This window comes from Neolamprologus multifasciatus, chromosome 14, assembly GCF_963576455.1.
Source record: "Neolamprologus multifasciatus chromosome 14, fNeoMul1.2, whole genome shotgun sequence".
Classification (NCBI taxonomy): domain Eukaryota; kingdom Metazoa; phylum Chordata; class Actinopteri; order Cichliformes; family Cichlidae; genus Neolamprologus; species Neolamprologus multifasciatus.
Genome location: NC_140452.1, coordinates 34232343 through 34299826, shown reverse-complemented (window position 1 = coordinate 34299826; position 67484 = coordinate 34232343). Strand labels below are relative to the sequence as shown.

Sequence of the window (67484 nt, the reverse complement as noted above, 5' to 3'; positions counted from 1 at the left end):
CAACCTGTTTTTTATTTTTGTAGAATTCATCAACATCTGTGGAGGGATGTATTTGAATATCTCCAGTGACACTTTTCCTAACCTGGAAGCTGAGAGAGGGCTTAATCCTGACCAAGCGACAGATCTCAGTGCTTTGCATAGATGTTACATCCTCCGTGCAACAATTCCAGAAAGAGAGCAACGATCATTCTCTACGATCAGACACAAACCTGTCTCTTTCTGCTGCTGTGGTTGAAGCATAGCAAGATAACAGGGAACAGATAAAACAATAAATACTTCAACTTCAGGTATGAATCCGAAAACTGAAAATCAACTCTATTACCTGTCCAGGTGTATGGAATGGCAGTGCGATTGTTATGTCTGTACTGAATAATGCTATTTTAATCACCTAAAGTAAAATTGACTGACTTTATGTGATTAGGAGACTGAAAAAAGAGACTGAAACAACATTTTACATGTTTCTCATCATATCTACTTTGCAACAAGTTATTCTTTACTTACTTTGAACAATGTTTGTCCAAAAATCAAATCAGGTTTGTTTGACTAAAGAGTTGACGCTTAAACGCTTTAGAGTGGACATTTCTATGTGGAAAACTGTAATCTTTCATTCTGAATCATTCTTAGACTTGAAAATAGGTCATCCAACTTAGATTGCTTTTGGAAGTATCATTGCAATGTGTACTCTGTTGATTTGATTAGAAACAGACTGAATATGTTTGCAAGCAGCAAATATATGATCATGTGTTTGCTTCAGTTCTCTCCGGGTACTCCACAGCTTCTTCCCAGGTCCAAAGACATGCAATTAGTGAGGTTAGGTTCATTGGTCCTGGACCTGTCCCTGCCCTGCCCTGTCCTGGACCTGTCCCTACCCTGCCTGCTACCTGCTAGACTCCAGAAAATGAAGAAAAATACTATTTACTATGAAAATAGCATTCATTTTTAATTACATTATCTTCTTTAAAGTATAATATTACTTTCCCTCATTAAGACAATTCATAATATTTATGACAAATGTGAAAGAAAATATGAACAACAGACATCAAATTAATATAGCGCAAGTAAGTTATATTTATAATTCAGGCTACAAATGAGTGAAATTGACCTCTGTTAAAATGCCAGATATTTGTGATTTTACATTAATGAGACCACAATAAATAATTTTAAAAGTTTTCCCGTCTTTAATGTGACCAATTGAATTGGATTTTTCAATTCAATTCTATTTATGTGGAACCGAATCACAACAGCAGCCACCTGAGGGTGCTTTATATCAAAAGGTTAAGTGCAGGATAAAACCTCCAAGAGAACCAGGCTCAGGGAGACACAGCCATCTGCCATTGTAGAATAAACCTGCATAAACTGCATAAGTTCATAATAAGTTGCAATATCACTTTACATCACCAAAAGAGCACCATACCCTTGGTGAAGTATGGTGAAGGCAATATCATGGTTTGGGGTTGCTTGTCTTCAGCTGGAACTAGGTCTTTAGTCAAGGTGAAATGAATAATGAACAGTTCCAAATACCAGTCAACTTTGGACGAAAACCCAGAACATGTTTTTTTATTTTTTTATTTTCTAGTCTTACCGTTTTCAGAAGTGGTTTGGCTTCTTTTTCCTCAAAATCCTCCAAGTCCCGAAGCCTTCAAAAGAAAAAATAGAGGTTTTCTCTTAGCATTTACACTTCATCACAAACAGAGTTTCAGGTGTGAGGTGGATGGTCTGTAGGTGTCACAGTAACTTACTGCTCTCTGAGTGTCTGTTTGCTCTTCTCCACCAAAAAATCCCCCAGATCTTCAGCAGTGATGTGCAGTGTTGGGAAGGTTACTTTTAAAATGTATTCCACTACAGATTACAAAATACATGCCCCAAAATGTATTTTGTTACATATTCCGTTACGTTACTCAATGAGAGTAACGTATTCTGAATACTTTGGATTACTTAATATATTATCATGCTTTTTACAACTGCATGAATGTACTATTGCTGTGTGATTTATTACTGTTCTGTTATCACTAAAAGTTGTAAAATGTTGTATCACTAAAATATCATTCTCAGTCACTTGTTATTTATTATGTGTTTACAGCGCCCTCTGTGGTTGCTCCAAGTAATGCGCTTTGGAAACGGCTTTATTTTGAAACAACTTTATTGAACAGGAAGTCAGCGCAAGAAAGGCAAAAAGAAGGGAAACATATCGGCACACAGTTTATGGTGTCCTGTTGAAAAAAAAATACTGTTTACATCTTCGGTTTATGGTTGTATCGCCGGTATGTACTTAAAGTCTAAATTGCAACTTTGTTTTTTTGTACAATATGTTGCCCGCTAATGCAGTATTTGGCTGTAAAGCTAGTCCCTTTGTTAAGCTAGCTACCCGCGATTTTGGAGGTCGTCTGGGATAGCATCAGTAGTAGTTTAAAAAGTTTACATAATTAGACATATGCTATGTAGTAGCATTGTAGTATATAAATGTATATTATGCTGCACATATGTATGTCATGATTGTATTTTTTGTCTTGTTTTTAGTTTTACCCTTTTGAATATCAGTAAACCTGTTGACAACGCTCATCGGTCTTCAGAGTGGTGATATAAGAAAGGTGTTAACGCCCCTGCATCAGACATGCACCCATAACGGCACAATTACTATTACTGAAGGTCCACGGCTCCGAACCGTAGTAAAGGGACCTCTGGTTTGTGTCAGGCTAGTAGCCGAAAAATAGCTTTACTTTGTTGTCTGGGTCAACTTTGCTAGCGAGAGACAGAGAGGTGTTGAAAGGCTGCTCCAACAGGAACGTACTGTTCCGGAGGAAAACACAAACACAATGTACCTTCGAGTCTTAATAGCTTACTTACAACTGAGCTCGTCAGGCACTCTGTTTTGCTGCAGTGGTTATTATTATATTTACATGCTTCCAGCTCCCGTTTCTGCTCGATGACAGCTCATACTTTTCCTTTTTCTCCCTCTCTCACTCAGAGACACATAATGGGTATGGCAGTCCATTCTCCCTGCAGCACGGACTACACTGCCCATGAGGCTACATTCTTTAGGGCTATGCCTTTAGCATTCTGCCTATTAGCTTAGCACAACAACAACAACAAAAGGCCTCTCTCACCCAGGAAACAGAGAGCGTCACCCTGTAACCATGGCAACAGTAACGCTGCCGCCTGGAACAACAGAACAACAGAACATAGCTGTCAAACAAAACCCAAACAGTCCTGACCCGCCACAATATGAAACAGGAAAGTACCGCAGTGTAATCCCTTTATTTCAGCAAAGTAACTGTATTCTAAATACCACCCTTTTAAATGGTAACTGTAACGGAATACAGTTACGTAATGGCGGTACATGTATTCCGTTACTCCCCAACACTGGTGATGTGTGATAGGATTTTGTTTTCCTTTTGAAGTCTAAGGAACTCCATCATCATTGCAATCTAAAAATAAAAGGAGACATTTAAACCACCACCACTCTCAGGTCCTCAGAAATGATCTCATATCAGTCACTCATGTCAGTTTTGGTTTAGATGGGTGTGGGTCTCACATAAGCCCTGTAGCTCGGAAGATGCCAGCAGATCTTCAAAGCTGTCTTGTAAATGGGCGTGTTGAACAACACCTGCCAAAGAAATAAGAAGTTACTCATTGTTACTTCAGCTGATTCTCAGTTTGTCAGCTTTTAAAACTACATCAAATTCTTTAAACTGCTGAAATGCAGTAAAAACAAAAACCGTAGCATACCCTGATGGGTTTGTACATTCCTCTACTTGCTTCCACGTAAATGTTGCTGTTGTATCACAGTCGGGTATTAAATTATAAGAAAATGCTATTTTGCACTACATTGCACTAAACTTTATTTACAGTATCATATAAGTAAATAAGTGTAGGCTGCAGCTGTCCTAAGGTCACTCCTGTGAAAAGATGCATAAAAGCTGGTGAATCAGAAAAAAAGCCTGCAGCATCATCATGTTCTTTCATATTATTTGCCTGCTTATCTCCATTTTCCTTCTGTAGATGTAAAACACTGGGCTGTGGAGGGTGCTAATGCATAAATTTGAAGCCTGACAGCATGTGGTATATATCATATTAAAACAGCCCAGAGGGAGAGACCTCTGTATAATCTGTAGAGTCTAAAACACAATAATAATGATAATAATAATAATACCCTAAATAATTAAGTCAGTCTTAGTTACTGATTGCGAAAGATCCCGACCCCACACAATGCTTGGGTGATTGTTCACTTTTGCTCTACTGCACACAATGCTCTTTGGTTCGGCATCCATTCTCAGTTAGGCCAGCTTTCCAGCGGACCTCAGGTTTCACTCCTCTCTCCTCTCTTAACTCCCTGGCATCACTAAAGAAAGGAAGAGCATTCGTTAGGCAAATTACTTCCACCTGCCCCCTCAGCCTCCACAAGAGCCGCACACATCGAAATAAAGAATTCTGTTATAAAATAATGAATTGTAGAATAAATTCTCCATTTGTAAATTCATTTTCGAATTCATTTTTAAAATAATTTTATTTAAAGACTATTTTTAAATACATTTTTCAAAATTAATTATTAATCCACCAATAAATGCTTTAAATCAAAAATGAATTTCACAAAAGAATTAAAGTCTTAATAAAACAATTTAAAATGATAATTCCATTCCTCATTATAAAATCCATTTCCCTTTCCTGTTTGCTCACGGATTAGCTCACAGGTTAACTATTGGATGAACTCCGGGATTAGCGACTTCATTTTAAAAATCCTGCTGCAATGCAAATTAGCCACACCGTGGGATGTAAGGAGCTCTCTGATTGGTTGGACGGACACAGGCTGGCTACCTGGATTTTTCTATGCTGCTGTTTACTATGGAAGAGGATCAGGGCCATGAAAAAATGGTGCATCTTTTATTTTATTTTCCATAATTCTGAGAAAAAAGGCTGAATTCTGACCTTAATCTCAGAATTCTGACTTTTTTCTCAGAATTCTTTTATTTCTTTTTATGGTGGCCCTAATCTTCTTCCGTAAAATTGAAGCTTGTGTTGAAAAACGGTTCATTCCTGGAAGCTTTTCAACACAGTGCAATCTGGTGACATCTGGTGGCCAAAAATACGAAGAGCAGCTTAAATCTACAAAATAAAAATGAACCTCTTCATTACGACTGGGGTTCACAATTCTGTCTGAAATTGAGCCAAAATAGATGAAAAATACACACACACACACACACACACACACACACACACACACACACACACATATATATATATATATATATATATATATATATATATATATATATATATGTATATGTATATGTATATAAAATAAAGCGCAAGGAACAAAGATAAAGGAGATAAGGGGGATCATGAAAATCATTAAAAGTAGGGTTTTATTAACAAGACATCTAACTCAAGGGGCTAAGAAAGATCAAGCTCTTCTAAAAAAAATATGCAATTTAGTTGCCTGGGGCTTATTTATTATCTTCAGAGATTTACACAACAGAGAGAGTTCATTTAAGAGCAGGCCATGAATCTTATCTTGCGGTAATGAACCGTTTTTTAACACAAGCTTCAAAATGCTTCAGAGAGCTTCATTTTGCCCTCATTAAATTTAGTGTTTATTTGCTGGTTTGTTGGCGGTAGGGCTGGGTATCGTCTCTGATTTCAATAATTGACTTGATTCCGATTCACAAGGTCCCAAATTTTTTCCTGAGGTAGTCAGAAATATAATAATTCTAAACTGTTTATTGTAAAGTGGGCGATAAACAAACAAGATAGACGAGACTTGCGACAGAAAAGCCGATCAGCTGAACACTGATCAGTTTCATGATTGAAGTAGCAATGGGGGGAGAGAATAGGGGAAGAAGAAGAAGAGGCAGCTGCGCAGCGTAAAGACAGAATAACTCCAGCTTTGTGTTTTTTTATTTTCATTCTAGCTGAAGTACGGGACTAATCGCGTCCCTTTTAACCTCAATACGGATACCTCAATACCATGTTCTTCTGTTTATCTGTGATAAGATTGCTTTCAGAGCCGTAGCACAAGGAAGGGGGAGGGTGCAGCCAACCTCCTCGGCTTTCAGGCCAGAGTCGACCATGACAAATTGGCCAATCCACTACCTTTCATTGTTTATACCGCTACAAAAAACAAACAAAACAACAACCACAACAAAGCAAACATCTGCCCATCTGCCAACGGAAAATCACCATCGGCCCACACATCTGTTTGACCGTCCCCAGTTAATTCACAACACCAGATAATCCAGAACACTGGTGCCACAGAACACCTGTCGCACCTCCATCAGCGGGCACTCCCGCATCAGGTGTCCCAGCAGCCCACACTTCTAGCACTCCTGCCCCAGTTTCTCGGGTACAGTACCGGTCACTTCCAAGTCCTGGGGAGGCAGAATGGAGGGAAACGGGTTAGTCGACTGCAACGGCGGTGTCAGGGGGCTTCCTTCTTGAGCCCCCTATAAGTAATGGTACTTGAAAATAGGTTAGGTGCTGCATTGCTTCAGCCCAAGCCTGTTCGGTCAGCACACGCAGTCTGTGTAATATTTAAATAAAGGTTTTGACCTTCAGCTTAAAGGAGCTTCGGGTTTTGTTTGTTTGTTTGTTTTAATATCTTGCACATTGTAGTACACTGTACAGTGTAATTACTGTACTTTTATTTTCTGAAAAGCTACTCTAAAGCTTCAAAACCTTTTTGGACAGAACTGAAGTATAAAAGTACGCGTTCCAAGGTTTATGTCGGGGCCCATGGGGTCAGGGGTCAGGCGTAAATTCGATTTCCTCAGTGTCTTTGGCAAATAAATTTAACTTACAAATATGTATTTTGAAGATGTTCAGCTACTTTCCAACCTTGAAACTTATTTTCTGTGTGAAATTCAGCTTTCAGGTGAATGATTCGGTGTATTTCAGTTAAATTTAACAAGTTTCCCAAATATTTTAGCAATTACAGATTTTAGCTAAAAATATTCGCGTATCAGCTTTCGCACTGCATTTTCTTCAGGGAACGCATTCTCTAGTTACGATGATGATGATGATTTCTCCAGCACGCAACAATGTGTTACCGATTGTTTAAAAAAGTAAAATTAAATAGCTAAAAAGCTGTAAATAAATAGCTTAACCTTTTTGTAGGTCTGTGTCCCGGAGCTCACATGCTGCATTGCAAAAATTGAACAAATATATATCTAAACGTTTTCCTTATATTAAGAATGAACATAACGGCCTATGTTAAGTTCTAAATAAAGTTTTTGTGAGAGTAAAAAAAATGAATAATCACTCAGGCACCTCTGCAGACAACTACAACCGGCTAGTGAGGGTCCTTTTCCTCCACATAGCTGGTGACGATTAGCAGCGAACATGCCGACTGTCGGAGTTAAACGGGATCTTCTATTCAAAGCTTTGGGTAGAAGTTACAGTAAGTCATATTTACTGTATTTTCCGGTAACCTTTAATTTGCTCGTCTGTTTTCTCTTTTTTATTTTTGCTTCTAAACGACAGAGTTAGGTCAGTACGTTGTGAACTCCCTTTCTGATTGTTAGCAATGTAGCAGCTGCTCATGTACTGTACAGCTAATTTTAACTGCCTTCATTTCTAATTATGAAAGAAAGTACCACTTATTTGATGGTGAGTTTATTTTGGTTTATTTGTTAACTTATGTGTTTTTGCGATAAGGAAATAGTACTAGTTCATTTCTATCTGCCTGTTGACTGACAGCGTGATTGCATCATTTCCTCCGCTTCCTCCTGTCATTTAAGCCTCTGGGTTTGTTCAGAATCGCTATCCTGTCAGCTTGTTCGTTGCCAAAAGTGTCCACCAACAGATTAGGTCTGCATTTTTTATTATTTTTATGTTTTGTTGCTATTTTTACTGCATAAAGTCTTTAACATCAGTTTTTATCATCTTTTTTTTAAAAGAAATATTAAATAGTCATTACGTTTGTTTGTACAATGGACTTGTTGGAGGACAACCTCAAAAATGACGTCTTGATGATTTCATATATTTGCAGTGCTGCCCGATTTTCTTGTATTGAGTCTGGGACATATAATCGATTAGATAAACATTGTCATGAATTCCCTCTTACTTTTGCTGTTTTGCTTCCACCACGATAAAATCAAACTTCCTGCACAGCTCTCTCTCAGTGTACTTCATGACCAGTATCTCAAATCTGTTTTCTGCATTATTCGCTTTATTTGTTTATTATTCGCTTATTACGCACAAGTCATGTACAGTGCTGTTGGCCGCTGTTTTTTGTTTCCAAAAATGACCTCCGACAAGAAAGCATAATTTCTGCTGTTTAATACCGAAGAAACTTTAACTTTTTTAAAATTATGCCAAATTGCAAAATGCTTGGCTGTGTCTCTAATAAAACATCTAACTTTGCTGTGCTTCACTTCAGCAGCATCGGGTAATGTTCATATGTTGATTCATGGTTTTCTTCAGTTTTTGATCAACTGCAGAATATTTTTAAGGCAGTTATCTGCTATAAAAAGCCAGGCCAGGAAAATCTCCGCTGTGTTTAATTAGTGACAATACCCTCTACTCTAGTGAGTAGCCTAGGCCTGACAGAAGTGGACGTAGCTGTGGATAATGAGAAAAGATGAAAAGAACGTTTGATTACTTTTTTGTTAAGGCCTGAGCCATCTGAAATTCATAGCTAGTGCTCTGACACGGAGCCATCAACCTCTCAGGTTATGTCTAACATTGGTCCGGAGACAGCATCAGATAATGAGCCTCGTACGATCGACCCCGAGCCAGAGCCCACTGAAAGTAAAAGGGGGAAAGTGTATACAAAGTATTTCAAAGAGAGTGGCTTGACCAGTTTCCCTGGCTAAGATACAGTAAAGCTGACAATATGATGCACTGCATTTACTGTCGTAAGTGTGGAAAGACCATGGCTGGCAATACTGCATTTGTGACTGGTGCTAATACGTTTCGAATTGAAATGCTGAAAAAGCACAGTGTATCCAGAAAAAGCATTATATGCCGCGATAAATGCACTGCTCAAGTATCCTCTCTCCCCGCTGCCTTTCAGCGGCAGGCAGCAGCAAACAGGTCGTCAGAGGAGGCTGAGAGGATGATTAAGTTTAACATTATCTACGTTATTGCTAAAGAGTGCCAAAGCACTTTAAGCACAAGCACTTTTTCAGTAACTTACTGTATATCCATACTATAAGGCACACTTAAAATCCTTTAATTTTCTCAAAAATCAACAGTCTTATGTATGAATTCTGGTTGTGCTTATTAACCTTGAACTGATTTTATGTGGTACACAGCGCTCATAAATCTGTCAAAAAATGTTTTAGTACGACTTTGGTAAGCTACGAAGGCGCACCGCTTGATGGATTGTTGGAGCATTATAGCTACTGTAGTCAGGAGCCTCGCGGAATAATCTAGGTCCAAAACTCGGTCTGTTTCAGGTCCCAAAGTCAAACGAACACAGCGGCATCACTAAGAGTTTTTAACTTTCAGTGATGCCGTTAAAAATTCTTTCAACTTTAATAAAATGATCACCGTTTCTGCTTTACCAGGTGAAACAATTAAGTATAACATCCAGGCATCCATGAAAACAGAATTTATTAAATTTAACGGAGTTCGAAGTTAGCAGGAAGTTAGATGAAGATGAAAAAATATTGCCATAAACTTGTGTTTGTATTTTTCAACACCACGAAACAAACAATAGCGTATAATTTGAAACAAAAGATATTTTCATTGCGTCAACTGATATATTTCATCATGTCACACAGCCCTAGTGTTAATCACAGTAGAGAGGTCTTTGTAGGCACACTTTCCACAGCTGGAGCAAGTGGTTGCTGTTCTAATCTTGCAGGTGCACCTGTTGCACTTCTCATTTTGTTGGTGGGGTCACACTCTGGTTCAGACTACGGTATCTTGGGATCAATGGCAGAAGCAACTGATGAGCATCGGGGAGAAGGCCGTCTTGCAATTGTTGAAGTCACCAGCAGTGCCCCAGCTCTTCCAGGATCACTCTTCATTTGTAGGTTTTAGTAGACTACCACTCCTGTGAAGTGGTTTCCACGGGACAAAGGCATTGTATTCCAAGACATCTAGGAGATTGTAGAAAAGAGCCAGCAGCTAGTTTTCCTTCAACAGCTCGAGGTCCCAACATCCTGTCTAGGTCATCCATACTGTATTTGTGCCTATTGTGGTCCAGCATTGCTTCTTGCTTCTCGACTTCTTCTTTTCCCCATCACTGACTGCTTATTCCCTGTGTGTTGTGCTCAAAAGAAGCACATTCCTCCCTTACTTGGCCATGTAGGATAGCGCCATGGTAGTTTTGGTGAAGGCAAAGACAGACAACAAAATCTTCCTCTGTTGCAAGTGTAGGAGCTGGGGAGGTAGCTCTGGGTTGGTTCCCCTGAGCCAGAGCCAGGTTTTAATCTGTGGAGTTCCTTTGCCTGGATGAACGAAGTAAAGATGTTGTCATTGTGTCCTTGGAGATCCTCTGTCAGTTGGAATCTGGACCCCTTTCCCTTTTTCACTTCTTGGGAACGTCCAGTCTTGTCATCCAACATGTCACATGTTGCTTTATTCTGGTGTAGGCTCACATCTCCACTTCATCTATACCCCTCCAATCCTCACACCTTCCCCTCCCGTGCAGGTTTGTAAGGGTACACAGTAACTAAAGGATCTCCTTTGTAATAAATAAGTCAAAAGTAGATCTCAGGCTGCTCATGTAGGGAACTTTTTATATAGGCTGGGCTCTGGTCTGATACTAATGGGCATTGGATTGTAGAGCAGTAGTGGGACCCACATGATTTTCCCTTCACGAGGCATCCACTCAGTCATCGGCTCCTCGTTCTCCGAAAATGCTCCCACGTTCTTTGCCATCAGGTGCTCGCCCTCCACCGCTGTGTCTGCAAAGAGCCCCGAACATAACCCGATCCCCCTGAAGAAGAGGAGTTGGGCACTGGCTAGAACTCATCATCATGCACTCAGCCTATTTGGAGATTGTCTCCTCATCTTCTGGAGAGAAGTATCTTCATCTTGGGTAGATGTCTTTTCTTCAAGGGCAGAAGACTCCTTGCTGTCCTTGCTCTCTGACCAGATCGTATAGACACTGCTTGAAGCAGCGATGCCCTTCTTGCCATCTTACCAGAAAAAAATGATCTGGAAGCTGTTAGGCTTACTTATAGCAGTAGCACTGACTGCACCTGCATGTTGTTTTTTCTGGTGCAGCTTTAGCTGTGAACTCTCCAAAATGTCCTGTGATGATGATTATTATTATTATCATTATTATTATTATTTTGAGAGTTAATATTTTGGGTATGGTATTTTTTTAATGAAATTACAAGAGTAAAGGTGCTTTTAGCATTTGCTTCAAAGTTAAGTTTGCTGTGGAAACTAAAAGCTCAATAGCCTGCATCAGCATAAATTCACTTCAGCTTATGTAATGTTTGATGCATCATAATTTCTTTCAGTCTGTCTTGCAAATACATATTTCTGCTGCAATGTCATGCACAAACACAAACTATTATCTGACATCCTCAAGATGTCAGATGTGTCAAAACTGTCATTCTTTTGGTCCATTGCAGTCTGGTAAGCCATCATACGCCCCTATTGGAAACTAAGAATATTACATTAAATTGCTCGTTTGACTAAAAATGGGTAAATGGCGTAATTTAGTAAAAAACATTGAAAACTACAATTTTCATGTGTTGAGCTTAAAATGAAAATAATTTTACCTAAATTACATGATTTAGTCAGTAACAAGGAATTAAAAAATGGGTTTCAGTTAGCCAAAAGTGGCCACCATAGAGCCAAGAGGAATAACTGCATGTATAGTGTATATTATTGATATAATTAAGGAGCTGAAGTTGGAAAATTAAACAAATAGTGAAAAATTGAAGAAAGTGAAGTGTACACAAATGGCTAGCATAGAGCCCAGAGGGTTAAATGTGAGCAGGCTGCTGTGACATGTGCCAGTAAATATCTTCTAATAATGTCTGTCTGCCTTTTGTTTTAGCTGATGAGGAGTTTGACGAGCTTTGCTTTGAGTTTGGGCTGGAGCTGGATGAAATTGTAAGTACATGACATCAAATACGAACAGCTCGCTATTTGTGGTTAATAAAGTAATACAGTAATGCTCTGTTATTGCAGAGATGTAAGTACAGTCCTTTGATTTGTCTACATTTGTGCCTGAATTCTGGCATGCTGAAGTTCCTCTTCCCCATCTGCTTTACAGACCTCTGAGAAAGAGATAATCAGCAGAGAGCAGGGTGACACTAAGGCCTCAGGAGCATCTGATGTGATCCTGTATAAGATCGATGTACCAGCTAACCGCTATGATCTGCTATGTCTGGAAGGACTGGTTCGTGGACTGCAGGTCTTCAAGGATAAGTGAGTTTCAGAATATGCAAGCGTCTTCTGTTTCTGCAATTTTTAACAGGCTTAACCTGAAATAAATGATAGGAGATTTATTTATATATCAAGTTTTGTTGCTGTGATTTACCAGCACTTTGTTTTTTTGTTTTTGTGTACCGTATTTTCCGCACCATAAGGCGCACTTAAAATCCTTTAATTTTCTCAAAAATCAACATTGCGCCTTATAATCCGGTGCGCCTTATGTATGAATTCTGGATGTGCTTTCTAACCTTGAACCAATTTTATGTGGTACATGGCGCTCATAAATCTGTAAAACAATGTTTTAGTACGACTTGTGTAAGCTACGAAGTGCTTGATGGATTTTCGGATGGATTGTTGAAACATTACAGCTACCGTAGTCAGAAGCCTTGTGGAGTAATCTAGGTCCAAAACTCTCTCCGCTTCAGGTCCCAAAGTCAAACGAACACTGCGGCATCACTGAGAGTTAAAACTGTTCTTCCCTCTAACCACAGAGATTGTGTTTTTGTTTTAGGTTGGAGGTGCCCCGATACAAACGTGTTAGCCCACTCAGTGGGGAGCCTCAGAAGCTGATCATCACTAAGGAGGTGTGTGGAGATCTTCACAATTGTAAAATGTTTAACAAGAAAAAAAATAGTTTGTAACCTAGAACAAGTGTCAGTGCGATTTGCCTGTTGACCCTATGTTTGCGGCGTTTCACTCCCCTCAGACGGAAGCAGTGCGACCTCACGCTGTGGCAGCAGTCTTGAGGAACATCACTTTCACACAGGAGCGCTATGACAGTTTCATTGAGCTGCAGGAGAAACTACATCAGAACATTTGCAGGTGAGAGCACACCAACCACCTACTATATATAACATGAATGTGTTTCCTTTAAAAATTTGAGTCTAAATAGCTAGCTGCAACTTTATTTACAATGACAAGACCAACATGATGTTGCCATTACCTCTGACACTTGTTACTATCCTAAGTCACCTAGTTAGGTAACTAAAGACATAATATACTTATTTAAAAGTACTAAAAATGTTTTTGATAATCTTGCAGAACAACACTTATGTTTTGTGATGATAGTTTTACTCTTATGAAACTCACTGCAGAGCCAAAAATCATCAGGGCCTATGTTGCCTAAGATGGATTTTGCACATGCCTAAGGATGAGTTTCGTAAGAACTTAATTGTTTACTTTTTATTGATACTACTCCTTATTTTGTGTAAAATGTACTTGATGATTGATCAAGTAACTAGATATGACAAAAAATCCTGGATGCAATTTTTTTTACTTTGATGCTTTATTTACAAAACAATGCTGTGGCGTTCTGTAGCCTTCATGGCAAGTGGTCCACATACATTTGCCAGTGAAACGGCACCTTGAGCAAAAACATATCTAGGAGCAAGCCTGTCAATAAAAAGTGTGACAACATTAAGCCCAGGGAGCCCCCAGTTTTCAAGAAAAAGACCGATAACACAACAACAACAGTGACAAATTTGCTGTCATAATTTAACGTGGAGCTTTTCCGTACACATACAGGAAAGAGTGAAAAGGCGGTGCTGTTAATGAGATGGTGAGCTCAAATAGATTTATTACGGTAACCACTATTAAACCCCTTTACTGTGAAAAAGTTGGCAGGAGTCAATCATCAAACCATCTGATTATCAATCTGCAACATGAAGTAAAGCTAATTTTGTAGCTGCTCCCATTTCGTTGCAATTTGTTGTTTTGTTTTATATACATCAAAACCTGGCAGAAAGCTACAGAAGTTCAAATAAAATATGCAGAGCTGTTAACCTTGTCTGATACCATGTTTTAATCAAGCAGCTCACTGAGGGCTATCACAGTGACACCTGCAGCAAACAGGAGTGAGCTTACAGGGTACAAGCCTACATTTATTTAAAGGCTTTTGTGATGTTTTATTTTGCAGATGTAGATTAATCTAAAATATGAATACCATATTGTAATAATAAAATTGTATTAACCTTTAAAAAATAAACTAGGGTTTATTTTATATCTGCCTGTGAGTAACAGGCAAATATATATCTGCCTGTTACTCACACTGATCGCTTGGAATACTAATCAGGTTGAACCAGATAATCTTCCACGGCACACCTGATCATTTCTCATGGCACACCTATGTGCCATGGAAGATTATTACAGTGGTAGGGAAACACTGATCTAACTCATCCAGGCCTGGTTGTCTCGAACACGCCGCATGGACATCCACCCAACTGATTTTCAGCCTTTTTGTTGGAGATGAAAATAGAGGCTCCTTTGATGCCTAGGGGTTTTTTTTGTTCGTTTTTTTTTCTTTTTAACATGTATTCCTAACCATGTGTTACACTTCACATCACATCAATTCAATTCAATTCAATTCAATTCAATTTTATTTATATAGCGCCAAATCACAACAAATGTCGCCTCAAGGCGCTTCATAGATACAGAGAAAAGCCCAACAATCATATGACCCCCTATGAGCAAGCACTTTGGTGACAGTGGGAAGGAAAAACTCCCTTTTAACAGGAAGAAACCTCCGGCAGAACCAGGCTCAGGGAGGGGCGGCCATCTGCTGCGACCGGTTGGGGTGAGAGAAGGAAGACAGGATAAAGACATGCTGTGGAAGAGAGACAGAGATTAATAACAGATACGATTCAATACAGAGAGGTCTGTTAATACATAGTGAGTGAGAAAGGTGACTGGAAAGGAAAAACTCAATGCATCATGGGAATCCCCCGGCAGCCTACATCTATTGCAGCATAACTAAGGGAGGATTCAGGGTCACCTGGTCCAGCCCTAACTATATGCTTTAGCAAAAAGGAAGGTTTTAAGCCTAATCTTAAAAGTAGAGATAGTGTCTGTCTCCTGAATCCAAACTGGAAGCTGGTTCCACAGAAGAGGGGCCTGAAAACTGAAGGCTCTCCCTCCCATTCTACTTTTAAATACTCTAGGAACAACAAGTAGGCCTGCAGAGCGGGAGCGAAGTGCTCTAATAGGGTGATATGGTACTACAAGGTCATTAAGATAAGATGGGGCCTGATTATTTAAGACCTTGTATGTGAGGAGCAGGATTTTGAATTCAATTCTGGATTTAACAGGAAGCCAATGAAGGGAAGCCAAAACAGGAGAAATATGCTCTCTCTTTCTAGTCCCTGTCAGTACTCTTGCTGCAGCATTTTGGATTAACTGAAGGCTTTTCAGTGAGTTTTTTGGACATCCTGATAATAATGAATTGCAGTAGTCTAGCCTGGAAGTAATAAATGCATGAACTAGTTTTTCAGCGTCACTCTGAGACAGGATATTTCTAATTTTAGAGATGTTGCGCAAATGGAAGAACGCAGTCTTACATATTTGTTTAATATGTGCGTTGAAGGACATATCCTGGTCAAAAATGACTCCAAGGTTCCTCACAGTGTTACTGGAGGCCAAGGTAATGCCATCCAGAGTAAGAATCTGGTTAGATACCATATTTCTAAGCTTTTCAGCGCCGAGTACAATGACCTCAGTTTTATCTGAGTTAAGAAGCAGAAAGTTAGTGGCCATCCAAGTCTTTATGTCTTTAAGACATTCCTGCAGTTTAACTAATTGGTGTGTGTTATCTGGCTTCATGGACAGATAGAGCTGGGTGTCATCTGCATAGCAGTGAAAATGTATGCTATGTCTTCTAATGATGCTGCCTAGGGGAAGCATGTATAATGTAAACAGAATTGGTCCTAGCACCGAACCCTGTGGAACTCCATAATTAACCTCAGTGTGTGAAGAGGACTCTCCATTTACATGCACAAATTGGAGTCTATTAGATAGATATGATACAAACCACTGCAGTGCAATACCTGTAATACCTACAGCATGTTCTAATCGCTCTAATAGAATATTATGGTCAACAGTATCGAATGCTGCACTAAGGTCAAGAAGGACAAGCACAGAGATGAGTCCACTGTCAGAGGCCATAAGAAGATCATTTGTAACCTTCAATAAAGCTGTTTCTGTGCTGTGATGAACTCTGAAACCTGACTGAAACTCTTCAAATAAACCATTCCTCTGCAGATGATCTGTTAGCTGTTTGACAACTACTCTTTCAAGGATTTTTGATATGAAAGGAAGGTTGGAGATTGGCCTATAATTAGCTAAGACTGCTGGGTCTAGAGATGGCTTTTTGAGTAAAGGTTTAACTGCAGCCACCTTGAAGGCCTGTGGTACATAGCCGATTATTAGAGATAGGTTGATCATATATAAGATCGAAGAATTAATCAATGGCAGGACTTCTTTGAGCAGTTTTGTAGGAATGGGGTCTAAAAGACACGTTGATGGTTTGGAGGAAGTAATTATTGAAGTTAACTCAGAAAGATCGATTGGAAAAAAAGAGTCTAACTTAACATCAATGGAACTAACATCAGCTTTTGATTGCAAATGAGAGCAAAATCCTTTCACAATCAGAACATTTGAAAACATTGGTAGTGTTAATAAATTAATAAATGTTACACAAATACCAATTCAGCTTAGGTATCAATTTAATACTAGTTTTTTAATATCCTATCTTGTCCTGGGCTGTGAAACTCTACTGTCTAGTAGTTATTGAAACAAATGAAAGTGTTGTCTCGGGGCCATTTGTTGTTGTTTAATACTAGAGATGGCACAATATCACTTTTTTATATCCGATACCAATATCATAAATTTGGATATCTGCTGATACCGATATGAATCCGATTGTGTATTTTATCATCTATAAAACTGTTTTTTTTAATATATTTTGCTGCATTTTGTAGAAGTTCATACTCGAGTATTAAAAAGCAAAACATTAAAGCTATTCTGTTATACCTGTATGCAAAAAATACACTGCACACAAAATATTTCATAGTTCAGCAAAACTGATCAATCTAATAAACTTAAACCTACACCATCCTCACTATTCCTCCCTATTTTAAAGAGTATTTAGGTTGTTTAATATTTCCCCTAACTAATAGGGTTGCCAACTCCCAGCAAAAAAACATAGGGAATCACCGGCCACCCTCTGACTCATGATGCTTAATCGGTGTAATCGACTTTAATTTAATGCACACGTAAAAAATAAATAAATAAATAAACTGCACAGAAATCAATTATTTTTCAAGAATAATTAAATAGATTCAACATCTTTCTTCAACAGAATTGCTGACTGCACAGATGGTACCTTCCTAAAGGAAAAAGTACTATAACCTACTATTAGACTTAATAGTTTCTATATACAATAATGGGCTTTATGCAGTTTACATCAGATGAAAACTTTGGTTGTAAGATTCAGATAATTATTTATTAAAAGCTAGACATTTTAAATGAGAATAAGAAAGAAAGGTATTTCTTTGTGCCCCCTGTCTCTGTTAATGCCTTACCTGGCCCCCCTAACATGTTTTTGCTAGACCCGCCCCTGCACAGTTACCTGCTCTCAGCTATGTAAAAAAGGATCCTGATGTAGAAAGTAATATTAAATAAATTCTAACAACAGCTTATCAAGCTTAAACGTGCTGCTGTTGTTTATCCGCTCGTTTCCTCTTTCTGGCTCAAAGTGGGCGATAAACCAACAAGAGAGACGGGACTCGTGACAGAAAGGCCAGTCAGCCGATCATTGATCAGTTTCGTGAATTCAAGTAGCAACAGGAGAGGGAAGAAGAGGCAGTCGCTCCATATATCGGTTGTTAAGCTTAACGTGAGAACGCTTTACAAACATTCATAGATGAACTTACACACTTGCTTTACTTCTCTGGGATAGCTTTCTTGGAGATGAAATGCCGGTTTGGAAGCACATAGCGAGGCTCCAAATGCTCCACCAGACAGCCGACAGCTCTCGCACAACACAGCTGCTCTATCACATGACGCATACTGCTCCGACGTGCTATGGTCATGAGCTGGGTTACACCATGTCGCAAGTTTTGTGAGGTGCTTTTATGATATTTAAAGGATCGGATTACATTTTTAATTTTTCTCCAATATCCGATCCAGTAATTTAGGTTTGTATTGGATTGGTCCATCCCTATTTAATACCATTTATTATGTTTGCAGAAAGAGGAGCCTGGTGGCGATTGGGACCCATGACCTGGACACCATCTCTGGTCCTTTCACGTACACAGCCAAACGTCCAGGAGACATCTCCTTCAAGCCCCTCAATCAGACCAAAGAGTACACGGCCACCCAGCTCATGAGCCTCTATAAGGTGAGCAGGTGAATGACTCATTGTGGGTCACACAGGCAGTTTGTAGTTTTAGCTAACCCACTGATGTTCTGCTGATTCCTACAGACGGATAGCCACTTGAAGCATTATCTTCACATTATTGAAGACAAACCTGTGTACCCCGTCATCTACGACAGCAACGGCGTTGTTCTGTCTATGCCTCCTATTATCAACGGTGAGCGCTGTGACTTCATCCTGCTTTCATTTTCTTTCTTTTTTTATTCAAAAATTTGTGTTAGATTAGATTACACAGCATACAATTAATATATTTAGTTCATAAATGCTCAGGGTCTATAGTTAGAGAAGATTAAAATGGGAAAGTAGTAACGTTTCTTAAAATGTTTCCAGTAAAACGAAGTGCCGTTTGTTTCAGGGGACCTTTCAAAAATCTCCCTGAAGACTAAAAATGTCTTCATTGAGTGCACAGCGACAGACCAGACCAAGGTACAGAGAGAAGAAAACATCTGTCACTTATCACCACTGTCATGAGAAACTGACTTTAACTTGATCACGTTTCCTACAGGCGAAGACTGTGTTGGACATGATGGTGACCATGTTCAGCGAGTATTGTGCTCAGCCTTTCACGTATGTCACGTCTTTCTGAAATGCTGGCTTTGCTGTTTGCAGGCAGACAATAAATGGGATGTCAGGTCACTTATGCTTGTTCAGGATTGAAGATGGACATGTTGTTGACTGTGTAGTATAGTGTTGTAGAGGTTTATATAGCAGTGAGTCATATTTTCACTTTTTACCATGCTCTGCTGTGTGATGTGACAGCAGCTGTTTGCCATCAGCTGTCACATGTTTACTGGATATCATTTTAAAAGCCCATCTACAAGCTGTACTTTATTTCACCGACTTCTTGTCTGTCTGTGTTGTTAAATTCAGCCCGGCTTTGACTTCATTGAATATTACAATTAGTGTGATGTTTTCTTCTTTCTCCCTCAGGGTAGAGGAGGCTGAAGTGGTGTACCCAGATGGCAAGACCTGCATATACCCAGTACTGTATCACCCACAGTTATCCGAAATGTGACACAAGTGACACTAATTTCTTGGAATGGCTCTTAATTCTTGTCTCTTGATTTTTGGGTTACACTTTAGGAGCTGGCTTACAGGAAGGAGAAGCTGTCTGGTAAATTCATTAACCAGAAAGTTGGCATCAAGTAAGTCATTTATGTATCAGTGTAATTATCAAAGTTTGAGATGCATATGAAACACATGGATAAAATGCTTTTTAAAAAAGAAAAAAAAGCCTTTTTAAAAATTTATAATAAAGCTTAAAAATAAATATCACGCTTACATGTTTCAGATCAACAAAAAATTTACGTAAGACAATGATAATCTGAATTTACTTTAGTTCTCGACCTTTACGGCCAATATAGGCCGGTACAGATAAACAGAAAGAAACCCCTCTTTAAATTCTTTCTGATTTCTTTTCACACTTGCATGTTTCATATTGTCAGATAAATCTTAATATTAAACAACGATAATCTGAGAAAATGTGAAACAGTTTTTAAAGTGATGATTTCCTAAGTAAGAGAAAAAAGCTTTCCAAACCTACCTTGTTAAATCACAAAAGTTTAGTTCAATTTCAGTGGTCACACCGAGGCCTGATTACTGCCAGATCTGTTGATGCAAACACTTTTTCACAGCACTATATTTTTAACTGATATATGGAGAGCAGAGTTACCTAAAACTGAACAATAGCTACTGATTGGTCAGTTTTAGGTAACTCATCTTTGAGCCACTTTCCCAAGTTTAAATACTGTAATTTTTAGGTTTAATAGATTTAATAAAAATTAAAATTTGTCAGACATGTCACTCTGATCGCTAAAAGGTTTAATACAGTGAGGCGGTGTTCCTAGCCCTTGTCCATTTAGTAAATATGCCTGGTGTACATTTATTACAATGGTTTAACTTTACATATGTTCACATTAATCAAGTACAGTGCGTTAGTCTGAGCTGTATGTTCAGTGTGTTTTGTTTTTTTTACTCAGGATAAGTTTGATTTGAATTTTAAAGTAGTTTAATCCCTCAGAAAATGCTAAGATCAGTGTTTGAAGGAGACCGATTTGGAAAATTTTCATGACCAAAGCTCAAATGTAGAATCTCCCTTTCCTGGTATGATAAGTTGATTAACCCTTGTGGGGCTGAGTTCAAAGATCTTATCAGTGATTTATCACATCGTACCAAATTTCAAACATATGTTTAACATACAAACTCACTATTTTTGCAGTCTGAAATATTGAAAATTGACAATCTAGTGAAATTCCAAACAGCACAAATTCTATTCAAAGCAAAAAATAAAGAACTGCCAGGTAATATTCAGAGTATGTTTTTTTTTTTTTTTGAAAGAAGGAAGTTATAATTTAAGGGGTTTTTGTAACTTCAAAACAATGAAGGTACGTACTACAAAAAAAAGCTTTTGTGTTTCTGTTCATGGAGTGAAACTATGGAACAGTCTGAATATGAAATTAAAGCAATGTCCAAACATAAAACTGTTCAAAAAGAGTTATAAAAATATGATCTTCTCAAACTATAAAGAAAAGGAAAATATTTAAATTAAGTGAATGTCTCTATTTAAAAAACAAACAAACAAAAAAAACCTCATGATGTGATATTATAGTATATAGTATATCAGAAATCTGTTCACTGTTTTTATTACAAATTATATCAGTAAGGAAGCTGACTAAATATTAACTGATAATTTATGGCAAAGGGGTGGGATTAAATAAGTGTTTACTTCTTCCCACTCCCTTTCAACATGTAAATTAATCAGAACATTTTTTTTGTATGTAATTTGTATAGTATTTTTTTTCTTTCTTATTTTCTTTTCTAAATGTACTTGTATATTGTTCACATGTTGAAATAAATTACCAATCAATCAATCAAAACTATTGATGAACAGATTTTTTCCACTCTGTCAGACTATAAATCCATGTTGGGCCCAGTGAGAACTGTCTGTAGCCATGTTTTTACTTTCCATTGAAAAGTTTCAGATCAGTTTATTAGTATATGTTCTTAAAATGATACTCACTCTCCATTTGAGTCTTGGTACTAAAGCATTTCATGCTGGGTGTCAGCGGACGTTCAGTAACATGAAAAGGCTCACTTTTTTTTCGCCTCTCCTGACAGTGAATCGACAGAGAAAATTGCTCAGCTGCTGACCAGGATGTGCCTGCTCTCCCAGGCTACCGGCGTCGGTGATGAGATTGAGGTCGAGATCCCACCCACTCGCTCGGACGTCATCCACGCCTGCGATGTCATGGAGGACGCCGCCATTGCCTACGGTTTCAACAACATTACCCGCACCACCCCACGCACCTACACTGTAGCCAACCAGGTAGCTGACTTTGCTTGTTTTCTATACATGGTGCATTACTGTAAGCAAATGCTGAGTTAATTAAACAATCAAGTGTGTCTAATCAAGCATGTGCTTTCTTATGTATTTGTTCACAGTTCCCACTTAATAAACTGACAGAGCTGCTGAGGCAAGACCTGGCAGCCGCTGGGTTTACAGAGGCCCTCAACTTTGCCCTGGTAAAAAAAAAAATCATATAACTTTTGTCTTGGTTTGGGGTTGTTTTTTTTGTTTGTTCAGGGTGTTTTTTTGTCTCTCTTTAAAAAAAAAAAAATCCTCAAATTTTTTTCATCTTCTCTTTCTTTAGTGTTCTCAAGAAGATATTGCAGACAAGCTTGGGAAGAAGATCTCGGAAATGAGGGCAGTTCATATCTCCAACCCCAAGACTGCTGAGTTCCAGGTAATATACAGTCAAACAGAGAGACAAAAATGAAATGGTGAAGTGTTTTGGGCCTTTAAAGACAAGAGAGAGTCACATTTTTATCCTCAAAGTAACTTAAAGAGTAGATTATTTTTGTTTGAGCATTAATTGGTCTTTTTAGATTATTATGTGATTGGATATTTACACTGTACAGTAAACTGCAAACATCAGAAATGTTCAGCATGTCATCTGCAGGTGTTCATTTCACTGTCTGTGTAATGTACTGTACAAATGTTTCAACTCCAAATAATGTTTATAGGTGCATTTTAAAATTTCTCTCCTTAAGTTTAAAATGAAGAAGGTAAAGACGTTTAATGCTGGGATGATTTTGAGAAGTTGAGAACTAATCAGAAGCACAATGTTGTGCTGTGATTGTTCCATAAGAGGGCGCCCTCTTCCTCCATAAGGAACTGCAAGCCTGTTTCCAGCTTGACCCGTGTTTTTTTGTTTTTTTTCTCCACCAGGTGGCGCGCACCACCTTGCTGCCAGGTCTGTTGAAAACCATAGCAGCCAACAGGAAGATGCCACTTCCCCTCAAACTGTTTGAGATATCAGACGTGGTGCTAAAGGATGAGACCAAAGGTAGGCGTCAACAAATCTGAAGTGATGGAGACATTTTTATTACATGTAGAGTTGTACAGTTTTGGAAAGATGAAAACTTTCCTAAACATTACAAATTAGATCAAGTGGAATTGTAGTTGAAGTTGATAGATTTACTTAAAGAAGGGTCGATGAATGTTTTAATAAATATAAAGGATTAAAAAAAACTAAAATGTGGCATACTGAATTGTGTGTATTAAGTAAGTAAGTAAACTTTATTTATTAAGCGCTTTTCACAGACAGACAATCACAAAGCGCTGTACACAAATATTAAAATATTAAAATAAACAATAAAATCAATTAGCTTTATTGTAGAAACTGTTACTTATGTCTCTCATCCTTCCACCCAGATGTTGGGGCGAGAAACAGCCGACGTTTCTGTGCTGTTTACTACAACAAGAGTCCGGGTTTTGAGGTCATCCACGGCCTACTGGACCGAACCATGCAGCTGTTGGAGGTGAAGCCAGCCCGAGGAGAAGGCTACCACATCCAGACTGCAGATGGTAAGAGGCATTGAGATGAAGGGGGGTGTGGGCCTGTAGGAATGTATGTACTGCCTAGCTTTGTTAGTAAATAACTAAAGACTGGATTTGTAGAAGGCAGAGAAAATCCCAGCCACAGATTTCAAACCACGTGATCTTTTGTTTCTGTACAAGCTGTTGAATGAATTAATCCGCCTTGTGATGATAAAAGGCAGGTTTTGTTGACATTATGTAAATCCACTCTTTGACTAGCAGCAACTGCATTGTTGTGTTTGCTATGAGAGCAGCATGTACATGCTTTATTGTGAGGGAACATTTATCATCGCAGTGAGCTACACAGTTGTGGTTCAACTCCACACTGGCTTGCATCATCAGTGGTGAGGGTAACTCCACAGGAAGGATATACAGGAGCTTGTGTATGTATACACAAGGTATAGGGGTGATGTAGTGACTGGCATGGATATGAAAATGGATTGATGACTTTTTTTTTAAAGTTAGAGTTATGGATTGTGAATAATCGGTAGTTGCTTGGGCTGTTTAAACCAAAAAACACATCAGGAGTTGCAATCATAGACGGATAACCACGGAGTAATAAATCAGAAGTTATGCTGTAACTTCAGCACATTGTAGTGTCTGTCTGTTTTTATCTTATGTTGCATGGTATTGCATTTTTGAGCACACCATCTGATTACTTGGAAGTCGTGGCCCAAAACTAACATTTAGATCTTTGAGTTATCATTGACAACATGGTTGCTACACATGTAGTCAGACAGGGTTAGGATCCTTTATTTTCCCCATTCTTCATGCTGTAGTGCCTGAGCAGGAAGAACAGGTCTTTGTGTGTGTGTAAAACTGACCACACACTTTTTTTTTTCTTTTGCTAGCACACAGAATTGTCAAGTAGCCACCTTCGCTCAATAAAAAGTTAATGGAGAGCATGACCGGGTTTCCCCTCTGGTCTGGGTAGGACTGAACATGGACAGTTGCTACAGTAGCTTATATTTTCAGTCTCTTCTGGAATAGACTGACCGGCTTCTATTTTCTTTTTCTTTTTTTTAAATGTATTTATTTTGGGACATAAAGAACTGGAGTGAAGGTCAACCCCCACTTCCTTCCTCACCTCCAGATTGCTCACCAATTCCTGTAAGAAGAGGTTATGACTTATGTTTTGTCTGTTTTAGAAAGCTGCAGAGTGAGTTGCATCCAAAAATCTGAAAGATGTGTGGGAAGGATTTTAGAGCTTCCTCACTTAAACATTCTGCTACAGCTGAAAATATGAACAGTGACCAATAATCATCAGATATTTTTATGTTTAGAAATCTTATGTTATTTGAGCTCTGTTATTGATAGTAGACTATTTAGTGAGCAGGACTTGGCTAACATTATGAAGAGTAGCACTACAGCACATTTAGCCAATGATAACAGTAAAATTTTAACAATATGGTAATATTAAGGGTCAGTTGTTGAATTAAGTCACCCTCACAATTAGTTTTCTCCAGATCCAAAGTCTTACAAGCCGAGTGGCCTGCTGTTTTTGTGCGAAACTACAACTGTTAAGTTGGCTAATGCATCTCATTAGCCTACTTTTACCTTGTGTGTTTAACTCTACATGTGTAATATGTGTTTAAGATATGTAAAACTAACCATCCACAATGATGAGGTAGTTGTTACAGGACAACAATGTAACGGCAAAATGACATCATGATCGACAGCCTTGCTTTTATACAGGAGTGGAACCAGTTGAGTCGAGTCCCCTATTGTCTGTATTATAGAAACACTGCAGATGGGTGGTGCTCCTCTGTAAACCTTTGCCAAACTGTCTGAGAGTAACTGTTTGCAATTGTTTGCAGACAGGTGGCCTTCCACCTGGCCTCCTGTGCAGTCACCCAGAGGTGGAGGTGTGTTGCATCAAATGTGAAAAAATCTAATGAAATCATCAGACAAGGATTCAGTATCTCTCTCCTTGTGTGTGCAGAGATGGATCTAATACACCACAGCTTCACTTTTTAATCTGTGCCTCATAATTAATGGTATAGTGACTAAAACATGTCAAAATATTTCTTTATAAACGATTCTTTGTCAAGGATATCCCTTTTGAAGTTGACTGCATGTAAATCATTCTAATGCACACCATCCAGACCTGGCTCAAATCCACCAGGATGTTAAAGCTGCAGTGCTGCCAATGCATCTACACTTGATGCCAACATTTGACATGTTGGTGTTGTTGGTGTCATCCAGTGTCTCTAACACCTGGAAAATACCAGATACCATTTTAGTGGGAACTCATAACGTGTCATCAGTGTCAGTTTTTGTGACACCCTGATTTTTAACACGTGTTATATTACGTTCCTTGGTCTACTTGCAAGTCCAGCAATCACATCCCATCACCCTAATAAATCAGTCTAACCCTCTTTCTCTTACATTCATATACAGATGGCATTAAACTGTTCACATCAGCGTTGGCGTTTCGGGGTCATGGACCCAGAACACCACTTCACTTCGCTCTAATGATGAAATGCATCTGAGCACATTTTCATAGGGATTCTTTCTTAAGTCACTGTGAATGAAATTAGTCATATTGCATCAGCACTTGGAGCCTGTTGAGAAACCTGCTGACCTTTTATTCTGAAAGGCTCTTTTAATCACAGAGAACTTGAAAGCAGTAAACTGTACAGTGCGAATGCATTTTCTTCTTCACAGTCCGCTGATATTAACATGTGGTGACACGTGACCAGCTTTGTCAAATTTACTGTAAAGCTAAGTTTGAATGGCAGGTGTGACTCAGTTTCTGATGCAGTTGCTCTGTTCCTATGAGATTGTTAATCAGAAATGTTCGACTGCAGGCCAATCTGTATGCATCTGAGCTGCCCCAAGTTTCCCAGAGGGATTCTCATCCATTCATTTCAGTTTTAGATTCCTCGCCTCTTTCCATTTCCCCCACCCCCAGACCCATATTTTCCTACCTATTTACCTCTCCACCCACCACTTCCGCCCCACCTCTCCTTTGGGCTTTGCAAGGTCACGCTGTAGGATATCTGCCTGTACTGGCCCATTCAGACTGCAAATCAATGGGCTCAAGTATCGGTGAATGAGAGATGAGTGCAGAGAGAGGAGTGGGGAGGATTGAAGGCAAACATAGGAGAGGAAAAAGGGGGGGAAACTACAGGGTACAGATAAAAACTTGGGGGTGGGGGGCAGATGAAAAAAGCTAGGTATGAGAGCGTGCATAGGCTGCAGTGTGGAGAGGAGCACAGGAGTCACGTCACCCACTGCAGTGCCGAGCAACGAGACAGACTGGCACATACAGCACCCACCCACGGGTGCTTAGACTGGCCATCTGACAGGCATAAAGTAACACACATACTTCAAACAGGAGCTGAAATGGACATCCTCACAGTTTGCTCTCATGCACAACATACTGGAACACACACTCCCACTCACTCTACCTTCTCCATTTGTTTTTTCCTCTAGTCTCTATGCACCATTAGCCCCACACATGTCAGCATGTCCTTAAACCCATTACAAGGTCGTGACCCAGTATCATAGCCCACCTGATGCAGACACATGTCCTCAGGATGTGTCCATCAGCAGCTCTGCTGCTCCCTCAGCATCGCTCCCCAGGAATACGTGTCAGTCATGTTTCCACCACTCAGTGCAGAAAGGAGATGAAATGACGAGTCAGGGGAACAGAGGCAGAGCAGAAAACACTTAAATGACAGATGCCCACGTTTCACTTAACAACTGTGTCCAATGCGAGGTCTCGGCCCATTTGTTAGTATCATGTCTTCTATGTTTGTTCGCCTTCTCACCTAGAGCGATCAGTCTGTGTGGGTGTGCTTTCTAAATTGTTCACAGGATGAAGGTTCAGTTTAATGACACTAAATGACTTATTTTCAATCTGTCCTTTGGTTATTGTTCCTGTTTGTGTGTGGTAATGACACCTCTTACAAAGGTCCTGAGATTTAGGTGATGTAACTCGGTGTTCCAACACAGAAACAAGTGATCAAGTCTGTTTTATATGAGACTTGATCATTATACAAAATTACTTGGGCGGAAAACAGTGAGCAGTACTAAAAATAACCAAGTAAGCTGTTGTAAATGTGCAACATTTAACAAACCAGCCTCTTCTGTCTATATATACACAGCCTAATATTTTTCCCTCTGTGCTGTAGAGATTTGTCATTGGCATGAGCAAAACACATTATGCATCTGCTATTGACATTAGTTTTAATGGTGATAACAAAACTGTAGACCATCCCCAGCTGTAACTAAGGAATCTTGACTGACAACGTCTGCTCTTACCTAGATTGAATTCATTTTAAGGGTAGAACTATAATATCATATCTCAGGAATACACACTGTTTATCATAATTAGCAGAAATGATGGCTGAAGCTATAAAAGCAAGACCTGGAATAAGATTTGGTGGATTTTTAACTCATTCACAAGTTCTCCTAAAATGTGGAATTAAAAGCAGGGAAAAGCCTCAAAAGACATAAAAGTGATTACTGAAATTCATTTGATGAAAGTCAGTTATATTGGTACTAATTTCAGGTGTGCACCAGCTCACACAGTGAGGCATTCGTTGCAGTTTGCTGCTCGTTAAATTGATTAAGAACTTGTATGAATTCTCTCTAAATAAAATAATGGTGATAAATTGTCCAGTTGGACTTGTTGATGATGCTCCGATCTAACCGCAGCCTCCGCTGAAAGCTCCACTGCAAGTTGGAGGAGAGGGGGCGGAAAGTGGCGGGGCTCAAGTGTAGAGTTTTCATTGACTGATTGGTTATTTAAGATGTACCCGAGCTATTTATGTAGTTGCCATGGCATCCTGCTCACGGTGCAAGAGGATGACGTGTGAACTGACGCAAGCACATTCCACCAATTTAACAGGCACTGAAATAACTGCTCGACGTTTTCTGCTCTCGCAGCAGAACACGTTTGAAAGCTCATGCATTTCTCTCGTAAGCCTTCGTCCACAGCAGTGATGGAAGATCTAAGCAGTGGGCTCTGGAACCCATTAGCAAGGCAGCGTGGGAAGAAGCGGTGCACGATGGGAGAATGCCGTGTCTGTGTGAGAGTGTGTGGGGCTGTAGTCATAGCAACCACTGTATCTTGTTATCTCCTGACAAGTCTGTCTTTCAGTCAGGTTTTTTTTTTTTTTTTGAACGAAGTGAGCAAACGGCTCTCACACAAACAAAAGTGTTTTCATATTTGTGTCGATGGCGAATTTTTCTTCCCATCTGGAGCAAAGTGACCTTTTTCTTTCTTTTTTTTTTTTTTGGTTAGTCCAGATGTTGACACACTTACCGCATCATGTCTGAGGGAGACTAAGCCAATTATGGTCAAATGGCCTCCAGTGGTGGTTGTTTCAGAGTAATGACCCATGACATTTTCACATAAATGGTGTTCCTTTCTGTGCTTTATCATTGATCAGTAATAAACGGTAAGAGTCAAGCTCATACTCAGTCCAGAGGGCTGTTTTCAGGTTTTGAAGTGTTTTTTTTTTTTTTTTTTTTCTCAAAGAAAAAAAAAAGATGCACAGGAAGTAAAGCCTTTCGAGGTTTTGGCTTTGTTCTTATCAGCTAACCAGTGATAATGAATGTGGGTGAACAAATTATGATCAAGGAACAAGAAAAGCTGCACAGTGTTGCCCACATGCTGCACTTGACTCATGATCATTGTAATGTAAAGCAGGAGAAACACCAAGCACGTCCAAGGAGCTGGCAAAACACCTCATTTGGAGATGTTACAACTATGGCACAAACAGGATCCAAGAAACACCTAAATCATCACAGTTGGGTGTTTAGATAGTAATACGTGTGGGGGGACAAACAAAAAAACAACAGCAAAAAAATGTGCTTCACAGTAAGGTACAAAAAGCTTGTGGAGGTGATAATTGTCCAACAAAAAGAAGTTGCTCTCGCGGGAGCTCAACAGTCTGGACTGTGGCAAGAGTATAAGTTGGTGCCAGGTGTAGGTGTTACTAGCCATTACCTGGAAGTCTAATTTAAGCTGTTTTATTTGTGAGCAGAATCCAATCAGGGCAGTGGACCTTCAAATCAGTTTTATTTATCTAACCCCACTTCAATCATTTTATACATTGTAATGTAGCAAAAATGTTTCAAAAATACAAAGACGAGACAGAAGAAAGGAAAAAGTTTGACCATCTTTAAATAAATTACCCAAGGGTAAAACCAGTGAGAGACTGGGACTAGGTGGAGGGCCACATTTTTAACCATTGTCACATCTTAAGAGACGAGGTAGCCATTCTGGCCATTATTCTTAAAGCTTCCTCATGTGGAAATTCTCCTGCTTTTCACTTTAGCAGCGATAATTCAGAATTACTGTGTCACGAATGTCATGAACATTGGCACTGTATTATGAACAAAATCGGCCATTACTAAAGAACACATGTATATTCATGATGGCAAATGAGTCCGTTGGTTTTTAGTAGGAGAAAGCTGCCTGGAGCTCCTTAATTTCTAAAAGAAAAAGATAACTGTTGCAATGTTTTCTTCTAAAATGGCTTTAACAAGAAGGAAGTGGGGCCAAACTGTTAAGTTTATTTATTTTTTTCTCCTTTCAGATTCCACCTTTTTCCCCGGTCGCTGTGCTGATATCTTCGTCCGTGGAAAGAACGTCGGGCGTCTCGGAGTGCTTCATCCAGATGTCATCAATCGCTTTGAGCTGACAATGCCCTGCTCCGCCCTGGAGATGGACATCGAACCCTTCCTGTGATTTTACATTCCTAAACCTAAAACCACATATAGCTGTTTGTTTGGTGTATGTTACGGAGGTGTGCTGCTGATGATCGTTTTAGTTGGTTAATCAGGAGACAGTACTGTGTGGAAACATTGTTTTATATAAGAGTAACAGGGCTGTTTTTACTGACGTCAGAATAATTAAAAATTAACAACACTCCATTGTGTTTGCAGCATGTGTTTGTGCGTCTGTGTGTGGGCTTGCGCATGCATGCCTGATCTTAATTTAGCCTATTTGTGCCTTGGGGTTAGTGCATGGTAATTAAACCGAGTGACTCATTACCTGTTGCTCTGTTGCCTTGGTTCTTCCAGTGGCCACACCGCTGAAACTCCCCTCACACGCGACGTTCCCATGAGAGAAGTCGTCAAGCACAGGTTCCCCACACGAGATGAATCCCAGCAGAACGCCCACTCCCGCCCGACTTCCACAAAAACTGTGTTTGGTGACGTGAGCACACAAGTGGGCCTTGAAGCTCTCAGTGATTTTCTGGCTGACAAAAGCTACATCGAGGGCTTTGTGGCATCCCAAGCTGACATGACCGTGTTTGACGCCATCCCCTCTCCTCCCTCACCGACGCTCTGCCACCTCTGGCGCTGGTACAACCACATAAACTCTTTCCAGACAGACAGAGCTCGTCTTCCATCAGCAAAGAGTCGGTATGTCCTCCCAGCTACTCCCCCGGCCACGCCAAATGATGCCAGCGACGAGGAAGACATCGACCTTTTTGGGTCGGACGATGAGGCAGAGAGCGTGGAAGCGGCCAGAATCAAGGAGCAGCGTCTTGCCGAGTACGCCGCCAAGAAATCCAAGAAGCCAGCTCTCATTGCCAAGTCCTCCATCCTGCTTGACGTCAAGCCCTGGGACGACGAGACAGACATGTCCAAGCTGGAGGAGTGCGTCCGCAGCGTCAGTATGGACGGGCTGCTGTGGGGGCAGTCCAAGCTGGTGCCAGTGGGTTACGGCATCAAGAAGCTCCAGATAGGATGTGTGGTGGAGGACGATAAAGTGGGCACTGATATGTTGGAGGAAGCCATCACCGCCTTCGAGGAATATGTTCAGTCTGTGGATGTGGCTGCTTTCAATAAGATCTGAATCACTGAGACAGAACGGTGCCATCTGAGATTTTGTGGACTTGGTGTAAGCTGGGTGATAAATGCAATGTTCAGTTAATATTCCAGCATCACTGTATTAAAGAGGTTAATGCTCAGGTGCTTCATTTCTTTATCCTTTGATACAAGTCCAAAAGGGTTTTGCCTTCAGACACAATTAAAGCCATTCAAACTTGTGACTTGAGTGCTCTGAATCTTTGTTTTTTCCACATGTCATCTGCACCTGTTTATACATTACTAGCAAATGAAAGACATTTGTGAAGCCAGTGGACTCCTGTACGAAAACAAGTCACGCAGACATCAATCTGCACAGTACATGAAGTCTGACATGTGCTCTCACATTCCTTTAAACTCTACTGTAGCAAAGGGAGCTTAACTGTTTCATTCCTGCACTAGACAAAGTAAGCAGGCCAGCATGGTGTAACAGACTGCATGCTCTAACCTGCTGAGAGGACAAAGGCGGGTTCGGCTGAAATTAACTTGTCAGGATTCAGTTATACTGGATTTGGTATGAGCAAATCAGGTTTAAGGTGTGGTTCTCCCAACTGCAAAAGTAACAAACTTGGACCTGTGTGCTCTGAAATGGAAACGACGTGTTCAGCATGTGAAACCAAGCTTTTAAACACGAAATTTTATTTAAGCAAAATGTTTTATTTTCTTTCAACTCAGTTACAGGTCAGTCACAAGTACACAGTTGTGAATCATTCCCTCTGAGGACTTTTTCTGAAAATCTTGCAACGCATTACAAAAAAAAAAGATCATTTTAAGAACATTGAGATAAATATGAGGTTCGGTTTTGTTCAGATCATATTGATCAGTCAGGTCATAACAGTCCCAAAAAAAGGAAAATTCTGTTGGCCAGTACAGAATTAACCAGCCCAACAGATGTATATGTGGCAAACTTAGACGGCACTTCAATCTCTTTCCTCCTCCTGGCATTGTTGTCACTTTTTGGTACTTTGTACCATGAATACAACATGTGCAGGCTCACCGTTTTCGCTATCTGCCGAGTTGCCAGCAGTATTACAGCCCCCACCAAGAAGCGCCCAGTGCCTAGCGCTAGTGCGCTCGCTGTCAGCGTGGGCAAAGGTACAGGCAACATGCCCTCAGGCTCAAACGTCTGCCCCAGCTGCTGATTCACCCAGTACCCCGCTGAGGCCCCGGCACACGTTCCCAGAATGGTGGTTGTATCCCCCCGTGTGGTGCTGTAATGGTCCAGCTCTGGGTATATGTAGCAGAGGAAGTAGAACAGTACCAGCACTACAATGGGGGAGATGGGGCTGTTGAGCTGGAAGTGGTCCATTGTTTCCCAGTAGGGATAGGTGCCCCCTAACAGCACGGCAGAGATCAAGATCCCACAAATAACATCCTGGAGGCAGAAAAAGAAAAATCACTTATAAACCAAATTCCTAAAAAAATGGGATGCTGCAATGGATCTGCATATCTCATCTACCCGCATTTTATTCAGTTTGAACTGTGACATTGCACTATTTCAAGAAAATACTAGCTCATGTTGAATTTGATAGCAGCAACATGTTTCTGAAAAATTGGGGATAAAATGAAACAGCTGTAGGAACATTTTGCAACTAATTAGGTTACTTGGAAACTGCTCAGTAACGCGATTGGTTATAACAAGAGCAGCTTAGAGAGACAGAGTTTCACAATCTGCAGAAAACTGTAAATTTCAGAATACTGTTCACCAGACTTTAAATATCTCATCATTTACAGTCATAAAATCATCAAAAGATTCTGGAGAAATCTCTGTGTGCAAGGGACAAGGTGGAAAATCAATATTGGCTGCCTGTTTTCATCAGGCATGCATCATCCTCACACAGCACTGCACTAAAAACAGTCAAGATTCTGTCGTAGAAATCAATGCATGCGCTCTGGAGCACAACAAGTCTTCTCTGGACGAAAACATAAAATAGACTGAGGCAAAGAGGAAAACTGCTCTGTGGTCAGAGAAATTGAAATGTGATATTCTTTTTTGGAAAACACAGGATCATCTGGCTCGTTATCAGGACTCAGTTAAAAAGCTCTGATCGGATGGATGTGCATTACTGCCTATGGAAGTTGCAGCTTCCAAAGGTAAATGCAGGTTTTAGAGCAGCGCATTCTCCCCTCCAGACAATGTTTTTTTCAGAAAGGGTCTTGCATATTTCAGCAAGACAATGATAAATCATATGCTGCATCTATTATAACAGCATGGCTTTGTTTTAGAGTGTGTGTGCATAATTGACTTGCCTGTAACATTTGGCACCAATCCATATGAAATGAGAAATGCAGCCCAGGACTGTTGCGCAGCTAAAATGCACTATGCAAACACAGTCCCTGCCCTAACTTGAGATGTCTTGGTGCCATTAAATTCAAAGTGAACCGCTATTTTTCACATTTTCCTCAGTTTAAACATTTGAAATGCTTTTTGCGTTCTATTATGAAGGAAATATGAGTTCGTGAGGTCTGTAAATCATTGCATGTTTGTATTTACATTTTACACAGTGTTCCACCAAATGTTTTTTTAAGTTTTGGCGTTGTACAACGAATGCATCAGGAATAAAACAGAAAGGTACAGGTATTTTTTATCTTGACAAAACTCAGATAAGAAGACTTATCACCTTTGTGTCTACTCTGAAAATATGACCCATTGTTAGCGCTCAGTTAGCTCTCCTGATGTGTTTCAAACAGGAACACAATGTACCACTACAGGCCGGTTTTGGTCATTTTGGATAAAAATCTGTTTATGTTGATTTACTGTAGCCATTCACGTGCACTACAGTGATACAATATAAAAATATTTACTTTGAATTTATGCAGAAAAATGACAGGAAAATCCAAACTTTAGTGAACTAGACTTTTACCAACACTAAAATCAACATCTCTACTTTTAAGATTAGGCTTAAAACTTTCCTTTTTGCTAAAGCATATAGTTAGGGCTGGACCAGGTGACCCTGAATCCTCCCTTAGTTATGCTGCAATAGATGTAGGCTGCCGGGGGATTCCCATGATGCATTGAGTTTTTCCTTTCCAGTCACCTTTCTCACTCACTATGTGTTAACAGACCTCTCTGTATTGAATCATATCTGTTATTAATCTCTGTCTCTCTTCCACAGCATGTCTTTTATCCTGTCTTCCTTCTCTCACCCCAACCGGTCGCAGCAGATGGCCGCCCCTCCCTGAGCCTGGTTCTGCCGGAGGTTTCTTCCTGTTAAAAGGGAGTTTTTCCTTCCCACTGTCGCCAAAGTGCTTGCTCATAGGGGGTCATATGATTGTTGGGCTTTTCTCTGTATCTATGAAGCGCCTTGAGGCGACATTTGTTGTGATTTGGCGCTATATAAATAAAATTGAATTGAATTGAATTGAATGTCTGACAGCTTTAAAGGAGTCCAGGTCTCAGTCTGAGGAAAGCTCCTGTATAACAACTCGTCTGTCTGAGGTGGAGAAACATACACACTGTAATACACAAGTTCCTCCTGATCTGACCTGGTAATTAATAATAGACTTTAATATCAAATGAAGGCACCTTTTGTCCTCTCATGTGTGTTAATATTTGTTGAATCTCGTGATTTGTTCTGCTATGGGCTATGAGTCTCATTCATAGCCTCTCATTCAAGACTTTATGTACACTTCTTACAACCTAAGCAAGTAAACCTCTGTTTGTGTCCTCTGTGATGTTTCAGAGGACAGAATTGTGGAGACAGGTCTGACTCAGAGTAAATCTGACTGTGTGCACACCGATGCTTTTTCATTCAGGAATGTCTGGAATGAGATGTGTTTGGGCAGAAAGTGAAAGTGTGTGCTCTACACTGCAAAGAGTTGCAAAGGAATTATTAAAGATTTATGGATAGCAGGCATAGGTTAGATCATATAAAACCTGACCAGGCGTATATATTATTTATGATTTACAAGGTGCATTTATGAGGAGGTATGGTGTTGTAACAGTGGACGATGGGTAATTTAACCTTCTTGTACTCCACTGTAAATAAAGATCAAATTTTACTATGGTGCTGTGCACAAATCTGAATAGTGTGGCCTCTGTGTGACTGACCAGCGTGACATACGCCACTCGAAACCATAAAAGACGCCAACTACCATTCAATCTCAGCGTGACTGGATATTAGAGTCAGATGTTTTGGGAATTTTCTCGCAAGCAAGAAAGCAGATGAGCATATTTCCCGTAATCCCACATTTTAAATGGCTATGGTCTTAATAAACGTGATAAAAAAAAGAACTGCATGAGTCATAAGTGCTGATGCTTCCCATTTAAACGAAGGCAGCATGAAGTGCCTGCTGAATTTTGAGTCTTGGATCAAAGCCTCAGCCAGACAACTTAACCAGACACAATGAATAATGAATCCCGTGTTGAGCTTTAATGTTTTATACTGTAGTATGTGTGCATGTGTGTGTGTGAGTTGAGAGAATAGCTCACCAAAACCGAGTGCATGCCAGTGTAGAGGCGGCTCAGAGACACCAAGGTCGCCAGTGTCACTGCGATGGTCAGGCCCACCCCGAACTGGAACTGAGGCACAAAAATACCCACGTTATCAGCAGACATCACGGCGACCGTCAAGCAAAAAGCACACACACGTGATTACATGATAAAAGATTAAATCCATCAGCAGGCTCAGGCATGTCTACAATTCTTCCTTGTGCAATCTTTCAAGATAAAAACCCAAGAATTGTTTTTATTTGGTGCTTTTTTTTTCTTTCCACGCCATCAAAGCATCCATTCATCAATGCTCCTCATTTGGGTGTTTAGCTCGTCTCTGCCAGTTATATAGCCTGCCGAGCTGATGTACTGCCTGTCGCTGCTCCTTTATTCCTCTACAGCAGGGATGTCAAACTCATTTTACATTGTGGGCCACATACAGCTCACTTTAATCTTCAGTGGGCTGGATGGGCAAAGCTTCCCTGTCTGTCAATGAAAAGAAGTTTTTACTGCACAATTAATTCTTGAGATATTTTAATACAAGATAAAGAAGTGCAATTCCAACAGCACTTCTCACTTTTTACACACGATAACGAAATCCTGGTGTAGAAAATGAAGGCCTCTCAGCATGACTGTTTGAGCTTAAAATTACTTTGGTGTAGTGTAAATGGGCATGGAGGAGGTCTTTATCAGTAGAAAAAGCTGTGGCACTTATGAGAGTACAGTTTAAAGTCCAAAATCTCCATCCTTCTTCAAAGCCGTCCAGTGGGCCGAATAGGAGTCTTTGCCAGGCCGATTCTGACCCCAGGCCTTATGTTTGACAACCCCGCTCTACTGTCTCTCCATCTTTTACCTATAGTGGCAGGTTTTGTTTCCTTCGTCCATTTCAATAACAGTGAGAAGAGAGGCCTCCCTCCACTCCTGAGCCCCCTCTTATCCTGCCCTCTGCCTTTTTTCCTCTGTCTGTTCCTGTCCTCTGCAGCTGGAAGCCTATTCACTGCTAGTTCATGAAGAGAGTTTTTTTTATGAATGGCCACAAAGGATGTCAGAGAAAGGAGGGGGGAAAGAGTCACTCTGTGATTGACTGTCGTGACCTCTGACCTGCTTGGGGAGAAGTTGCCCCAAGGCCTTGTGGCTATTCAGTGGCCTCTGCAACAGCCTGCTACTCATCTATAGTGATACATGCTCTTTTCTTTCAGGGCATTCCTTGAGGAATTTCGGGACACGTTTAAGGGCTCTACTGTACATGCACGTCCCTGGGGTGCTGATCTGATTTCTCTGACCCTGAGAACAGCCACTGCAACAAAGTGTGACACAGAGCTAGCCTAAACGATCCAACCGCAAATCAGTCTGACAGCTCCGGAGACTGTAAACTACTAAACTGAAGGGTTTAGCATTCATTCAGCTCCTCAGTCAAACACACTGCTTGACTAAGACAGTCTATGATTGAGCCCCTGATTGCTTTATTGACTCGACAGAGGAGTGGGAAAGATAAAGAGAGGAAGAGTCAGGAGGAGGAGGGAGGTGGAGACGTGGACTGACAGTCATTGACTCAGCGGAGTCCATCAGAAGACCAAACAGCAGCTCGACGGGTGTGGCTGATGGTGACTGATGGTGACTGCTGGCCCCGCCCTTCCCCACCCATTGTCCAACAGCTCAGGCACGACTCTGTGATGGACAGCTGGGCCACTCCCTTCATCCCAAACCGCCATCCTCAGGATCCCAGTGACGACACTTGGATCTGAGAGAAAACGATCATTTAGCTGGGATAACTCAACACCCAATCTTACTGCGGTCCATAAAATCCAATGGCAGCTTAATAGCACATCTAATTAGAAACCTAGTGTCTGAATTACAGTTCAACATCCACTTAACCAACACTTCCCAGCTCTAATAGCAGATGAAATACATCATCTGTGGTAGGCAATGGTAATGAACCATGACTGTTCAGTTTCAGTAATATTATCTCAGTAGCAAATCAAGAAACAGTTTGTATGGAAAATGTCTGATTGATGTTATATCCTGATCATCTTATTGTGTTAGCCCTGGGATGCCCTGTCAGGGGCGTAGCCTGTGACCACAAGCTTGATAAACATTTAAGAAAAGAGATAAATGTTAGAGCCTGAAGTTGGTATTTGTCAGGCTTTTCAGCATTGCAGAGTAAGTGCAGAATGTCATAGTAAAATGCTGTTTCATTTTCCTCTTTCTCATAAGTCCACATGTACAAGGCCTTGAATAATCAGGCCACACAGACCTCATAGTCCTGTATCACTCCGTTTGAACACTTCGCGCTTAGACTGCAGGTTTATTTGTGGCGCCCAGGATATTTAAAAGTAGAACGGGAGGCAAAGCCTTCAGCTTTTCGGCTCCACTTCTGTGGAACCAGCTCCCAGTTTGCATTCTAGAGACAGACAAGCTCTTTACTTCGATTCGGCTTAAAGATGTCCTTTTTAATAAAGCATATATTTAGAGTTGGATCAGGTGACCCTGAATCCTCCCTTAATTATACTGCAATACGCCTAGGTTGCTGGGGGCTTACCACGATCCACTGAGTGTTTCTTCTTCACTCACCTTTTTCCCTTTCTACGTGTTTACACATCACTCGGTATCAATTGCCACATCATTCGTAATCTTTAGTTATTATTAATCTCTGGCTCTCTACCACATCGTGTGTTTTATCCTGTCTCCCTCCCCTCAACCCCACCTGTCACAGATGGCCGCCCCTCCCATCGTTCGGCTGGAAGTTTCTTCCCATTAAAAGAGAGTTTTTCTTTCCACTGTCGCCAAATGCTTGCTTAATCCTCTGATTGTTTGGGTCTTATCTGTATCTTATAATATAAAGCACTTGAGGCAACTGTTGTTATAATTGTGTGGTATATAAATAAAAATGAATTGAACTGAACTAGAAGAAATATTTAGAAAAAGTCCAAATCGTGTCAGCCATGAAGCTGATTATGATTTGTTTATATTCCTAATGTTAAGCCACACTGAGCTTAATGCTGACATTATTATGCTAACAGTTTGAATATTCAGAGTTTATAAATATGTCCACTAGTCACATGACATTTTTACAGTGGAATTTTTTTAAAAAAAAAAAGGCAATTTAATGTCAATTTTTACTGATCCTAAATGACCTATCTACAGCTCTCACTGAAGCCAAATTATAAAAACAGGCAAGTTCTGAAATTTGACTTTACGGCTCAATGTTGTGTTGAACAGGTTCACCATCATAGTGGTAGATACGCCTTGGTTAAATAAAACCAATGATGGAAATATGGAAGTTTAAGTTACAGTTTATCACAGACATACACTGTAGTGGCTAAAGTCTTATCTCTGAATTCAGGTGTTTAGTCTCACTGACACATTTGTGAAAAAAATGGGTCGTTCTAAAGAGCTCACTGAATTCAAGCATGAGCTGTAATAGGATACCAGCATTAAAACAAGTCAGTTTGTGAAATTTCTGCTCTCCTAGATATTCCTCAATCAACTGCTAGCAGGATAACTGCAACGTCAGAGCTCCAAACCTCCTCTGCTGTTAATACCAGCACAAAAACTGTGTGCTGGGAGCTTCATGGCATGGATATCTATGACCGAGCAGCTCCTGTAGGTGTAATGTGTAGTAGTTCAATCCTTTTGTCTAAATAGTGTCATTTTAGGCAGCAAATTTTATGGCAATCCTTCCAGCAGATTTTGATACATTCCCCTTAAAGCTGCAGTGTCATGGAAACCCAACAAATTGTATGTGACGTACTTCAGTTTTATACAGACAGACACTGTAATGAAGTTCCAGATGGACATGGCTGAAGTGTAATGTGCACTGACTGTAGTGACTTTGGGTCTGACAAGTGAAGCTAAACTGGCTTTCTTGCAAGGAGGGTAAAACTGGTGTGGTTGCAAAATGAAGACCTGTTGTATACAAGTCTATGTAAAAACACGGCAGGTTTGAACACTTATTGAACAGAACATGACATTATTTTGTAATTATGGTCCCCATAGTGCTCATAGTGTGATAACGAGGGTGAAATTTACTGGTTGATAGCTTTTTCCTTACTGTTGCTGTGACTCATTTTGGATGTAAGCCAGCTTCATTTGCTGGTGGAAATTCTGGGATGACATTGAAAACTCCGGAAAGTGAATCTGAGCCAGTTTGGAACAGATATCATTAAGCTTGCTTGCTGTGTTTCATGTTTCTCCTGAATGCTCACCTGTATTCTGGAGGTGGCGCTTAGTAAAAGTGTGAAGGAGATGGCAGTTGCTGCCATAGCGTGGGTGGAGGGCAGTCCGTATTCTGCGTCTACACGCGTCTCCAGCTTGACAACAGGGGGAGAGAAAGGGCGAGGCAGCTTCAGGAGGTCCTTCATCACCTGGCCGACGTACATCACTAACTGCAAACGATAGAAAAGCACAGCTTTATGGTACCGTGTTGTTAGCTTCAAATGGTATATATCTGCCATCCCTTCCACTATGGTGTGTTATTACAATAAAGCAATAAGAAATGCTGCAGAAGTGTAGTAAAGTATGCTGGCCACAAAAGCAGAAATTAGATGATAAAATAATGCAAAGAGGAAGCAAGGATCCCACTTTAACCCTTTAAAACCGGTGGGAGCGGGCACGCTCTGTTTTGCTTAACTATTTTTAAATCCCGGTAGCTCTGCAACCACGTAAGCTAGCGCAAAAATTGTTTTTGCATATGAAACCGGAGGAGTTATACTTACATCTTATGCCATCAGAGTCAAAGGAGCTTGCAAAGAAAAGCGTCTGGACTTCTTTAAGTTACTTGAAGACGTTTCACCTCTCATCCGAGAAGCTTCTTCAGTTCTAAGGTCAAATGGTGGGGAGTCCCAGATATAAACCTAGTGGGAGTGTCCCCCCACAGAGGGACAAAAGGACCCCCTGATGATCCTCTAATCGCCTGAGCCAAGGTGTGGAACTGGGTGTGGGTCCCAATCAGCCAGAGTTTCAGGTGAGTTCATTGTGAAACCTGGCCCCACCTTATCATGCGAATTCCTGAGGTCAGATGGCCCAGGGTGTGAGTGGGCGTTAAGGCGTCTGGGAAGGGATCTCAAAACTGGATTATAGATGGCAGAGAGTTGGTGTCGTAAACCACCGCCTCTGTTCAAAGATGGCCGCTCACAGTGGACATAGATGGCTTCTTTCACTCCTCTTTCAAACCATCTGTCCTCTCTGTCCAAAATGTGAACATTGGCATCCTCGAAAGAGTGTCCTTTATCCTTAAGATGCAGATGGACAGCTGAGTCTTGTCCTGTCGAGGTGGCTCTTCTGTGTTGTGCCATGCGCTTGTGAAGTGGCTGTTTGGTCTCTCCAATGTAGAGGTCTGGGCATTCCTCGCTGCACTGTACGGCATACACCACATTGTTAAGTCTGTGTTTTGGCGTTTTGTCTTTCGGGTGAACCAGTTTTTGTCTGAGTGTGTTGCTGGGTCTGAAGTACACCGGGATGTCATGCTTGGAGAAAACCCTCCTGAGTTTCTCTGATACACCGGCTACATAGGGGATAACAATGTTGTTGCGTCTGTCCTTCTTATCCTCCCTCGCTGGTGTCTGATCTTCTTTTCTGTGCCTCTTTGCTGACTTTAAGAATGCCCATTTAGGATAGCCGCACGTTTTGAGTGCTTCCTTTACATGTTTGTGTTCCTTCTTTTTCCCTTCAGGCTTAGAGGGAACATGTTCTGCCCGGTGGTGTAGGGTCCTAATTACTCCAAGTTTGTGTTCCAGAGGGTGATGGGAGTCAAACAGGAGGTACTGGTCCGTGTGTGTGGGCTTCCGGTAAACTTCGATGTTGAGGTTGCCATTCTCTTCAATGTGCACAGCGCAGTCCAGGAAAGGCAAACAGTCGTCCTTTGTGTCTTCCCTGGTGAACTTGATGTTTTTATCCACAGCGTTGATGTGCGCAGTGAAGGATTCCACTTCTTGTGTCTTGATTTTGACCCAGGTGTCGTCTACATATCTGTACCAGTGGCTGGGTACTCTTCCTTTGAAAGAGCCAAGAGCCTTCCTTTCCACTTCCTCCATGTAAAGGTTGGCTACAATAGGTGACACGGGGGAGCCCATGGCACAGCCATGTTTTTGTCTGTAATAGCCTTCGTTGTATTTGAAATATGTGGTGGTGAGGCAGAGGTCTAACAGTGTGCAAATCTGATCGGGTGTGAAGTTGGTCCTGTCCTCCAAGGAGTTGTCTTCTTGTAGTCGTTTTCTGACAGTCTCCACTGCCTCCGTGGTGGGTATGCAAGTGAAGAGAGAGACTACATCAAAGGACACTATTGTTTCATCTGGATCCAGGGTAAGTTTCTGGACCTTGTCAGTGAAGTCGGTGGAGTTCTTGATGTGGTGTGGGGTGTTCCCCACGAGAGGAGCAAGGATGGTAGCAAGGTGTTTTGCAATGTTATAAGTGGCTGAGTTTATGCTACTCACTATGGGTCTGAGTGGGACAGCTTCCTTGTGGATTTTTGGAAGTCCGTAAATGCAGGGTATGGCATCCCCTGGGTAAAGGCGGTGATAAGTAAGGCGGTCAATGATTTTGTCCTTTTCCAAGTCTTGAAGGCAAGCTATAACTTTCTTTTTGTAGCTGCTTGTGGAATCCTTCACTGCGCACATCAACGCTGTGGATAAAAACATCAAGTTCACCAGGGAAGACACAAAGGACGACTGTTTGCCTTTCCTGGACTGCGCTGTGCACATTGAAGAGAATGGCAACCTCAACATCGAAGTTTACCGGAAGCCCACACACACGGACCAGTACCTCCTGTTTGACTCCCATCACCCTCTGGAACACAAACTTGGAGTGATCAGGACCTTACACCACCGGGCAGAACATGTTCCCTCTAAGCCTGAAGGGAAAAAGAAGGAACACAAACATGTAAAGGAAGCACTCAAAACGTGCGGCTATCCTAAATGGGCATTCTTAAAGTCAGCAAAGAGGCACAGAAAAGAAGATCAGACACCAGCGAGGGAGGATAAGAAGGACAGACGCAACAACATTGTTATCCCCTATGTAGCCGGTGTATCAGAGAAACTCAGGAGGGTTTTCTCCAAGCATGACATCCCGGTGTACTTCAGACCCAGCAACACACTCAGACAAAAACTGGTTCACCCGAAAGACAAAACGCCAAAACACAGACTTAACAATGTGGTGTATGCTGTACAGTGCAGCGAGGAATGCCCAGACCTCTACATTGGAGAGACCAAACAGCCACTTCACAAGCGCATGGCACAACACAGAAGAGCCACCTCGACAGGACAAGACTCAGCTGTCCATCTGCATCTTAAGGATAAAGGACACTCTTTCGAGGATGCCAATGTTCACATTTTGGACAGAGAGGACAGATGGTTTGAAAGAGGAATAAAAGAAGCCATCTATGTCCACTGTGAGCGGCCATCTTTGAACAGAGGCGGTGGTTTACGACACCAACTCTCTGCCATCTATAATCCAGTTTTGAGATCCCTTCCCAGATGCCTTAACGCCCACTCACACCCTGGGCCATCTGACCTCAGGAATTCGCATGATAAGGTGGGGCCAGGTTTCACAATGAACTCACCTGAAACTCTGGCTGATTGGGACCCACACCCAGTTCCACACCTTGGCTCAGGCGATTAGAGGATCATCAGGGGGTCCTTTTGTCCCTCTGTGGGGGGACACTCCCACTAGGGTTATATCTGGGACTCTCCACCATTTGACCTTAGAACTGAAGAAGCCTCTCGGATGAGAGGTGAAACGTCTTCAAGTAACCTAAAGAAGTCCAGACGCTTTTCTTTGCAAGCTCCTTTGACTACGATGACCTGGATGACTGAGAACCTTCACAGACATATTACCGTACATTTTGGGAGGAACACCCTTCAACTGGTGCGGGAGTATGAAAGGGAATCAAGGAAACTAGCGGATTATAGGAACCATCTCCGTTTCAACCTAAGATGCAGACAAACCAGAGTTGTTCCCAAGAGCCTGCGCCTTGGATCCACTGTCAGGGGATACAGAGCAGACTTGATTCTACAGAGAGTGCAAAATCACCTTTTAAGTGAAAGGATAAGACAGGTCCATTTCACTATAGATGCCCTCCAGATCAAGATCAGCCAGACTCTGCAGGAACTGGAAACACTTCTACCCTCTCCAATCTTAGAAGAGGTTTACAAGTTTGTGGACAAGGCTCAGCGGGCCCAACACTCGAAAGGAAAAGAAAGACAACGCAGGAAATTTCACACCTTGCTTTCAAAAACACACACTCCTCATTCTGAATCTGAACCTACACAACCCATAGAAGAAAACACACCTGAAGACAGTCAGGAGAAATGGGTTAAGAACTTTTCAGACAGGAATCTCACTGAACCTGAAAAGAGAGTATTAGCCAAAGGTCTCAATTTTGCCATTTCTCCACAACAGTTGCCCATAGTGGACCTCATCACAGCCACAGAATCTGCCATTCGGATTAATAAATTATCACAGACAGAAGCAGAGCAAATCAGGATGAAAGTCTCAGCCACCCTCTCCAGTGCCAAAGTCCCTCCGTCCAACCTCACAATACAGGAAAAGAAGGCTGTCGCTTCCCTGAGCAAAGACCACAACATCACTGTTTTACCAGCGGATAAGGGAAGATGCACCGTGGTCCTAAACACTACAGATTACCATACAAAGATCACTACTCTCCTCAGTGACAACAATACCTACGAAGCCTTAAAGCGAGACCCCACAAGCAGCTACAAAAAGAAAGTTATAGCTTGCCTTCAAGACTTGGAAAAGGACAAAATCATTGACCGCCTTACTTATCACCGCCTTTACCCAGGGGATGCCATACCCTGCATTTACGGACTTCCAAAAATCCACAAGGAAGCTGTCCCACTCAGACCCATAGTGAGTAGCATAAACTCAGCCACTTATAACATTGCAAAACACCTTGCTACCATCCTTGCTCCTCTCGTGGGGAACACCCCACACCACATCAAGAACTCCACCGACTTCACTGACAAGGTCCAGAAACTTACCCTGGATCCAGATGAAACAATAGTGTCCTTTGATGTAGTCTCTCTCTTCACTTGCATACCCACCACGGAGGCAGTGGAGACTGTCAGAAAACGACTACAAGAAGACAACTCCTTGGAGGACAGGACCAACTTCACACCCGATCAGATTTGCACACTGTTAGACCTCTGCCTCACCACCACATATTTCAAATACAACGAAGGCTATTACAGACAAAAACATGGCTGTGCCATGGGCTCCCCCGTGTCACCTATTGTAGCCAACCTTTACATGGAGGAAGTGGAAAGGAAGGCTCTTGGCTCTTTCAAAGGAAGAGTACCCAGCCACTGGTACAGATATGTAGACGACACCTGGGTCAAAATCAAGACACAAGAAGTGGAATCCTTCACTGCGCACATCAACGCTGTGGATAAAAACATCAAGTTCACCAGGGAAGACACAAAGGACGACTGTTTGCCTTTCCTGGACTGCGCTGTGCACATTGAAGAGAATGGCAACCTCAACATCGAAGTTTACCGGAAGCCCACACACACGGACCAGTACCTCCTGTTTGACTCCCATCACCCTCTGGAACACAAACTTGGAGTGATCAGGACCTTACACCACCGGGCAGAACATGTTCCCTCTAAGCCTGAAGGGAAAAAGAAGGAACACAAACATGTAAAGGAAGCACTCAAAACGTGCGGCTATCCTAAATGGGCATTCTTAAAGTCAGCAAAGAGGCACAGAAAAGAAGATCAGACACCAGCGAGGGAGGATAAGAAGGACAGACGCAACAACATTGTTATCCCCTATGTAGCCGGTGTATCAGAGAAACTCAGGAGGGTTTTCTCCAAGCATGACATCCCGGTGTACTTCAGACCCAGCAACACACTCAGACAAAAACTGGTTCACCCGAAAGACAAAACGCCAAAACACAGACTTAACAATGTGGTGTATGCTGTACAGTGCAGCGAGGAATGCCCAGACCTCTACATTGGAGAGACCAAACAGCCACTTCACAAGCGCATGGCACAACACAGAAAAGCCACCTCGACAGGACAAGACTCAGCTGTCCATCTGCATCTTAAGGATAAAGGACACTCTTTCGAGGATGCCAATGTTCACATTTTGGACAGAGAGGACAGATGGTTTGAAAGAGGAATAAAAGAAGCCATCTATGTCCACTGTGAGCGGCCATCTTTGAACAGAGGCGGTGGTTTACGACACCAACTCTCTGCCATCTATAATCCAGTTTTGAGATCCCTTCCCAGATGCCTTAACGCCCACTCACACCCTGGGCCATCTGACCTCAGGAATTCGCATGATAAGGTGGGGCCAGGTTTCACAATGAACTCACCTGAAACTCTGGCTGATTGGGACCCACACCCAGTTCCACACCTTGGCTCAGGCGATTAGAGGATCATCAGGGGGTCCTTTTGTCCCTCTGTGGGGGGACACTCCCACTAGGTTTATATCTGGGACTCTCCACCATTTGACCTTAGAACTGAAGAAGCCTCTCGGATGAGAGGTGAAACGTCTTCAAGTAACCTAAAGAAGTCCAGACGCTTTTCTTTGCAAGCTCCTTTGACTACGATGACCTGGATGACTGAGAACCTTCACAGACATATTACCGTACATTTTGGGAGGAACACCCTTCAACTGGTGCGGGAGTATGAAAGGGAATCAAGGAAACTAGCGGATTATAGGAACCATCTCCGTTTCAACCTAAGATGCAGACAAACCAGAGTTGTTCCCAAGAGCCTGCGCCTTGGATCCACTGTCAGGGGATACAGAGCAGACTTGATTCTACAGAGAGTGCAAAATCACCTTTTAAGTGAAAGGATAAGACAGGTCCATTTCACTATAGATGCCCTCCAGATCAAGATCAGCCAGACTCTGCAGGAACTGGAAACACTTCTACCCTCTCCAATCTTAGAAGAGGTTTACAAGTTTGTGGACAAGGCTCAGCGGGCCCAACACTCGAAAGGAAAAGAAAGACAACGCAGGAAATTTCACACCTTGCTTTCAAAAACACACACTCCTCATTCTGAATCTGAACCTACACAACCCATAGAAGAAAACACACCTGAAGACAGTCAGGAGAAATGGGTTAAGAACTTTTCAGACAGGAATCTCACTGAACCTGAAAAGAGAGTATTAGCCAAAGGTCTCAATTTTGCCATTTCTCCACAACAGTTGCCCATAGTGGACCTCATCACAGCCACAGAATCTGCCATTCGGATTAATAAATTATCACAGACAGAAGCAGAGCAAATCAGGATGAAAGTCTCAGCCACCCTCTCCAGTGCCAAAGTCCCTCCGTCCAACCTCACAATACAGGAAAAGAAGGCTGTCGCTTCCCTGAGCAAAGACCACAACATCACTGTTTTACCAGCGGATAAGGGAAGATGCACCGTGGTCCTAAACACTACAGATTACCATACAAAGATCACTACTCTCCTCAGTGACAACAATACCTACGAAGCCTTAAAGCGAGACCCCACAAGCAGCTACAAAAAGAAAGTTATAGCTTGCCTTCAAGACTTGGAAAAGGACAAAATCATTGACCGCCTTACTTATCACCGCCTTTACCCAGGGGATGCCATACCCTGCATTTACGGACTTCCAAAAATCCACAAGGAAGCTGTCCCACTCAGACCCATAGTGAGTAGCATAAACTCAGCCACTTATAACATTGCAAAACACCTTGCTACCATCCTTGCTCCTCTCGTGGGGAACACCCCACACCACATCAAGAACTCCACCGACTTCACTGACAAGGTCCAGAAACTTACCCTGGATCCAGATGAAACAATAGTGTCCTTTGATGTAGTCTCTCTCTTCACTTGCATACCCACCACGGAGGCAGTGGAGACTGTCAGAAAACGACTACAAGAAGACAACTCCTTGGAGGACAGGACCAACTTCACACCCGATCAGATTTGCACACTGTTAGACCTCTGCCTCACCACCACATATTTCAAATACAACGAAGGCTATTACAGACAAAAACATGGCTGTGCCATGGGCTCCCCCGTGTCACCTATTGTAGCCAACCTTTACATGGAGGAAGTGGAAAGGAAGGCTCTTGGCTCTTTCAAAGGAAGAGTACCCAGCCACTGGTACAGATATGTAGACGACACCTGGGTCAAAATCAAGACACAAGAAGTGGAATCCTTCACTGCGCACATCAACGCTGTGGATAAAAACATCAAGTTCACCAGGGAAGACACAAAGGACGACTGTTTGCCTTTCCTGGACTGCGCTGTGCACATTGAAGAGAATGGCAACCTCAACATCGAAGTTTACCGGAAGCCCACACACACGGACCAGTACCTCCTGTTTGACTCCCATCACCCTCTGGAACACAAACTTGGAGTGATCAGGACCTTACACCACCGGGCAGAACATGTTCCCTCTAAGCCTGAAGGGAAAAAGAAGGAACACAAACATGTAAAGGAAGCACTCAAAACGTGCGGCTATCCTAAATGGGCATTCTTAAAGTCAGCAAAGAGGCACAGAAAAGAAGATCAGACACCAGCGAGGGAGGATAAGAAGGACAGACGCAACAACATTGTTATCCCCTATGTAGCCGGTGTATCAGAGAAACTCAGGAGGGTTTTCTCCAAGCATGACATCCCGGTGTACTTCAGACCCAGCAACACACTCAGACAAAAACTGGTTCACCCGAAAGACAAAACGCCAAAACACAGACTTAACAATGTGGTGTATGCTGTACAGTGCAGCGAGGAATGCCCAGACCTCTACATTGGAGAGACCAAACAGCCACTTCACAAGCGCATGGCACAACACAGAAGAGCCACCTCGACAGGACAAGACTCAGCTGTCCATCTGCATCTTAAGGATAAAGGACACTCTTTCGAGGATGCCAATGTTCACATTTTGGACAGAGAGGACAGATGGTTTGAAAGAGGAATAAAAGAAGCCATCTATGTCCACTGTGAGCGGCCATCTTTGAACAGAGGCGGTGGTTTACGACACCAACTCTCTGCCATCTATAATCCAGTTTTGAGATCCCTTCCCAGATGCCTTAACGCCCACTCACACCCTGGGCCATCTGACCTCAGGAATTCGCATGATAAGGTGGGGCCAGGTTTCACAATGAACTCACCTGAAACTCTGGCTGATTGGGACCCACACCCAGTTCCACACCTTGGCTCAGGCGATTAGAGGATCATCAGGGGGTCCTTTTGTCCCTCTGTGGGGGGACACTCCCACTAGGTTTATATCTGGGACTCTCCACCATTTGACCTTAGAACTGAAGAAGCCTCTCGGATGAGAGGTGAAACGTCTTCAAGTAACCTAAAGAAGTCCAGACGCTTTTCTTTGCAAGCTCCTTTGACTACGATGACCTGGATGACTGAGAACCTTCACAGACATATTACCGTACATTTTGGGAGGAACACCCTTCAACTGGTGCGGGAGTATGAAAGGGAATCAAGGAAACTAGCGGATTATAGGAACCATCTCCGTTTCAACCTAAGATGCAGACAAACCAGAGTTGTTCCCAAGAGCCTGCGCCTTGGATCCACTGTCAGGGGATACAGAGCAGACTTGATTCTACAGAGAGTGCAAAATCACCTTTTAAGTGAAAGGATAAGACAGGTCCATTTCACTATAGATGCCCTCCAGATCAAGATCAGCCAGACTCTGCAGGAACTGGAAACACTTCTACCCTCTCCAATCTTAGAAGAGGTTTACAAGTTTGTGGACAAGGCTCAGCGGGCCCAACACTCGAAAGGAAAAGAAAGACAACGCAGGAAATTTCACACCTTGCTTTCAAAAACACACACTCCTCATTCTGAATCTGAACCTACACAACCCATAGAAGAAAACACACCTGAAGACAGTCAGGAGAAATGGGTTAAGAACTTTTCAGACAGGAATCTCACTGAACCTGAAAAGAGAGTATTAGCCAAAGGTCTCAATTTTGCCATTTCTCCACAACAGTTGCCCATAGTGGACCTCATCACAGCCACAGAATCTGCCATTCGGATTAATAAATTATCACAGACAGAAGCAGAGCAAATCAGGATGAAAGTCTCAGCCACCCTCTCCAGTGCCAAAGTCCCTCCGTCCAACCTCACAATACAGGAAAAGAAGGCTGTCGCTTCCCTGAGCAAAGACCACAACATCACTGTTTTACCAGCGGATAAGGGAAGATGCACCGTGGTCCTAAACACTACAGATTACCATACAAAGATCACTACTCTCCTCAGTGACAACAATACCTACGAAGCCTTAAAGCGAGACCCCACAAGCAGCTACAAAAAGAAAGTTATAGCTTGCCTTCAAGACTTGGAAAAGGACAAAATCATTGACCGCCTTACTTATCACCGCCTTTACCCAGGGGATGCCATACCCTGCATTTACGGACTTCCAAAAATCCACAAGGAAGCTGTCCCACTCAGACCCATAGTGAGTAGCATAAACTCAGCCACTTATAACATTGCAAAACACCTTGCTACCATCCTTGCTCCTCTCGTGGGGAACACCCCACACCACATCAAGAACTCCACCGACTTCACTGACAAGGTCCAGAAACTTACCCTGGATCCAGATGAAACAATAGTGTCCTTTGATGTAGTCTCTCTCTTCACTTGCATACCCACCACGGAGGCAGTGGAGACTGTCAGAAAACGACTACAAGAAGACAACTCCTTGGAGGACAGGACCAACTTCACACCCGATCAGATTTGCACACTGTTAGACCTCTGCCTCACCACCACATATTTCAAATACAACGAAGGCTATTACAGACAAAAACATGGCTGTGCCATGGGCTCCCCCGTGTCACCTATTGTAGCCAACCTTTACATGGAGGAAGTGGAAAGGAAGGCTCTTGGCTCTTTCAAAGGAAGAGTACCCAGCCACTGGTACAGATATGTAGACGACACCTGGGTCAAAATCAAGACACAAGAAGTGGAATCCTTCACTGCGCACATCAACGCTGTGGATAAAAACATCAAGTTCACCAGGGAAGACACAAAGGACGACTGTTTGCCTTTCCTGGACTGCGCTGTGCACATTGAAGAGAATGGCAACCTCAACATCGAAGTTTACCGGAAGCCCACACACACGGACCAGTACCTCCTGTTTGACTCCCATCACCCTCTGGAACACAAACTTGGAGTGATCAGGACCTTACACCACCGGGCAGAACATGTTCCCTCTAAGCCTGAAGGGAAAAAGAAGGAACACAAACATGTAAAGGAAGCACTCAAAACGTGCGGCTATCCTAAATGGGCATTCTTAAAGTCAGCAAAGAGGCACAGAAAAGAAGATCAGACACCAGCGAGGGAGGATAAGAAGGACAGACGCAACAACATTGTTATCCCCTATGTAGCCGGTGTATCAGAGAAACTCAGGAGGGTTTTCTCCAAGCATGACATCCCGGTGTACTTCAGACCCAGCAACACACTCAGACAAAAACTGGTTCACCCGAAAGACAAAACGCCAAAACACAGACTTAACAATGTGGTGTATGCCGTACAGTGCAGCGAGGAATGCCCAGACCTCTACATTGGAGAGACCAAACAGCCACTTCACAAGCGCATGGCACAACACAGAAGAGCCACCTCCACAGGACAAGACTCAGCTGTCCATCTGCATCTTAAGGATAAAGGACACTCTTTCGAGGATGCCAATGTTCACATTTTGGACAGAGAGGACAGATGGTTTGAAAGAGGAGTGAAAGAAGCCATCTATGTCCACTGTGAGCGGCCATCTTTGAACAGAGGCGGTGGTTTACGACACCAACTCTCTGCCATCTATAATCCAGTTTTGAGATCCCTTCCCAGACGCCTTAACGCCCACTCACACCCTGGGCCATCTGACCTCAGGAATTCGCATGATAAGGTGGGGCCAGGTTTCACAATGAACTCACCTGAAACTCTGGCTGATTGGGACCCACACCCAGTTCCACACCTTGGCTCAGGCGATTAGAGGATCATCAGGGGGTCCTTTTGTCCCTCTGTGGGGGGACACTCCCACTAGGTTTATATCTGGGACTCTCCACCATTTGACCTTAGAACTGAAGAAGCTTCTCGGATGAGAGGTGAAACGTCTTCAAGTAACTTAAAGAAGTCCAGACGCTTTTCTTTGCAAGCTCCTTTGACTACGATGACCTGGATGACTGAGAACCTTCACAGACATATCTTATGCCATCAGCTTGTCCTTGGTCACAGTTTCCTTCCACATATAGCTTTGCAAAAACTGCATAAAAAGCACTTGCAGCAACAAAAACATAATATTCCAGAAACACGCTTTGCCGATCCGATCAGCTGTTCATAACACTTCCTACATTGGATTAGCCGTCAGCGCGAACTATCGCATGTCCGCCATGACCTGCCCGAAACCGGAAGTGACGTCATTTTCGCGGAAATGTAGTTTTTTACCGTCCGGGCCTCAATGAGCCTATACTGGTGTTTTTAAAAGTTATCTTTGACTTTATGACTTTCTGTGTCGTTTCTGGGATGCTTAGGACTCATATTGCACTGCTGGAAATAGTTTATTTTCATGCATATGCTGCTTTTTTGCAAATTTGCATTAAAATATTTATTTTCGTTTTTCCTGCAGTATATAAAAATTGGTGTATTTCAAAAATAAAACTATGAAGATACTCAAAATAAATTTCCTGTGGTGGGAAACTATTTTGTGCAACTTTTTTCTATTTACAGTTTTGAGGGATAAGCCTCTTAAATTTCTCTAACTAGAAATATATGTAAAAAAAACAAAAACGATTTTCAATTTTTTTGTAGTTTATTGCACTTTTTTGCAATTTATGTAATTACTATGCACTTAATTCCTACATATTATTAAAATCTAGGCTGTAATGGTTGTATTGATGTATATCAACTTGAAATGCTCCCAAAAATGGCTCCACAGCATGTAAAAATATAATATAAGCTCTGGCGGACTTGGTTCTATGGTAGGTCTTAAAGGGTTAAAGCTAATCACACAATCTCATAAATAAGTAATCATCGTCCCCACTCAAAAAAGAAAAACTGCCCAAGAGCAGAGACTCACACTTGGATAAAGTGCAGATGCTGCAGTAGTATGGTAACAAAATCTACCACAAGGAACAGACGACTGAAGAAAGTAGAGTTTGCTGATGCAGCGTCTCCAGCTGGTATGGTGAGACAGAGGGGTTCTGACACAATGACACAGTCGGCGCAAGGTGTGCATGCGTGCTGTACCGATGTGTGTGTCCTGCCAAATGTGCTGCCTATTCTTTTTCATGAGATCCCCAGTGGCCCTCGATGGGGCAGCCTGCTCCAGCTCCGGGTTTATTTAAAGCTCTGCCTTGTATATTTAATGAATGGCTGTCTTAGCAAGAAGCAGGGAGGCTAGTTCATGGAGAGGGAGATAGGATGCTAATGTGTGTGTTTAAGGGAGAGAATAGAGAGGTTGTTATTACCGTCTCCACTGACACTGTAATCAGGAAACGCTTGTTACCATGGCAAATGATATAAGAGCACATCTTCTGACCCGCTGTTAGTGCAGCAACTATTTAGAGAAACAGATGCAGACAGAAAAATGATAGGACCAATTGTGTGAGGACACTGAACATCCGTGTCAATCTTAAACAATATAAATTAATATGCTGGATGAGGCTGAAGTCAGAGCTCGGACTGATAAAACCTCTTCTTGAGGGTTGCTGTGTTCATAGGTGGGATAGAAAGAGTCTTTCCTACAGAGATAGCCCATCATTGTCTGGTTCATCATTGCTACACAGACTAGAATTAACACATGCACACTTTAACCGAGAGTTAGATGAGACGATTGATACTGTCATTTCTGTCTTTTAGGCACAAATCTGAACCAGTAGATTTAATTGAGGTTTAAGGCTGGGAGAAATAATTACTCAGACTTCAAAAACATACCTAATAACACAAATGAGCTTGTGAATATGTTTAAAAATCTGCAATTCATTTAATGCAATGCTATGAAACAAAAATTGCTAATTACCACAAAACAAAGTGTGAGGATAACTATACATGTAAAGCTAGTGTGGTTTGAGTAACACATTCAGCTAAGTAAAAGATCCCCAGGTTGATCTTTGGAGGAGACACAAATCCATCTGGATTGAATCATGGAGGATATTTGGTGCCCAAATCCAATAAAATCAAATATGTGAGCTGCCCGCTGTTGTGACCCTTTGTGCCATTCCTAGACTGATATATATATATATATAAATATATATATATATATATATATGTCCTTTATTCACTACTTTTCGCTAAGTCAAACTTAACACTATGATTATATATATATATATATATATATATATATATATATATATATATATATATATATATATAATCATAGTGTTAAGTTTGACTTAGCGAAAAGTAGTGAATAAAGGACAAACCTATTAGACCTCTGTCGCACAGGCCTAGAGGCCAGTTTGGGACCCCTCTGGGAACATCCAGTCTTATTCTGCAACCAGTTGCGCAGTGGTTGCTGGGGGCTGTTGCTAGGTAGAATTGGTTGCAAAGATAGTGCTGGTCACTTAAACATTATAGCAGTCACCCATAGTCAATGTGTCTGCAAACACTCACTAACTAACTTTGAGTGGCAGTGAAACTTGATAAAGGCAAATGGAAACCAGAAACGAAGAAAGTCCGCCTCCAAGGTACACATTGTACTCAACTGCCAAACCAACCAGTTCCTAGAAATTGGGACTGGGGAATTAGGTAAGTGTGTACTGACATCACAAATCAAGTGATTAATAGAGACCTTTTTTCCTAGACTTTTATATAAACCCCTTAAAGGCCAGAAGAAACAATGCAGATTTAAGGCACTTCTGCAATGGAGAATTGCATTGGATATGGACAGTATCTCTCACTGTGAGCTCTGGTGGTAAACCAGAGCTCACAAACCTCTTTGTTTTCCTCATCCAAAACTACACTGTCCCTTCTCTCCCTATCCCTATCCTCTGGTCATGACTGAATATGAAGTGTGTTATTGCAATATTTGCATCTACACTGACTGTACCCACACAAACTGAGACAGACAGAATAATTGGCTCCAGGAGGTGAACAATAAACTGAGGTCAGACAATGGCAAACCCGACCCCTTTCGTACGTCACAACTGTGTATTCAAGCAATAATCCATACTAGTGTGCACCCCCACCGTCTGCCTTCACACAATGGATCTGCATACCAGTTCAAGTGCTTGCATGATATGATACCCCTCCACCACCCTCTGAACTCACCATCCACACAAACATCACATTCAGCTGCCTCCAGTGAAGCTGTCACCCCAGTGTCTCATCGTAACGGTCACATCAAACGGGTTGACCCAGGGACAGTCTGGCCACATTAGGGGAAGAGTTAAAGATAGCTCACACATGCTCTGAGTGATCTTGTGAATAAGTATATTGATCGAGGCCAGAGCAGCTTTGGACTTTGATCTGTCAACATGTAGATGAGACTCTGTGCAAGCGTGCGTGCATATGCATATGTCGGTGTGAGTACTTGTTTAGACATCTTTGTGAGGACAGAAAATTGGAATTCACTAGACTTGTGGGGACCAACAGTCACTTATGGGGACAAAATGCCCATCCCCACAAGTTTAAAGGCATTTTTGAGGCTCAAAATGTGGTTTAGTGTCATTGTTACAATTAGGCTATGGTGAGATTTAGCCTAAGGGTTTGGGTTAGGCATTCATTTTTGATTGTTAGGGTTAGTGTAAGCGGCTAGGACAGGGGTCTGCAACCTTTAACACCCAAAGAGCCATTTGGACCCAGTTTCCACGCAAAAGAAAACACTGGGAGCCGCAAATACTTTTTGAAATCTAAAATGAAGATAACACTGTATATATTGGGTTTTTTTTACCTTTATGCTTTGTGTGAACAACTAAAGTAAGTAAGTAAAGTTTATTTATTAAGCGCTTTTCACAGACAGGCAGTCACAAAGCGCTGTACACAAATATTAAAATAAACAATACAATCAATAGACATTATACACAATGTAAAAGATCAAATGTAAATAATGTAAAGAATATAAAATACGTAGATCAACAAAAGGCTTGTTTGAACAGAAAAGTTTTTAACTGCTTTTTAAAAGAATCCACAGAGCAACTAAGGTGTGTTGCTTATGAAATCCATGAAGTGCTACAGAGAAAATTACATTTTATTCATGTAAATAACACATTTTGAACTCTTAAAGAAATATAACAAAAGGAAAGCTGAACTAAAATGATCCATGTAGCAAACAAAAACTGTTGTGAGCCACCACCCTTATATCGCCTTTTGGACCTTGACCTGACTTTTAAAAAATAATTGAAAAAAAAGCACTATGCTGCTAAAAAAAATAGATATTTGCAAAATTCTGCCTAAATATGTATTTTACCTGGTTAATGTGTGTGGCGGGGGGTGGTCTGCAGCGCCGCTGCAGGGGAGGGGACGCACCTGAGCGGCACCCGCAATCACACCTCGCTGCCTTAAAGTCTGTGCTCTCTGTTGAAAAGCTACAGCCGGCTGTATGCGTACAGCAACCGTGTGTGAAAAGCGGTCAATAAAGAGATGCTGAAAAGCATGTTCATGCAAACATCGTCGGGTCTGCTGTATGTTTACAATAAGACTTATGGTCCCGAACCTCTGCGCACAGCGTCTGCAAATCAGGGCTTTCATCTTTACGCAGGACTGTAAGCTGCCACCTGTGAGGTGTGAGCGGTGTTTGTTTTTAACATAGTTCATGGTGGAGAACAGCTGCCGACATAATGTGGATCCGAAGATCCATAATTGGCCTACCTGGGGTTGAAAGTCTCGATAAATGCACGGCGTTTCGGTGGGTACACCGGCTTCCGCGAGTGTGGCGCTTATTTTGAGCGATGAAAAAATAATAAAATACAATTTTATTCTTATATTTCAAAATCACAATAATCTTCCAATTTAGAACTACAAGTTAAAAAAAGAACTAAACACAAATAAAATACACTTCAGGTAAATACTTATAATTTATTTTCCCAAACCACCCGGAGCCGCAAAATAAAGACTAAAGAGCCGCATGCGGCTCCGGAGCCGCAGGTTGCCGACCCCTGGGCTAGGAGAAGCAAGATGTCCTCACTAAGATATGAAAATGAGTGTGTGTGTGTGTGTGTGTGTGTGTGCGTGTGTGTGCGTGTGTGTGTGTGTGTGTGTGTGTGTGTGTGTGGAGGAGATTGGCTGTCCCACAGGCTACTGTTTATAAGTCAAAAACACAAGAATGTTAGTTCATGGTGACATGCTAAGGGGCTTAGCTTAGCTTAGCTTAGCTCAAAACTGGGTGGCTAGCTCATATATTTTTCTAATATATGACCTCCAAGGTGCTGTAAAATACATGTGTCATCAGAATTATTGTGATAAATCATTGTAGGACCCTAACCCTGTTAATGAATGCACCAAACAAAGTGAAGTATCAGTGAATATAACCACCGATATCACAGCTTCAAGAGGTTCTATCATGGATTTCCTTAAAACTGAGCTTATACACCAACATAATGTTCAGATAACATGCAGAGTCATTAAAACACTGTGCGGTGCCTTTTTCCTATAATAATAACTTTTGGGATAATTTTATGTTTGAATTTACGTTATTATTTTGTCCTTTTAAAGTGTACCTATCATTCTTTATTTTATTTTCTCTCATAGTGGCTGCCACTATTAAACATGACCAAAGTTTCAAAGGTCAGTGTATGTACAGATAATTTCTCTGATCCAGCTCTGACTGCTCGGAGTCTGACAGTTTTTATATAGTGTTGGCTCTACATGATGTCATATAAAATGGTCGTCACAAACAAAGTCCCCACCCACCTATTACTTAGATCACTTTGCTCCTCTAGTAGAGTCCAGGAAAAAAAAACAACCTTTGTGTTCAGATTGAACATCACATGATTCCTTTTGCAATAAAGCCTTGAAAAGTTTAACTTTCCTGACTTCACGACTCCTTAACTACAAATAATAGGGGCTGGGTTTGTACAATGGGCATTCTGGGAGTCACGTTCCTCCGTAATATGGCTGTGGAGACAATATGCCAGGTCCCCACAGCATAGTTTCTGCAATTTACTGTAATAGCTTTAATAAGGAAGTGGAAACTGTTATTCTTCTGGGCACAGTTTTAAGCAGTTCTTTTAACTTTTATGATTTAGAGTACGATCCTCCGGTGCTCCTTTGTAAGTTTCTACAGAATTGTCTTTGCTGAGTGGGCCTTTACTTTTCCATTCAAGAATAATCTTATTTGTATCAAATGGTTTGTTCTAACATTTCGTTAGAAGCGGCTTTTTCTGGGAATAAAATTACCTTCTATCACTATGTAGGAACATCATATTAGAACACCTCATGTGGTTAAAAAAAACACAAACTATGCAATTGTGCAGATGTAAACCTGAAATTTTTGATATTCTAAACAGCACATGTGATTTGCATAACGCTATGTTACAATGACACCTGTGTAATTCATGACCATATGGTGAGGCACAGTAACTGTTTTCTAAGTCAACCAAAGTCATTGTTTAAGTAAAGCCAAGAGCGAGCAGTGAAGGACACAAGGGTGCATGTGGCATCCCTGCTGCCAGCGCAAAGATTTGCTGTTTATGTGCGCGACAGAAGAGAGGACGGGGGGTGCAAAGCCCTGCATTAACCTCAGATAACTCCACCAACACAATGGCGGGGCGCTTTGAGAAGTTAGAGGTGCGGGCTGACACGCCCCGAGGGCTGACAGACCAAATGGTAGGTCCAGAGAGAGAGAACGCTCAAATGCACCGACGAGGCCAATAAAACACTCTGCTGGTAGAGCAGGGGGAGGAGAGCACACAGTAACGCTGGTAATGTCTAACTAGAGGGAGGGCAATGAGTGTGTTTAGCAAGTGAGATGGGGACTGCGAGTGTGTGTGTAGCTGTTTATGCGTGTGTTTGAAAGTTCACACAGGGGCATGGTGCAGCCAGGATTCCAGAAGAATGATATCCAATCCACCCCGCCCCCAAAAAACACGGAGTTCAGATACAGGGCATCCACCCAGGATTCGGGGCAGGGACACAAAGGGCATGAAAACACACTGCCCATCACACACACTGCAAAGAGTGAGGCCGTCTGTGTGTGTCTACATCTAGACTCCTTCTGGGGTTTGACATGTTTTCAGGGTCATCATGCGCTCGATTCTGCCAGAATACACATCTGAAGGGGAGCTCCTAACAGTACTTTCCCACTGATGTGTCCTCATGTGTGGCCTTTCACCATGTCAGGGGTCCTGGTCAGGCTGGCCCCTGTGCCCCCCCACCCCAAGGCCTGGGGATATATGCACATGATGGTGTCAGAGACAGGTCACTGGAAGGGGGGGGGGGGGCAAGGATGAAAGGAGGTTGAAAGGTGAAGAGAAGAAGGCAGAGAAGCAGAGAGAAGAGATGTGGCATTGTGAAGGAAAAAGACATCAGACTGGAGGCTTGGGCACGCTGATGCAGTCTGACTGACATACACACACACTCACACACAAAGACACACTCTCTCCAGCTGCGACTTACGGCCCACATGTTGAGAAGGCGGCGGCACAGGAAAGGGTCCACGCTCCAATGTATGTTGGGCAGACAGGTGATGTAGAAGATTTCATGCCCGAGGCTGGCCGACAGCAGGAAGAGGAAGTGCAACGGCCAGTTCCTCACCTCGTAACGAGGCCTACCGCAGTCCTGCACATGAAATGCAAACATCATGGAACAAGCTGCATAACGCCTGGCTGTCTGTCAGATCAGATCAGACCAGACACACCTTTTGTTTGTGGCACATCACTTTTCTTTTAAAGCTTCTTCATTTAAAAAGCAGGCAGTTTGAAGCCTATAGGATTCCTTTACTCAAGCATGACTATCATGAAACCAGTGGATTCACAGAGACACCTAAATTGCAGTTTTAATCTCATGGGTCCAACATCTCCCATAATGCAACTGCTTAGCCTCTCCTATTAAACCTCACATTGCCTAGTAAATCCCCACTGCTTTCTAACCCGGCACTTCCACTTTGTTGCTCACACTTTATGTTATAAACATTTCCAAGACACACTTACAACATCACTGTGGCATAATGGGGGGAAAATTAACCTGGCAAAGGTCCTCCAGAGTCACAGAGGACATCACAGCCTTTTCTGTCGGTATATAAGTCTCATAGAAGGAGATATACTGCAGTTACTGAGGTTTCCTAGCCTTTAAAAACAACCATATCGCTTTGTGCTGATCCATTTATCAAGAAATCTTTCATTTTTAAGTCAGAATGTAACCTGACTACATCTTCACTCAGTGACATTACTTAGAAAAACAACAAGGCCACTGTTACATGTTAGTGTGTGACCCAACTTGTTATAGTACACATGGCGATCTGCTGGCTGCCAGAAGCAGCCAGTCAAACGGGAAAAGCCAGACAGCTTGTTTTGCATAATCTCAAATAAATCTAATGAACCCGAAAGTGAATTCTCAGAGATTCGACACCAACTGTGCTTTATCCTACTGAATTTAATGTCATACAGCAGGACTTAAATAAATAAATAAATAAAAATGAACACTTTCACCCCGGTGCTTTGATTGAACTAAAGGAGAAACCTTACACGTGAAGCGTATCCATTCTCCTTGTATTTATAGTTGGAATTGCGGTCCTGGTGGTCCAATCTGTCCCTCACCAGCTGCCCACGTGGTCTCTCGGGCTTGAGATGCGCGCTTTCGACGAGGAAGAGTCCGCATCGCCGCTGGAACCGGGCCACAAGCTCTGAATCGTGGAGGTAAGTCAGGAGCTCCATGCAGCGCGACAGGTGAACCGACATACACACTCACACAAAGATGCACACACACACACACAGACACACACACACACACACACACACACACAAACTACGGAGAGGAAGTAGGTGATGAGGATGTTCCGGACAGGAGGAGTAGTGGAAAGTGATATGAGCCCATGCAGGGGCGCATCCCAGGGGGCAGGGTGTAGAAGGGCGGACAGGTGCGGCTCGCCGTGCGTCACAGGTGTGCAAAGCGAGGCGGGGCTAACTACAAAAGGGGGCTGACCCGGTAGTCTTTAGTTGCTCACCAGTAGCTAAAAGTTAGTGCGACCTTTATACCGGGCTGGTTCAGGTGTTATCATCAAGTATTTATAGCAAGCACGAGGAAGATTTATGGCATGTCCATGATAGCAGGGCTTTTGACGGGGCTGTATCTTCATGTTGCTGACAACCGCACAACAGAAGTTCAGTGGTCGAAGGCTGCGCTCATAGAAGGTTTTAAGTTAAATCAGCATGTCAGGGGGATTATTACTGAGTTATTACTAAGGAGTGTCTGAAGAGTCAAACTGTGTGGCTTTTTGCAGTAAACTGCCATAACTGTGAGCATTTGTCTCAAAACACAAGTTTCCCTTTTCCAATAATTGGTTTATCTCGTAGATATCAGATTCAGTGATCTGCTTCTCCCACAGGCTCAGACCACATGCATGCTCTAAGTGGTTTAACAGGCTTTTCTGAAACTTTATGTTTTCTTGTAACGACTTGTCTTTTCTCCCGAGCTTAAAATACAGGCAGGATTTACCCCATCAGGCTTCAGTCTATAGTATTCAATTTATTTCCGATTTTTCTGGTCTTTTAAGCTTAAGATTTCCTTTATGTTTTTATTGAGCTAAATTATTGTAAAGTTGTGTTTGATTTCAATGCTTTGTTTTTTGTGTGTCATGTGTCAGGTCACTAAGAAGAAACCTTTGCCAGGGTCACATTTCTCCATCATATTCTGCAGGCTACAGGTATTTTCTTAATAATAACTATTTGTTTTTCTATCAATAATTAATTGATCACTGATTTAAAATAATAATAAACATTATTCCACGAAGCCCAAGTGCACATGTTCAATTCACCCTCAAGAAATGCTTATTACTTAAATCAACATTTTATGGTCATGAGGTGGTTATCCACAAAATTAATCTGCCTGTGATTTTCACCACAGCAGAGACTTAACTGTACAGTTTAAATACAGCAGTGAGCTTTGATTGGGAACAGCTCTGACGTGGATACAGGTCATTCTGTAGACATTATCATGTTCACTTTTATATGTGCAAAATCTAAACTCATTGTTGGTGCTCATTTTCTCATATCATTGAATAACCAAACAGTAAACTAACTTACCCGTGGTTACTCAGGACCTAATACAAAAATCAGTTATACAATCCTGTTAGAGTGCAAAGTAAATTGTGATTACAAACAGAATGCAGTGATTCAGACATCATTTAACCTCGTCAGATTGAAAGGATACAATGAAAACTGACATGTTCAAATATTTGCCCATTTTAAATATGATAACACAGTGCTTTTTACTGTGTTGCATCACCTCTTCTTTGTGCTTGTGCTGACATCACTGATATTGCAGGTTTTTGGGAATTCAGGAGGTCAGTTGCTGTAGTTTTGGAATAAAAATATTTCCATCTTGCTCGATCATATAATAGGCGGTTGGCTACACGGGGTGGCTGTAGCTCAGGTGGTAGAGCAGGTCATCTACTGATCGGAAGGTTGGTGGTTCGATTCCTGGCTTTGCCTAGTCTGCATGCCAAATATCCTTGGGCAAGATACTAACCCCAAATTGCTCTCCGATGCATCCATCGGAGTATGAATGTGTGTGAATGTTAGCTATAAAGCACTTAGAGAGATGTGCTTGTGCGAATGGGTGTGAATGGGTGAATGCACAAGTTGTGTAAAGCGCTTTGAGTGCTCAGATGAGTAGAAAAGCGCTATATAAGAACCAGTCCATTTACCATTTGGCTTCTTAACAGTCCGAGGGTGTTCTTTGCTGTGTTTTTCACTGCTTATTGTTCTGACTCTTTTCAGTTGATCTGGGCAGCAGTTAATCCACACTATTCATCTATGGAACCATCCTGCTATAATGCAAGGTGCCGGCTTTCTGAAATACGCAACACCTTCTTTGAAAAAGACGACTCTGTCTGGCAAAACCTGTGTATGACATTCAGCATTCATGGTGCCCTCACACATTCTGCAAATGCACCATGGATGCTTCTGGGCAGTTGGTCCCTTGCACAAATAAACTAGAGCTTGGGATTCTCTTTTCACACCCAGTGTGCCACTGTGGACCAGGTTTACTAAACAGGGTGAAATAGCATGTGAGCGCTTATAAGTGTGGTTAGTTCTACAGGTGTTTACAAAAGTTGCACAGTTTTCTAAACACAGGTGCAGTCAGTTCATTTCAATATTAAATGCAAAAATAAGACACACTTAGGCCAATTAGCAGTAAATTGCATGCTGCAAATGTTAATGAATCAGTTTGGCCTTCCTGTATTTTGCGGTGTGAGAGAGGAACTACTAGAAATATATATGTATCAGTGTAGGCAGTAAAATTTCTGAGTTTTCACCTTTTATGCCTGATTTAGACTTTTGTGGGAAATCTGCACTGTAACGAAATAACTGGAAACTCTAACTCTACAAAGTGACTTTCTACTTAACCTGAAGTGCAGCTCCCTAGAAATGTAACTACAAGTCAGGCTGACACAGCCTGACATCAGGTGAAAAGGAGTGTAGGATGCATTTGATTGCGTTAGTATTTGCCTGCCCTACAGCAACTACAACTCTGTATGAATTAATGCGTTCTTTCCTTTCATGTTTGAGGGACTGCATAAGATTCTAGAGAGGGGGCGTCACTGGCCTGCGAGCTGCATGTTGAGAACCCTGGCCTTACGTCAAACCAAATGTGTGTCTCAGATGATTTCAATTCTGCTCATTCTTTAAAATACCTCTCCAAAGGGTTCTCATTTGAGAGCTCATGTTCATACTTTAGAGTTTAATTTGATAACCCAACGGCTAATTAGATTTGCCCTAAATGTTCAGATGTTATGCTTCAACTTTAGTCCCTCGCTTCCTCTGGGGCAGGTATGAAGTTCAAAACGACTATGACCATGATTGTTGTCTGTCCTCCATCTACAGCCTACACCAGCTATGTATTTTTCAGACTACAGGTGTAAATGATTCTGAAGAGCCTCTTCCTTGGTTCACGTGAAACTTGTTGATGCTCACTGTGACACACCGCGTTCTGTCTGCCAGAACACCGTGTGAGTTTTGATGTTTCGTGTTACAGGAAACAGAGAATTGACGCCCCCAGTTGACCAAATAAGCGCATCCTATTGTGAGCCAGGGTCTACGTAATTCCCAGCCAGCATGGCTGTCATCATAGGCAGCCTGCTGCACTACCACAGCGGGAACAGCAACAGCAGCTCTCTAACAGGACTCTAAGACGCAGAGTCCCCCCCCCCCTCTCTCTCTCTCGCTCTCTCTCTCTCTGTTTTGTGGGATTCTCGGTCTCTCTGGATGGATGAGCCCCCCCCACCGGAGTCACCACCGGAGTCACCACCATTACATCATCTATTCCCACACAGGCGAACAGGAAACGAAGGCTTCATTTGAAATATTTTACCTGGATCCCGAACTGCGTCCGTGCGGCTCCACATGAAAAGGACGCAGAGGGAGGATTATTTATTTATTTATTTATTTTTTTAAAGAACCAAAAACAACAATAAAAAAAAAGAAAACACGAGCGGTGATGTCTGCACACGGATGATGGCGTTTCAATGAAAGGGGAGAGGAGAGGAGGGGGCAGAGAAGGAGAGACGTGCACCGTCATCAGCATCTGTCCGCCAGCTCCCTTTGTGTTCACCGGAGAATGTGAATGGCGAAAGATGACATGGCAGAGGTAGATCTGGCATCGAGTGGAGCGGAACCCCCCGGCGAGGCCTCCTCGGCGTTTCCCTACGAGGAGTACGAGTGCAAAATCTGCTACAATTATTTCGACCTTGACCGCCGGGCTCCCAAGATCCTAGAGTGCCTGCACACGTTTTGCGAGGAGTGCCTGAACACGCTTCACCTTCGGGAGGAGCGGCCATGGCGCATCAGCTGCCCCGTCTGTCGCCACCGGACCCCGGTTCCGGATTATCGGATACAGAACCTCCCCAACAACACGAAGGTGACGGAGGATTTCCCGCTCTACATCGACTCGGACCCCCTGCCTCAGGACGCTTTGCCGCCGTACCCTCCCCCGCTGCACCCGGCTCTCGTCGCCCTCCGCCGGGAGGAGGCGTCGGGGGCGTCCAGCGCCAGTCAGGCGACCCCATCCACCACCGTGTCCGCGGCCACAACCCTCTCCCAGGACTCGGTGCGCTACGACAGCTGTCAGAGCTGCAAGAGGGTGGCGCTGACCACCGGCTGCGTGTGCGTGATCTTCTCCTTCCTCTCCATGCTGGTGCTGCTGTTCATGGGCCTGATCTTTGTGCACAGCCACAGCATTCCTCCCTCGCCGGCGGGACCCATTTGCCTGTCGGTAGCCAGCATCTTGGCCATGTTCTCGGTGGTCGTCACATGGCTCATCTGCTGGCTCAAATACAGACCGGACCATGAGACAGGCCGCTCATCCGCCACCAGTAACTCCCGGAGAAACGCCTGATAGGCTGCCCCCTCTGACTTTCGATGGAGATGTTGCAGGCTGCTATGGGTGTGTGGGTGGTGATGTACATAGAACAGGCAACTCCTGCTCCCTTTACTTTTCTAGGAATAAATCTTGCCCAAAATGGCCTTTTATGAGTATAGCAAACACCCGAAGGCCTTCATGTTGTTGGAGCAATAGGCCGACATGATCCTTGATATGTTGTTTTTTCTTCCCTTAAGTTATGCACTTGAATTTGCAGTCTGGACATCTCCATGAGTGAACTCCAAGTCTTAGACCCTCTGCCTGGGCCTAAGTCTGTATTTGGGTTGTATATGGCTGAATGTTGAAGTGCTTATTTCCAAGGTTTGACACCCTCACCACCCTACCCTGCTGAATAATATGCATATCCCACTATGCCAATCACTGTATGATAACTGTCCACGATCGTTCACTCATATCTCAACAAAGCACTATTGTAATGTACTGATATCTGCTGATATCTCATCTCAGTTATGAGATCAACTGAGTTTCCAGGCTGGTTCTTATGAAGGGTTGCTTGTATATGTTTGCGTGGAGAGCCTCTAAGATGCAGATGCAGGTACAGTAGAAGATGCATCCACAATCTAACCTTGTAAATAGTCGACAGGTGCAGAGGTGTGGGAGTGATCAGCCTTTCTTAAGGACACTTCATGAACCTTGTGCTTTAACCTCACCCTGCAGGGTACCACTGCAGGAAAACTGCAAAGCTTGTGATTTTGAACCTGTGTTTTGCCTCATTTGTGCATGTTTGGCTACTGAAAGGTCAAGGCTTTTTTAAATAGGTTTATTTTATTTTTTTTTCTTTTTAATTGGAAGAGACGGTACGTCTCCTGACTCGTGTGCCTCACCTTGTTGCTAAATGAAGCAAAACGTCACTGTTATAATAATGGAAATCTTGCACGGGCCTCCTGCTGCAGACAGCACCCAGCTGTGGGTGCTGGAAGGGATTTCCCCCTCCCATCACATCAATGAGAAACAGGGTTTCCAATGTTTAGCATACTTGCTCATGAAAAATGTGTGGCTTTGAAGAAGGAAGCAACCTGCCCTTGTTTGCTAAACGATCCAGGCTCCACTTGCAGCTGTTTCCAAACCCGCACGTTTTTCTTCCTTTAAAGCCATGTGTGAAAAGCCAGTGATACATCTTTAAAGCTATGAAAGAAAACTCCTAAAAGGATACATTTGGTGTCATTCTGGCTCCTGAGACATCTTGTGAGTCATAATTACCTCTGGATACATAAAGAGCCCCGTGAGCTGTGTGTGGCTGGGATTAGGAAGAGGCATTCAAGATAGAAAAACAGTACAATATGGTCTGAGAGGGTTTGTGCTATTCCGGTGCCTGGACTAAACTAAAGCATAATATAATTTAGATGATGTAATTTATAGCTCTGAAAGGCATTGCGGGTCTGCATGTAATGCACTAGGATGAAAGAGGCTGAAGCTCACAGGCTTTATCATGAGTCAGTGGTAAAGCCTGTGAATGTTGCTGTTGCTATAACCAATACGGTTATTTATTAGGGGTGCAGTGTGAGACCTTTACACTGCCAAATGTGCTCCATGACACGTGTGAATTTGAATACTGTGATATCTTCTAACTCCGTGACAGCATTTAATATAGAATTTGAATTCAATCTGGACACCAAAGTGTTTTTTTTTCTTTCTTTTTTTTAAAAAAAAGTATAAGCACTGGTATCCCTACCTCACTGCAGGGGGAAAGAGCAAAGCAATTTAACCTGATTATTAAACAACCCCCCCCCCCTCCTCCCCTTCTCAATCTGATGTCGCTTTCAATCATCCTGCTTGACCTTTTCCCAACTTGTATTTGATGCACTTTCACCCTCTTATTTGACACAAGTAAAGGGGTTTACCTTTGACAGATGTACGCATATTGTATTTACTTCAGAGGACCTAGAAAAACGTTTTTCTTTTTTTTTTTTTCTGAGATTCTGTGGTTGTTGTTGAAGTACCAAATGTATTTGCACAGAGAAATGTTCTTTATGTGCTGTTTTACATACATAAACACATTTCAGTAATAAAGGAAACATGAGCATCTGCTCCATTTTTCATTTTCCTCACTAGGCTGAAGACAATGGTCTCTTCTTCTCACTTACATAATGAGTGGTCATACACTGAATGCTGTATAATCCAACTTGACACATTTAGCTCCCTGCTGTGCGTCAAACATGCCCCCTGCTGGACAAAGGATGCTACACGCAATAAAGAAAAAAAAAGAGTACAAATTCCATCCCTTAGTGTCAACATGGTTGTACTTCTCATGTAGGTCTAGTTATGCAAACGTTCAGCGGCTAAACGCTGATTAAAAGTAAATATATTTTTGAA

The 67484-nt window shown here is 42.0% G+C and overlaps 3 protein-coding genes across 4 annotated transcripts; 2 read left to right on the top strand and 1 right to left on the bottom strand.

The window, feature by feature from the left end:
- Positions 1–7255: 7255 nt before the first annotated feature.
- farsb (phenylalanyl-tRNA synthetase subunit beta) lies at positions 7256–31444 on the top strand. The gene is made up of 18 exons (XM_085130980.1): positions 7256–7390; positions 11960–12015; positions 12179–12333; positions 12851–12923; positions 13046–13161; positions 18361–18511; positions 18596–18704; positions 18903–18973; positions 19053–19114; positions 19478–19529; positions 19631–19692; positions 21665–21872; positions 21989–22069; positions 22198–22290; positions 22776–22893; positions 23262–23414; positions 29981–30128; positions 30468–31444. Exons 1-18 carry the CDS (start codon positions 7333–7335, stop codon positions 31246–31248), a joined length of 2547 nt encoding a protein of 848 aa, XP_084987106.1. The 5' UTR covers positions 7256–7332; the 3' UTR covers positions 31249–31444.
- sgpp2 (sphingosine-1-phosphate phosphatase 2) lies at positions 29850–60651 on the bottom strand. Of its 2 annotated transcripts, XM_085130991.1 has the most exons (5): positions 60257–60651; positions 59190–59351; positions 39897–40076; positions 35692–35781; positions 29850–32634 (listed from the first exon to the last, which is right to left on the bottom strand). In XM_085130991.1, exons 1-5 carry the CDS (start codon positions 60467–60469, stop codon positions 32089–32091), a joined length of 1191 nt encoding a protein of 396 aa, XP_084987117.1. In that variant the 5' UTR covers positions 60470–60651; the 3' UTR covers positions 29850–32088. The 2 variants fall into 2 exon arrangements, with proteins under 2 accessions (XP_084987117.1, XP_084987118.1); XM_085130992.1 differs by lacking the exons at positions 59190–59351; positions 60257–60651 and adding an exon at positions 52714–53858.
- Positions 60652–60711: 60 nt separating this feature from the next.
- Positions 60712–66809, top strand: rnf228 (ring finger protein 228). Its single transcript, XM_085130993.1, has one exon. The coding sequence runs from the start codon at positions 64356–64358 to the stop codon at positions 65124–65126; it is 771 nt and encodes a 256-aa protein (XP_084987119.1). The 5' UTR covers positions 60712–64355; the 3' UTR covers positions 65127–66809.
- The last annotated feature ends 675 nt before the right edge of the window (positions 66810–67484 follow it).

Coding starts and splice junctions, on each gene's coding strand:
- rnf228 (XM_085130993.1), top strand. CDS start 64,356: ATGGCGAAAGATGACATGGCAGAGGTAGATCTGGCATCGAGTGGAGCG.
- farsb (XM_085130980.1), top strand. CDS start 7,333: ATGCCGACTGTCGGAGTTAAACGGGATCTTCTATTCAAAGCTTTGGGT. Junction 18,512..18,595: donor AGCTCATGAGCCTCTATAAG/GTGAGCAGGTGA, acceptor TGATTCCTACAG/ACGGATAGCCACTTGAAGCA. Junction 19,115..19,477: donor TATTGTGCTCAGCCTTTCAC/GTATGTCACGTC, acceptor TTTCTCCCTCAG/GGTAGAGGAGGCTGAAGTGG.
- sgpp2 (XM_085130991.1), bottom strand. CDS start 60,469: ATGTCGGTTCACCTGTCGCGCTGCATGGAGCTCCTGACTTACCTCCAC. Junction 59,352..60,256: donor AGAATGGATACGCTTCACGT/GTAAGGTTTCTC, acceptor TTTCATGTGCAG/GACTGCGGTAGGCCTCGTTA. Junction 35,782..39,896: donor GCGCCACCTCCAGAATACAG/GTGAGCATTCAG, acceptor TTTGTGCCTCAG/TTCCAGTTCGGGGTGGGCCT.